The sequence below is a fragment of the Lepidothrix coronata genome, unplaced genomic scaffold, assembly GCF_001604755.1.
Source record: "Lepidothrix coronata isolate B3197 unplaced genomic scaffold, Lepidothrix_coronata-1.0 Scaffold22, whole genome shotgun sequence".
NCBI classification, from domain to species: Eukaryota; Metazoa; Chordata; class Aves; order Passeriformes; family Pipridae; genus Lepidothrix; species Lepidothrix coronata.
In genome coordinates this window covers 5539815-5611903 of record NW_016690202.1, presented here as the reverse complement: position 1 = coordinate 5611903, position 72089 = coordinate 5539815, and the positions used below count along the sequence as shown (strand labels likewise).

At 40.6% G+C, this 72089-nt stretch overlaps 1 protein-coding gene and 1 long non-coding RNA gene across 5 annotated transcripts; one reads left to right on the top strand and one right to left on the bottom strand.

The window, feature by feature from the left end:
- Positions 1-13271: 13271 nt before the first annotated feature.
- Positions 13272-28464, bottom strand: VLDLR (very low density lipoprotein receptor). Of its 4 annotated transcripts, none has more exons than XM_017808291.1 (19): positions 28254-28464; positions 24048-24167; positions 22979-23101; positions 21714-21836; positions 19988-20359; positions 19759-19881; positions 19551-19673; positions 18990-19133; positions 18784-18909; positions 18237-18408; positions 17701-17925; positions 17426-17544; positions 16907-17046; positions 16648-16789; positions 16186-16332; positions 15196-15285; positions 14734-14808; positions 14455-14624; positions 13272-13920 (listed from the first exon to the last, which is right to left on the bottom strand). In XM_017808291.1, the coding sequence occupies exons 1-19, from the start codon at positions 28390-28392 to the stop codon at positions 13885-13887; spliced, it is 2709 nt and encodes a 902-aa protein (XP_017663780.1). In that variant the 5' UTR covers positions 28393-28464; the 3' UTR covers positions 13272-13884. The 4 variants fall into 4 exon arrangements, with proteins under 4 accessions (XP_017663780.1, XP_017663781.1, XP_017663782.1 ...); XM_017808292.1 differs by having other exon boundaries at positions 18990-19130; XM_017808293.1 differs by lacking the exon at positions 15196-15285.
- Positions 28465-28641: 177 nt separating this feature from the next.
- LOC108494125 lies at positions 28642-68317 on the top strand. The gene is made up of 5 exons (XR_001873748.1): positions 28642-28675; positions 29644-30009; positions 65908-66102; positions 67384-67449; positions 68146-68317. It is a non-coding gene; the product is annotated as an uncharacterized LOC108494125 (long non-coding RNA).
- The last annotated feature ends 3772 nt before the right edge of the window (positions 68318-72089 follow it).

Below are 72089 nucleotides of genomic sequence, written 5' to 3'. Positions count from 1 at the left end.
CTGTACTGTGCTTTCTCAGGTAACCTCTGGAGACTGCTGGTTTTCCCCAAGCAGAAGTGGAAAACAGAAGCGCCTTTCCCACGTCCTGTGCTTGCAGGTGGAAACAGCATGGAGAGCCCTAAGCCCCACAGGTACTCCCGCAGCTTAGTCACCCAGATGGAGCAACTCCTGGCTCTGCCTTGTGGTATGCCAAGCTCCAAACCCTTCACTGCACTTTCTTGATATTCTAGTGCTGGTTTAGGAGAATCTAATGAAGTCACTTGAAATTACACTTGCTGTGTGGAGTCAGCTATGAGAATCTGTATTTCACACCTTCTTGGGTGCCAAGTTGCAGAGTGTGATGCTAACAGAACCAATGCTGCCATCATGTTTGTGTATTTAATGGCTGGTTGTTCAGGAATTGGAATTTTTCACCAGGTATCTTTGTCATTAAGAAATAATAATGCTGGAAGATTTATGCCTCATGAGGTCAATAATAGTTTTAATCCCCGTTGAGACATTTTGCAGGCTGCTGCTGAAGGGCTGAGGGCCACTGAAACCCCAAAACTGAGGCTGTGTGTAGTCATACTGTGATGAGCTGAAGATCTATACGTTCTCTCTAACCTTCCTCTCATGATGGTTTATTTGGTTCTTTCTGTCTGTAATTAGGTAGATAAATGGGTCTGGAAACATGTATTTCAGGTTTAAATCAGGCTTGTTTTGGCTGAAGCTACTGTCCCAGTTTGGGACAGGCTTAAACACAACCAAAGTAAATGGCAACACCAGGGAACACAAATAGTTTTGCACCAGTCTACCTGAACCAGCATGGTTTTATATGGGGAAACCCATCACACACTTCTCCACCTGTCAGGGGACATCCCCCCGACTCTGTGATGGGGAGAGTTCACCCACTGCCTGCTCGAGTGATTCAGCTTTGCAGTAGCAAAATAGCCCATAGACTTTCAGCTTCAAGGTCCTCAATTTTCCATCTTTGAATTATTTGAGTAGGAAACTGCCTGGAGAGCCTGTTTTTTATTCATCTTTGTGGTATGGTGCTTGGCCTCAGTCATGAACAGTTATAGGACCCAAAACCCTTATGTTAAAAAAGTAAAATCTCAGTTTAGTGACATGATCCCCTTTCAGCTTGTCTAAGAAAGACATATAATCACAAGAGACTTATATTAGTACAGAATAAGGTTTTGGAAAAGAACCTACAAGAGCAGGAAAAATGGTCATATTTTAATTTCATAAAATAATAATTTAATGCCTTTAAAACATTCGATATTTAAAATAGTAGAAATTGAAATATGATTGTCTGCTTATTACAGTTAACTGTTAGTGAATTCTATACCGTAGGAAAAAAATGATTTTAATTTCAGGAAAGAAACCCTACATGTTAATTTCTATATGGATAAAATATGAATATATGGACAGTATATATATAAATATATCCATATACAATATATGTAGAATATTTGAACACGTGGTCTGTGGTAGAAAAAGAGTTCAAAATGGTCTAATAAGGACCTATCCTCTGATGCAGAATTAAGCCTACAGCTTAATACCCAAGTGTAAGATAGAGTTATTCAGAGGAATGATTATAGGCTGCCCCACAGCATAAGGTACAGCCCTGAGTATTGAAAAAGCCATTAACATGAAAGACAATGGAAATGCTAAACTAGGAACTTATTATCTCCTGATTTTCTTTCCTCTCTTTCTTAAGAAGGGACGTAGGACCTAAATGTCATATAAAAGAACAAATTAAAAAGGGCCAGAGTGGGAAAAATCTATTTTCAGCTGGTCTAACAACACTAATTCACTCACTTTTATATTTGGCTCCCCTTAAATGGAAAACTCAGTATTACTTCTGAGCATGACATAACCACGCTATGTGTGTCTGCATGTGTGTGTGCATGTGCACATGGAGAGGGCACATTCTGGAAGCACCATCTAACTGCAATTTCTTAAATGTTTTGGCAGCTGGAGCCTTTCAAGTAGATTTTCTTGCATTTAAGTTGTTGGATTAACAACAGTAAAATGGTGGTCATTGGCCAGAAAAATACTGTGTCTGTCTTTTCTTCTTTATTGGCTTGCCCTCTCACAGTATTATATTTCACTGTCTGCCAGCTGCGTGACAGACTGCCTGATGAAAATTTATCATGTTGCCCTCTGTTGTGGACACAACATGTCATAAGCAAAGTATCCATGATGTCATGTTTTTAGCCTCTGGTGGATGTACAGCACAAAAAATAAAAACTATAAAACAGCTATTCTTCTGTGCAATTTTCCTTGGTTTTGTGGTAGCTTATTTATTAATTTTTTTCTATTAAATGTTTATACTCTGTTATGTACCAAAAATTAAATAATATTTTTTCCTTAAACCAATCACTTGTTCTTCATAGGTCTTGATATTCAAGTATAGGGGTTTTTTTTGGAAGCCCTGAACTAATGTGGTTGTTTCTGCTTGTTTAGCTTGCATATGCCCCAGATTAGTTCATGTCTTACAATTGTGCTGGATCGACAACAAGTGCATCTGAATACATTAGAAGGTAAAATGTTGCCTCCAATGACTTTTTTTTATTTTTTTTTTTTTTAAGAAACACAGATAATTCTACCCAAATATTTAAACTATGAAGATGTCCTCTTTCACTCAAGGCAGTCTGAATTTGGGAATGCCACTACTGAAACATGTCATATGTGCTCTCTTTACATAACTTCAAGTAAGATGATCCCTTCTGGCATTTGACACTATGGGATAAAAATAGATTTCTCAGCCCAAAAAAACAGAGAAAAACTTCCTTCCGTTCCTTAAAGGCAGAGTAAAATTTCCCTTGAAGCTGAGGGTGTGGCCTTAAAGCTTCATTGGTTTCTTAAGCTGATATATTTGTGGCAAACCCCATTGATTCAAGAAGATTAAATTGTTATGCAATAAATATACACTCCAGACCTTTACAGCATCATAGACATTTTCCCCTTATGCAAAGATTGTTGTATCCTGCACAGAGCAGTCAACAAGATACCTGGCAATTAAGTGAGATGGAAAACTTATGCTATAAAATGTAACTGATTCCTCTCAGTAATATCTTCATTACCATTACCATTTAGGTTATTCTGATCCTGGAGGCTTTTCTTCTGTGAAATGTGTCCTGCTGAACTTTCAGGCTGTGACTTTGGCTGTGAAGCTGCTATTTTGAGGAAACTAGGTTCCAGTCCCAGGGTTCCAGTTTTTGTGGATGTTTGAAGAATGACTGTGCTTCAGGCTGCAGGCAATCATATCTCACATGTAGAGTCTCAGCCATAGAAGATTATATTCTTTTGCTGTTACATCATATAATGGAAATGACATCTAACTCTGAAGTAGGATCAATTAAAAAAAATTCCTATTACATAGTATTTCTTTTTGTAATCTGTGCCATTCCTTTTCCTCTTTATCTAAAGAAAAGAATTTTGTTTTGATTTTGTTGAAAACAGGGCAAACTTTCATAAACATTCAGAAAAAAAATTGCTTCACCTAAAGTGTGCAAAATACTACACAAAATGTACTTATTGTTATGCCTTGGTACAATCATGCATATATCTCAGTATGTGCCTCTCCTTTTTCAGTTGCATGAAGTGAATTTTAATTAATTGTAGTAAGGATGGAAATGACAATATGGCAAAATCTGCAGCTTGTTTTACATCAAGGAAGCCATTATGTTTTGCCTGTTGTATAATCACTTGTCTGTACACAAAAGATAGAAAAAGTTGGTCAGGATTTAGTGCTGTTTGACTACCACTTGGCATGCCCATTAAATTACTGCACAAAGCAGACAACAATGCAGACTCAAGCCCCGAGACTTGTGTTAACTTGACTGCATAAATGGGTCTCCAAGTTTAAAAACAGTTGAACAAAAGAGCCACCATGGAGTGATTAAGATTTATTTGGGTTCTGGAGTGCACAGCTGCTGTGGGGAGGAGGGAGGGAGACAGCACGCATCCTCAGGGCTCGACTGTGCTTGGCACAGGTCCCAGCTGTGAGGCGAAGAAATGAGCAACTGTACAACCTTTGTGCTCCTCTGCTTCCTCAGGGCTGGCCTAATCCCCCAGCACGAACAGGATCACTCCCACAGAGGTACCAATCAGCAAAGGGCTTGCCAGGCTGCAGCAGTGCTCTGATTAAGTGTGATCTCACCACATCATGCTCCAAATTTGTTCAGTTCTCCTGAAGGCAGAGAACTATTTTTGCATTAGTGCAGAAGGGTGAAGGGATAGAAGTCAGGTAAGGAGTGGTCTACCAGCTTATCGATGAATTTTATTTCTTCAACACACTGACTTGAATGCTCAGCACTGTTTGCAAAGCAAAAAAAAAAAGTCTTTGACTGCTTTGATATTGTCAACAACACAGGGGTGACACAGCCTCCAGCAGAAGGCTGTCTCTTCCTACATTGCAGATTCTGATATCTTCCTTCCTATGTTACTGATTATCCCTGACTGCTAATGTTTGCTAATGACTTAAGGAATCCGTTCAGAAGGCAGAGTATCACTGCAGAAACTAAAAATGAAAGCATTATGAGGGCAATATTAACACAGAAACTAAATATTTCATTGTGACTGTTTTAAAAATGACAAGTTGTAGTGGAAATATGCCTACTCTCACTGGGACCAGGCAGTGCAGGATTGAAACTAAAACAGGCAGAGTGAAAATTACTATCTTCCAAGTCAGGGAACCATTCACATGTTCAGTAGTATATGTTTAGCAAAGAGCTAAAAAATTACTGGGTTTCTTTTTCTCTTTTCAGTGCTACCAGACAGTTTTCTAATAGCAGATTTTATTCAACTGTTGACTTTTAATGCAGCAAGAGATAGGTGGACTGGTACAATACATCCAGTTTCTATGTCGGTGTTTTTAAGACAAAAAGGTATCGTGGTGCAAATTGGGTTATGTTGATTTTTACGTTTTGTCTTTGGGATGAATAAGCTAATCAGCCCATGACGCTTTCTTTTTTTCCTCAGTCAACTCACAGTTCTGATAAAATCTCCACTCCTTTGGGACATAGATGGTTTAGCACTATAATAATGTAAAGGTCAAAATCAAAACAATGTATCATGATTTTGTTAAGAGCAACCTTGATTTTTAAAAAATTTTCTTGGTGGCATAGTCTTATAAAAACTGAATAGAAACATCTGAAGGTCAGCAACACTAACATCCTTAAAGTCTTTGCTCATCCTATTAGCTTGATGATTAGAAAATGTACTTATGCTGAGTCTGTTAATGCATGACAAATACAGTAGGCATGTACACGAGACTTCCAAACAACATTAAGTAAATCCAGATTATTGTTGAACTTCCTGTGTCACCTGAACATATGAACAAGATGAGTCTTTGAACTACTGACTGAGGCTGTGAGGTAAGCATGTCAACATAGAAGCCTCACTGACTTGAGCCAGGTCCCGAAGTACATTTACTTACATTAAAAGCATTATGCTAGTTGTGCCAAAGAGTAACACTTTCTTCTCACTTTGATGGTTGACATCTGCATTTGGGTCCATTACTCTTTTCAAAGAACAATGCCTTGTTTTGTGGCTTTGTACCAGAAAGCTTTACTGACTCATTGCTAAAAGAAACAAGCATCATAATAATACATTGATCAAAACTGAGTAATAAAGTCTGATCTAAGTTGCAAGCACAAAACTTGCCCAGACAAGGCCCTGAGCAACCTGATTTAGCTTTGAAAGGAGCCCCACTTTGAGAGGAGACTGTACTAGATGATGTTCAAGAATTTTTCTCTGGTTGTATACTTGAAATCCAGTTAATGACACAATATTTTTACTCTCCCTGTTACTTCCAAACATGCTGCTTTCTGAGTGCAGTACATCTTGTAGAATGAACATATATGAAATTCATGTGGTTGGATTAAACTTTGTATATATGTAATTTTTGTGTTCTCTCTCCTTAAGCACAATATATTTAATGCAAAATCTTGCAACTGACAGCAAAGTAAATGTCCCTGTGGTGCACACCACTTACACTGCCTACTGGATAAACCACAACAGCAGAACACTAGCAGAATTCACTTTAGGTCTTTGCTAAAATTTGGTTAAATCATGGCATTGGGCATCTTTAAGTGAAATCTGCTTATACATGTGTGCTTGCGTGTGTAAGTATATATATGTGCATGCACACAGATTCCCTTAGAGCTTTACAAGCCTTAGTTAATGTTCACAACGGCCCTGTGACTTGTTACAAGTGGAAGAACTGAGGCACAGAAGAGATTTGCCCTAAATGAAACAGGAAACAAAAAGCAGAATGAGTGGAATACACTTTCCACTTACCACATGAGCTATTTAATAGCCTTTCATACATACCTAATCTGAAGGCAGCTGTGACTCCTTACAAAGCATGGGACCATATTGTCTAGTCGCAGTTTTAAGGTCCATGAACTTTAAACAATCAAACATGACGGACTAGAGCACAGAAACTCTGGAGTGCCAGGGGATCCTGTGACAATTCCTCTTTGTAGCTAACTGTGTCAGCCTGTGTGCTGAAGATAAATTGCTGAGTGAGGGATTTTCTTCTGTGTCAGGCTGAGGATTTCTGTGACTTCTGCACATTTGTTTCCTCTCTCAAGAACATGGTACAAAGTAAATTGGGCTCTTTGTTGGTACACTGATCTGTGTACTTCTTTTAAAAGCAAACCGGAAGTTCCTAGTAAGTCAAACTATAAATTTGTCAAGCTGAAAACACATTGATTTGATTTCCTTCCTATTTGTAGCAAATAGAAAAAAACAAAATTAAATCACTGGTAATGTACATTCCCTCCTACTGCTCTTTGTGGCCCTTTTAATCCTCATCATTTTAATAGCTGACTTGTGTCTAGCTGGTCTTTTGGATTTTCATCTAGAATCAAACTAGAGAATGGTATTTAATGCAGCTCATAAAGTAACAGGTTATGCTGAGAAGGATCCCTTGCAAGAAGAGTTAATAAGGCAGCTTCACCTTTGACTTAAACTGATTTCATGCTCTAGTCTGCAATGTATTGTTCTACTTCTTAATATTTATTTCTGAAAATCTTAAATAACACAGAATGTCTTTCTGCCTGCTTACTTCTCCTTGTTCCTTTGTTTCAACAGATGGATGAGGCATTTTCTGCTGCCCTCAGAAGAGGGCTGGATCCTTTCCATAAGCCCCAGACTCTCTGGCAGGAACTTATCCTTCATAGAGCACCTCAGGATGTTGCTGCAGGCCGTATGGAGGCCTCCCAGATTTTCTGTGCTTTTCTGGTTGCCCTACATTTTGCAACATGAACAGTGGGGGGTTTGCATGTCTTGCTTGTGTTCTTAGATTTACCTATGCAATTGCTTCTGATCACTATGAATTTGGGTCAGGTTCCTTCCTGTGGTTTATAGGTAACACAAAAGAGATTGAAGGTTTACCTAAGGGTATGGAATGACAAAAACAAAACGGGGAGATAGGTCAGCCCACCGCCTCACCGTGCATTCACCACTCTACGGTCACTGCCCACAACAGGCTCTTCAGCATTGGGAAACTCAGGGTTGCTCGTCCATCTTTGGTTACCCACTTTGCACTCCTCTGTCCTACAGTTCTTATTTCACAGTATCTAGAGTCTTCTACAAAAAAAAAAAAAAAAAAATAAAGGGGGAGGTGCAGGCAAAGGGGAAGTTGCCACATGTCTAGGTGCACCAGAGGCCCTGGACTATTCTCTACTGATGATGGGGTTCCCCACAGCAGACCCCTGTCTCAGCCCCTTCTCTTCAGCTGGAGTGTGAAGCTTCAGTTCTTCCCTGCAGAGACAACAAAACAGGCTCTGAAAAGAATTAACTGACTTACACAATTATTTCAATTCTTCACTGATTCCTTAACATGATTGTTAAGCTCTTAATGACAAGACTGGCTGCTTGACTTCCTTCCATTCTGAAATAATTTAAAGGCAGATTCATTTTCTCAGTTGTCCCTACAGTACCATGTAAAAAAGTGCCATTTAGTGTTTGTCAAATTAACTAACTTCTACTGAAGTGTCAGATTAGAAGAAAAACAAAATAAATGCCAGGTTGAACTATTAAAGCTTATATACTTCACAGCCACTTGCAGAGTCCATACTTGAAGTGGATCTTTTTAAGTGCTGACCACTAAATGAAAGTGTTGGAGTAGCTCATAGTTAAAGTCATGTCTGTCATGTTTATACAGAGAACACTAAAGTCTTCTGCTAGAGATTCTTGATGATCACCAAGGGATCTTCAGGTGGTATCATGTAACTGGGAATGTCTTGCATGTTGCTTGCATGTGACATTTAAATGCATGTGAAACGTAAGTGGTGAAAAATGGCTTTTTTTGAATGGTTTTTCTCACAAGTGGATGCACTATTATCAAATACTAAAATGCAGTTCTCATGACACAATTTGAATTATGCTCTCTGTAAATAAGCAGTTTTACAATTTTCCTTTCTCTGCATTCACTTACATATATTAAACCAGCTGTGGAGGCTGCCAAAAAGACAAAGGGCTAAGAAGAGCTAGTACTTTCTATATGCTGCAATCTGTCAGATACCCACTTTCATCCAAGCAATTGCTCAAACTCTGTTTCTGAGAAAAGATATAGGTGTATTACAATTACAAAAATGCCAAGTTTTACCTGATACCAGGAACTTGATGTGTATGGATCACAACCAATAACTTAAATTCTATGGACACCATCCTACTTGCCTCCCCCTCTCTCAATTACTTTGACCTATTTATCGACCAAAAAAAGTTGGGGGAGAGGGGCCAGTGGGTTGAATGTTGTCTAATTAAAGAATAACCAATATTTATTCTTGTAAAACCAGAATGACCAAGTTGCTCCTGCATCAATATTTCACATGTAACTTGAATTTAGTACTAAGGCTTTATTAAGTGTCATTATTTGTACAAAGTTCATGGAGTGAACTTCTTTCACCACTAGAGACACAAGCTGAAAAATTAGAAACTCACAGTATTTGTCACCTAGACAGTAGGAGTCACAATACCCTATGGAATTAACAAATCACAATCTAACTTTCTTGGAAATCTAATTGAAAGGCACAGATGAGCTCATATATTTAAGGGTCAAAAAAAGGAATAAGCTGTCCAAACAAACCCACCACTTCTCAGTTGCACACATCCTCAAAAGGGATGTTAGAGTAGGCAGCACTGCTTCTAGCTTGTTATGGTGTTGACTGTAGTCAGTGATCAACCTTTCCAAGAGACCTTTCAACAATACTTTCCACTTAAAGGAATGTTAAGTTAATCTTTCCAAGTTGCTATCCAACTTTGAATCTACGCACTGACAGTACAATAAAACATCTCCATATATTTTGAAGTTTGACTCTAAGAGAGGACATCTTGGGGAGGAAGAAAAAAATTACCTTAAATCTGTCTAGTTTTTGTACAGAGGACATCTCCACAGCAAAAAAATATTTCAACTACTTAATGTGGTTTTCTGAGCCATTTGTCTTGATTTAGTGCTTAGTGTGTTTCCTATGTTCAAGCAATTCATTATAGACCAAAGAGTGTGTTGGTTAAGTTAGCCTTCAGTAGCCTATTCAGGTTGTTGTGATTTTTTTTCATGTATGATATGAAGCACTTGCCACTGCTTGACAGAGGTGTGCAAGAGTCCTGACCAGGGCTGTGCACAGAAGAATTAAGGCCATTCATCATTCTTTCCACAAGCAGTCTCTATTTTAGATGTTCAACAGCCTGGATACTCAGCAGCCTAATTTAATTGCACAGCCTCTCTGTCCCTCCCCTGCTCTGAAGACTTTTTGATTTGATATGAGAAGAGTTTGAAGCTTTTTCAGGAAACAAAAAGTGAAAACCAGAAAGTCGGGAATGTATTAAGTTGGCTTTTGCACTTCAACAGAGCAGACAGACCTCTTCAAACACCTTCTTCTGGTAGGTGACGATACCAACCATTGCTGTGAGGCAGCTCAGAGACAGAATAGGAACATGTTTCTTCACAGACATGCTGTGGCATAGCTACAGAAAGTATTGGCAGGCCTCCCTCCACTTACATCCAAGGCTATGAAGTGAAGAATGCTTCTGTAGCTGTATGCTTTTTTTCTTTATCTGAAGAGTCCCACACTATTTCTTCGAGCCTGAGTCTTTGTTCTGAACTTTTTCCATAATCTATCATGATTCAGCACTTACATAAAAATAGATAAATGGATCTTCACTGTTTCAGCAAGGATCTGATTGGAAAAAAGTTATGTTCATTAAAAATGTAGGCAAATACAAGCTGGGTGGGGAAAAGGCACACAGCAGCTATCTGTAGGGGAATGAGGTGCAGAAGGGGAAGAAGTGAATCACATGAGCAACATCAATTCCCTTTATGTTAATTTCCCTCTGTTTTTACAGCACTGTAAATATTTTACATTGTTGCTCCAAGGCAGATCAAATAGAAGGCAGAAAAGAATGTGGGAGCAGAGGGAGTGTATTAAGAGAAATTTGCATATTTGTAAGGGAAAGAAAAAGTCAGTTTCAAATCCACACTGGCTAGCAGACACTGAACAGAAATAGGCAGTATTTAGAACCAGAGGGCTTATGCATTCATCTGGGAAGCAGAAATTATACCATTAGTTTGAATACTACCTCAACAACCAAAAAAGCCATATTTTTGTATCTATTAGCAGAAAGTACTTCGGAAGGAATATAAAGTCAACTTAACAGTGAAACTCAACCAAACAGGTTATTAATGTCCCACTGCTCTGTGAGCCCACAGGATTGCAGCAAGGAGCTGACACAGGGATGATCTTTGCGAATTCATTTAGTGGACACCAGCACAGCCACAGGCTGCTGCTGCAGGAGTGCTCAGTACAGATACACCACCTGCATTAGATGCCAGAAGAGTCATATGACAAGCAATAAAACAAGTGCCCTTGCAGATGGCCGGGGAGAAAAATTGTTCAAAGAGAGTAAGGCATTTGTCAATGTAAGTTGGATCTGTTTTTACAGAAGGAATCCCTGACTACTCTCCAAGCCTACTGTGGATGTAAACAATTATTTCATACCACAAAAATGAAGACGGGCAGGGAAGACCAAACCCTAGCGAGACGAAGAACTCAACTATATCTGCAAGTAAGTACAGGCCATCTTATATCATCTGCTACTGTCTGATATTCCCCACTCCTCCCTCCTGCTATTTGAAGGCATAGAAGTTTTATCTGGTAAAGCGGTAAGTTTCCTCTAGACTACAGGAACTACTTTTGTATGTCAAGGCATGATTCTGACAACTTTATTCAGCTCATTAAAGTTAGACAACAAATTCCTAGAGCCCACAGTTTCTGTAAGAACCACCTCAGGCTCATAAAACAGATTTAACTTGCTACTTCAACTGAATGTTAACCTCAGGAAGAAGTATCTTCATCCATCTTACCAGTCTACTCCTCATGCCATTTGGTACGATACTGGTAACACCAATAAAGTTCAGCAAAAAAGTAGAGCTGTTCTTCTGTACAAGGACCAGAAAGGCAGAGGAATTTGCCTGTAATTACTTGCCATGTGAACTTATAATCAACCATCTGACTAAGAATTATGTTTTCTGGTTTGTCACATTTGAACACAAATACTTCTTAGTATCCTGAGTTAGATATCTTACTGAAACAGTTGAATTCGACCCCGTAACTAATGATCCTTACATATAAGGCTGATGTGAAAGGCACTTTATTCCAAAAAGTACTTGGCAAAATAGATACAGTATTGCTGTCCAGAAACTTTAGAGGCCCCCTTACATTCTAATCTTTGCAAGATATTTCAGTCCACATGCAGTCCAGATACTGAAAATGTCTGCAGTCAAGAGCTGCTAGGGATAGCTGGCAGAAGCTTCAATTCCCCAAGGAGTTGTGAGCTTGCTAGAAACAACTTACTTTAAATCTGCACAAGTAGGCAGCTGGCCTCATCTGTCAATAAACGAGTCCACAGTAACAGAAGACCATTAAGAGAACAGACCCCAGCTGTAGCTGCAATGAGAAAAGGCATTAGAACCAAGCCCCGGAACTGATCCATGTTCTGAGTTGATGATTTTCACTGCTACCATTGTAGAGACAGGATTGCTTGAGAGTCATTTAACAAAAGAATAGCTAAGAGATTTTTGTTTCTTCCAAACTATGTGTTAGCCTTGAACCTGTATCCCATCTTAAGTACTTTTTGTTACCTTGAAGGGGAAGGGATTAGCAACAGTCAAGTAGCACCTCATACTACAACAGTTATGGGGGGGTAATTCCTGGCCAAGATCCTGAGTGTTAGGGAAGAAACCGTGATTTTTTCCCAGGAAAGTAGTTTATCATTAAGGAAACAACTAACAACTAGGGAATCTACCTTTTACTCAGTTAGAGATTACCAAGTAGTTTTGCCATAAAGATCAAAAGCCTAATCTTTTTTATTCCAAACTTGATCACAGAGCAAAATGCCTGAAAACCACAGAACCTGCAAGTTAATTCAGTCTTAATACTCCTCTATTGCAGGAATGAGCTATACATGTATAGTGGAGAAGGAGCATACCTGGTGCTACTAGAATTAGCACTCAACTAGTATGGTACTAAATAGTTATCAGAGATGAGTATTATCTTCCCACACCCAAAACAGTTGTACAATTTATTTTTCACTCCTACAGACACCCAAGAGGCTCCAGAACTTCAAGTGATTGCTATCTTATGGCCATTGCAATGAACTGAGTTCTCACAGAGAAAGGGACATCTGGCTCATTATTGTGCATTACAGGGGACTTCAGTCATTACACATGCAGCAATGGGGGCTCTTCAGCACTGAACCTCCAGGAGCAGGCTGCCACAATAGCTGCCAAGTCACAACTCACGTTCCTGTGCACAAGTGCAGCAACTACCACGACCCAACTTCCACTGGCCATAAGGAGTAACTGTTAACAGCTTGACACCACTGTGAGGTTATGCATAACATGCTTTGCAAGGAAGGACCTTATACTTACCTTATACTTGCATGGCAGACAATGTTTTGATCTGTCTACACCCATCATGCCTATCAGTGTTGCCTCCTAAGAGCTTGCAATAGTAGTTCAGTATTTTTAGCCAGTGTCAATCCTAACTTAGGAGTCCAGTTGGACTTCTATGACAGGAGACCCCCTCTGTCCAGTACTCTGCAGAGTATTAGGCTCAAGAACAAACCTCTGGGAAGTCGGTAGTGTATTACCTGCCTGGAGTAACTGAAGAAATACTTCATTATCTGGCTAGCAATAGTAGTGTAGCCTACTAAAGGTTTCAATTTAAGAGATACTCTATTTTCACTGCTAACATAATAACAGAGAACAACACTTTAACTGCTTAATGTTTTTTATTTTTATCCCCTCCTCTGCACTTAGGTTTTACAGTGGTTTCTTAGAGATCATTCATTCTTGTAATCCTCTAAGAGGTAACAGACAAGACTGAAACAATCATACATACAAAATTACTTATGTTTACAAATTTTTGGCAATCATAGTAACCCGTTTTTTCCTATTGCCATTGCCCCAATCATTGAAAAAGACAGTGTACAATAATTTACATCTGAAGTATTTCAAAGTGCTTGATAGTGATTTTCCAATAATTATTTACAAGTGGCCTATACACATATGTACAGGTGTTACAAGTTGTGGCTGGAATATGGCTTTCTATGGAAAGTGCTTTATATTTGGTCAGTGGTGTTACTGACTAACCAACCAAGGGTTACTGATAAAAATGTAACCAGTAACAGCTGAATTGTTGTGGACATGTATTTACAGAGGTTGTTGTTAAGCTGTATAAAATAGCTATTTACATAAGTGTTCCATAAATACAGAAAGTATCTTCTTTCTTCCAAGAATGGAGGAAGTCCTTCAGCCACAAACCTGGTTACTATCCCCAAGGAGTGTAAGACACAAGTAAACTGGAAGTGATTGCTAATCAGCACTCAGGCCATATCATCATCTGTGCTTACAACCGATATCTGCAACGAAGTAAGTACAAGTTAGCTATAACTGTACTAAAGACAGAAAACTCCACATATCATAGCTAATTCTGCGGGCTATGGTACAGCAATTAACAGGAGTGAGCCTTCATGCTCCATGTATTATTTGCCCAGTAATTGTTCTAATACTTGTCTCTGCAGGTTACAGATTTATATCTGCTCTGCCTAAGAAAGAGCAATTGCAACTAGACCTTTTCTCTATCCTAGTGGGGGTAACTATGTTAGAAGCTCCATGCACAAGTAGAAGTGGGCAGCTATACAGCAAAGGCATACCATTTCCCACCACATTCAGCACAGATTACTCCATCCCAGGTGTAAGACACCAGTTAACTACTACAACTTTAACCTTGATTAAAGAGACAAGTTCTCAGCTGACTCAGCCCAGTGGTCTGACTGCAGCCAGCAGCTTTGAGACACAGACACCTCTCCTAAACTCAAGTCAAATATCATTTGGCAGCCTGTCTACTCCAAGTATTAATGTGGAGTCTCAGACACATTAATAGGTTTACTTACTGCAGGGTAGGTGTGTCCTACTGAACCACTGTGTCTTCCAATATCAATTGTGAGGTCCTCTTCTGTAGTTTTCAGGTACACTGGATTATCAAAATTCATGCTTTTCATGTTCTTGTGCTGCCAGTTGCGCCACATGAAGTAGCCAGCTGCTGCAGCCATCACCAGCAATACTTTGGGGAGACAGATTGCAAACATGGAGTAGGGTCAGGTCAAGCTCTTGACTAAGACTGGCTTGTCCCACCACATGGGGTCCAAAAGGCTAGTGAATGCTGTACTCACCAACAGGAAGAATGATCCAAGCTGCTGATGTTCTTCCAGGTGCAGTTACTTCAGATGTACTGCTAGTGTTGAACCCTGCATGAGAATTTGAAGTAGTGAATGTGCTTACTCACAGGCTGGCAGATTGTCATATGCTCTTCCCAAGCCCAGAAGCTGCTATTATATTAGCTTCTCAGTAACACACCACTAGAAGAGCCTAACAGGCTTCATCCTGTATTAGCAGGAAGCTTTTTTTATTGCTTGCCTTCTCTGAGGACTCCTGAGATTTATGGAACCTATAGGTTCCACACTGTCATAAGTGAACTAATTCTGTTTAACACATGCTCCGGCTGTTGTACTACACACATGATCTGGCCTGTGTTCTCTACTTGCATGCAAAGTAGAAAACTTCCAAGTAGGCTAATGGGTCAGTTTGCTTTAATTTCTCTAATGTTTAGCAGTGTGAGTTATTGGGACCAGTACCTCCAGGAACTAGTCCAACAGTTGGAGATTTTTCTGTTGTGCTGGTATCTTTAGCCTCAGTGTAAGCCACAGTTGTTCCAGTACCTGAAACTAATTATAGATCAAGAACCCAGTTAATCCTGAAGTTCTGCAATGGCTTTGCTATGAGAGCCATGGTAGTGGATGTTTAGCAGATGGCAGAAATGATCATGCAGCTTTTGTTAGCTTTATTGGGAACACTGACATTAGTTTATTTCACTTTTCACACCCTCAGCAGAGGGTTTTTGGTGAAAAATAGTTCCAAGAACAAGGCCAGACAGTTAATCAGGGATGAATTATGAGTATTTAGAGCCACAACAATAGTAAGCCCTCCCATCCCTCACATAAGGTTTTCTGAGTGAGATTTTAGTTCCACAAGTTCATTGATTAGGTACAGCCTTTGATACCCACAGCAACCTTTTAGATCAGCCAGCTGAGGCCAATATCCTCCCATTCAGCACTCTGACCGTGGCAGTCAGAATCAGCATGCAATACAGTAGGGTGGCACCTTGGAGTTTCTAGTTCCACTCCACTGAATAAACATCCTGCTGTATAGTCAGTGCTGACCATAAGAGCAGCAGCATGTTGATTTGCACCACAAAAGGAGGTACAAACTTCCTTGGATAGCAACAGTTGCTGATCAACTTTTCAACACTGTGTTATCTATATGCAGATCCATGTTAGTTAATACCCCATGGTTAAGGGGCTGAGTATGTTTGTGCAGGTGCTTGCTGTCTGCAGAAAGCCATGGAGGTCCAAGGTCTTGTTGCAAATGATGATGATGATGCAGAAGCCAAGCATGGACTTTGAACAGCATCTGCAGACTTCTGAGGGCAGTATTAATCATGTTAGAAACCCTTCCTCTCCAAGATTACTTAGATGAGATTCACTCCCATATTTTCCAGTTACAGGTCCAGTACTCCCCTACTCCTTCCCCATCCCCTGGTAAAGATTTCAGCTGTGTTACAATACCTGTACATCTCCGACCATCCTCTTGCAAGAAGTATCCGACAGGACATGCACAGGTGTACTTTGGAGAACGTTCATTTATCTGAGGAGCAGGCAGGCACAGGTAGCTACAGCCTCCATTCACCACGTTCTCTTCACACCAGTTCCTGCCTGTTGGTACAGCAATTAACAGGAGTGAGCCTTCATGCGCCATGTTCCATGTGTATAGCATAGTTATTTGCTCAGTAATTGTTCTAATAGAGTTACTTGTCTCTGCAGGTTAGAGATTTATATCTGCTCTGCCTAAGAAAGAGCAACTGCAACTAGACCTTTTCTCAGTCCCAGTGGGGGTGTCCATGTTAGAAGCTCCAAGCACAAGTAAAAGTGGACAGCAATACAACAAAGGGATACCATTTGCCACTACCCAAACAGAGGAAGCTTCTTACAAGTATACACTGACATAACTACAAACTGTATTGAAGTTACCTGAGGGCTGAACAAGTTCATGATATACAATGATGTCCTGTGCATCATTGAGGTTATTCACTAGGGTAACCAAGTCAGATCCAGTAAATTTGTTGGCACCATAGACTGCCTCATTTTCTCCATCAATCCAGTACACACGGTCCTAGAAGACAACGTCATTGCATCCCATTACCTCCATGGTGCTGTCAGTCCCATCATTGCCTGCCACATACTAGCAAGAAAACCATCTTTGACAATGAGCATAGGAAGTCATTCTTACCTCAAATATTGTCAGAGCAAGAGGATGAGGAAGGAACATATGTGACTTCAGCACAATTCTACGGTCCTGGCCATTCAAGTCCACACTTGACAGCATATGTAGTTTAGAATCAAGCCAGTACAGGCGGCTTTTTACAAGATCTAGGAGGGGAAAACACAAAACATATTTACTGTCTACATGGAGAAAACCTCCAAGGCCTCCTGCAAGAATTGGAACACCCAAAAGTTTAAGAATAGTTGCAGTGTTGTCCTAATTTCTTACCATTCCAGAATGCAGAGGGCTGCTGCAGTGATGCCTAAGCGGCCTGTGCCTCAACTATAATATAGAGCAGTGTAAGGAAAGTTACTGTTTCAGTATCTGAGAAGTGCTGTCTGTGCCTGTTGCAGCATCTCCAGGCAAGCAGAAACTTCCCTTTCTCAGAAGCTGAAAATAGTTCTCTGAAGGATGACCTTGGCTTTCGTAGTAAAAAAATTCCTAAAGCTCCAGAATACCTCTGGCACAGAGACAAGTTCAACATACCTAGAGCAATTCCATTAGGCCATTGGATTTCTGTTGTCACAAGCTGCTGTCTGTCAAATCCATTCATTCCTGCTTTTTCAATTTTTGCTGGCTCACCCCAGTCTGACCAGTACATAAAGCTGTGAAGCAGAATTTATGTTGTATGATGCACTATAGTACTGTGTAGTATCACTCTTTATTATGACCAATAACTAACAAAGGCTACCTAAGTCAGTTATCAGAACATGAAGTAGCTGGTAGGTCCACTCTTTCAAAAGAACAGGACAAATACTCACCCAGAGATAGGATCTACAGCAATAGAAGCTGGCTCTCTCAGCTCAGAGAGAAACAAAACCTTTCTTTTTGTGCCATCTAGGCTAGCTACTGAAATGGTCTTTGCAGTTGAGTCAGACCAGTAGATGTTCTTATAAACCCAGTCAACAGCAATTCCTGCAGGGCTGTGTATGTTGTCCAGTATTCTGACGCGCGTTCCAACCTTAACACGGGTATCAATGGAGGCACTGGAAGACAAGAAGTTACTTGCTTTCAACACTCCTTGGCACACCTCAGCAAATCCTGCACACAAATCTCAGGCAGTCAATGCAGAAAATACATGTGGGACTTCCCACAGTGGGCCTTCTGTACAATTGTAGGAGCTATTACTAGTAAGTGTGACAGGAATGCACAATGCTAGTTTTGAGAACTTGCATCAGCTGTACTTTGTCATTAGGAAATCAGGAATCTTGTTCTCATTACCAGAGACTAGAGAAATATCCTGGGTAAAAGGATGGTTTAGGGAAGCACACTAAGTTCAGAAGCTGAGTCCATTTACCTGAAGATTGCTTTTTGGCTGAAGTCAGCCCAGTAAAGCTTTTGCTCAGCAATATCAGCATCTAGAGCTACAGAGTTTCTTAGCTGCTCTACCAGCTGAATGTACTCTTTCCTCTCAAGGCCAATCTTCCTGATATCCCGGCGGTTGGTGAAAATTAGACATGGTTCTTTCCCTGTAAAAAGAGTGTAAGTGTTACCTATACTTTTAGATATGCAGTGACATACTGTTCTTTTACGAGAAGTTTTAAGACTCATCATATTTAATATTTGCCATTCTACACTTTCTAGCAGATGCCGACAGAGGTCTTGGCTGTACCATACCTCTCTCCACAAGGGTCCTCCTGCCCAGGGAGCAGACACAACCCATTTATGTCAGGCAGCTTTAAGCACTGTATCATGGCATCATTCGAAGTGTGAGTAGTGTTCAGATCAGTACAAGTTACACTGGCAATAGCATGACTAGTCTCAAAAGCACAGTAGCATAAACAGTGGATCACTTGCTAGCTCGTTTTAAAGTGGGGATATAGAAGACTTATGCCAATACTCACCCACTGCCTTGCACACCCCAGTAGCAAGATCCATCTGATAGCCGCGGCTACACTCACATTTGTAGCCCCCTTTCAGGTTGATACAGATTTGACTACAGATACCAGGGTTCTGGCATTCATCGATATCTGTAAAAACAACAACAATTTAATTTATTCTCACCTCCAATACCACTAGTAGGGTCCACATTAAACTACTAGATACTTGCCTCCACAGGTTCTTCTGTCTAGAAGCTCAAACCCAGCTGGACAGTCACATTCATAGCCAATAACGAGATCTCTGCAGATATGAGAGCATCCTCCATTGTTCACCAGACATTCATTTATGTTTGGAAGAGAGGAATCGGCCCCTTCTGAGAAAGCACGCATATTTAGTCTTATAGTCTTAGTCATGGAGAGCTTTACCAGGTACCCATCCCTCTTCTAATGATGCCCGTCACATCTGATTAACCATTCTGGTACCTGAAGTCACATGCAAGACACTCTCTTCAAATTCACGTTTGCTGTCAGCACCTTTATCTGTGTTACAAGCAGGCAGCAGCAAAGACTGAGGCTCCTAGAAGTTTCCAGGAGCATTCTAATGCATTCAAGTGCCTTCTGGCCACAGAGAAGTCATCCCAGTTTAGCTGGGATAAAACTAGCATATTAAATACATTGGTCTTGGTCGCAGTGTTTGCCAACAAGAAGTGCAGATGGGCATTCCAGACTCACATCTGACAGCTCAAAGTATATGCAGTAGTCAACATTGCATAATGAGCTTATTCACTTACTACACTCCTTTAGGGGCTCATCACTCCAGTCCTTGCAGTCTCTCTGCTGGTTACACACCTTATTGATATCTATGCATTCTCCACTTCTGCACTTGAATTTGCCAGGTCCAGAGCACTGAATAACTGAGATAATGAAAATTGTGAGGGTGACTACCAGCTTCAACAGATATTCTGCAAAGATTTTATTCTTGCTTAGTTCCACACTTACCATTGTTACAATTTGCTTCATCAGTGCCATCCAGACAGTCTCTCACACCATTGCACTGCCTACTCCCATGGATGCAGTTCCCATCTTCACATCTAAACTGGTCTGGTCTGCAGGTCCGAGAAGCTGAGGACACAGCCATTACAGACTTTTACTTCTTAGCTTTACTGAAGGAAAGAAAATAAAACAGAAGCCAAGCAGTACCTCCTGGAGAAAGACCAAGTTAACTTACGGCAGTTGACTTCATCACTTCCATCCTTGCAGTCAGGATCTCCATCACAGCGCCACTTTTTGTGGATACATTCACCTGAGCCACATTGCACCTCACTGGCAGAGCACTTCACAGGAGGTGCAGGCTGGCGGCCACATTGCTGTAGAGATTCATCTGAGTGGTCAGGGCAGTCAGCATCATCATCACACACCCAGCTGCTGGGGATGCAAGTGGAACTCTTGCACTGGAACTCGTGAACTCCACAGGTAGGAGGTGCACACTCCAGTTCATCACTGCCATCACTGCAGTCATCTTGACCATTGCAGACAAAGCTCTTGGAAATACATTGCCCACTGCTGCATGTGAACTCTGCCGGACTACAAGTCACATTGCCTGGGGTAACAGGAGTAAGAGAGATTAGCAGATTACCACAAGAAGGCTGACTTTTTTATGAAGGTGTTTTGCTTGGCAGGTTTTTCATCAGCTGCAGCTGTTAGCTGATAGAAGATCAGCATCCTGTATAAGGCTCTAGGAAAGCCTAACTGACCATCTAGAGGACATTTGGGCCCCACAGACCATCCACCTTGCTACTAGACATTATGAGTGATAGGCATCAGATTTGAACTACTGAGTGAAAATAACCTTCTGAAGTAGCTAGGCTGTCCTGTGCTTCAGATTTTCAGCCTTTCAGAAAACAGGCTCTAACCCCGTGAAACAGAGACAGGTGAGAGAATTGATAAATCTAGAGTAATAAAGACTAAGATTAAGGTAGTCAGATGGTCAGCATGTACTGCAGTTTGAAATTGAAGTGTTTTGTGCTGGTCCCTGGAACAGCAGTGGCTCATTTGCCTGGACCAGCAGAGATAACAGATCAAGATCTTGTACCAGTTGATTCTGTTGTTAAGCACACCCCCATAACTTATGCCAGTTCAAATTATGCTGTTCTAATAGCGGTGTAGCTAGCAACTCATTATGCCTAGGCTGATAGTTTTATCAAATTAATTACAAACACTGTCTGTAGATTTACTTGTCAGATTAAGGCACTTGTTTGATGAGTAAGGCAGCAACTCCACAGACACATAGCAAAAAAGTCTGGAGATCTGCGTCTCATTAAGCCATCCAGGTAAGTAAGATGGGTTCTGCTGGAAGCCAGTCCTGTCGCTTTGGTTTGGTCCTGTCTCAGGACACCTCAGACAACTCCTATGTATGCAGACTCATTGGAATAAGCCAGGAATGCTGTACTCAGTGCTGCCAGTGGCAGGTCTACTTGTGTACCAGCCTGAAGTTGGTTCCCCCCTCCCCACGGACACCTGAAATCCAGCTTCACAGAATACTTCAGGATAGGGCTATAAAGCAGATCAGTTGTGCCCTTGGCTAAAAGTCACTACTACACTTTTAGGAGACAGTTGTTAATGTAAGCAGCAACTAGAGTTACTTGTTCAGAAACTCTCCAGAGAACAAGTTCTGATGTTTGGCCTGTTATGTGACTAAGCCTATGGGTAGGGCTAAAATTAGCCAGAGAAGAAAGACAGATGCTGAATAGCTTGTATTAGTATAGCTTTTAACTTAGCAGGATAGAGGAGTGTTAGAAAAAGTTTCCTTTTTTAAGTGGCTGCAATTGAAGATGAATGTAGGAGAGATATTGATACTCTGAAAAATTTATCTTCCCAGGTATACTGCCCAGCTAGCTCCTCTGCAGACAAGTCAATTTCAAATAGAGTTACACAGCCACCATTTCTTCCCTTACCACAATTCTCTTCATCTTCTCCACTGTCACAGTCTTTTTCACCATCGCATTTCCAGGACACTGGGATACATTGGGTTGACTGAGGACCACAGCTGATTTCATTTACCCGGCACGTTCTCATATCTATCAAAAAAAGTTCAAGTTCAATTTAAGAGCTACTGATCTTGGGTTTTAGCAGTTGTCCTGAAAGATGAGACTGAAAGACTTCAGCTCTGGACAAAGTTGCAGTTACTTAGATGTCAACATCCATCAAAGCTGATGGCTTCATCGTGGAAAAGGTTACACTGTTTTGTAGAGTTCAGTAAAAGAAGATGCTTTCAACTCCTAGTAGATCTAGTGGTTAGGGTGCAGGACTCTCACCGCTGCGACCCGGGTTCGATTCCCAGCCCCCCGGGCAGATGGAGCTCGTCAGCCTTGTAAGGCAATCCATCTAAGAGAAGGTCACTGCCACTGTCCAAGCTTGCTCGGCCCCGGCAGATGAATCTCAGGATTAAAGGGTGGGCTCAGTTCAGCGCACGCTGTGTCTCACCTAAAAAAATCCACTGCGCAGGCTCGAAGGGTTAATGACCTTTCCCAAATCTTCGCTCACGAAGACTGGCCATTATAGATTAGTATTATAAGAGTATCTTTGTAGCGGTATCTTGTGCAATCTTGTGATTGCACACCAGTTAACACTGTAGAAGCCTGAACTATAACAAGTAGTAGTAGCCAGGAGTAATGCCACAGTGCAGTAGGACTTGGGGCTGAAGTATTCCTCAGTGTGGATCCTATTGATACAGAGATGATGCTTCCTGGACCTATATTCCTTGATGAGTTACCACAGTTAAGACTGGGGTTGCTAATCACAAGATCTCAGAGTCAAGCCTCTGCACTTCTACTCCCACTCCCAACATAGTGTCAGACACTCAGTCCCTACACTAGCTCTGGCAGCATAGGGACTGCACTTGCAAAGTAGTTGCCTTGGAGAACACTTGGTGGACAAGCCACAGTAGTGGTCAGGCCTGCCATGTTCTGCTTGCTGCTTCTGACTGTCAGTAAAACCTTGTACTTGCTCTCTCTTACCAGGACAGGTACAGAGTGCATCTTTTTAAGCAGTAAAAAGTCTCAACAAGACGTCGATGTGGCCAAAGCCAAACTAGCGCTTAGCAAGGTGCTCTCCAAGACAAGTATATCCTTCCTTTGGGAGCACCAGGCAGCAAGCAGGCAAGACATCAAAATGCTACTCCCCACAGGCTTGCCTACACCACCAAGCCAGGTTAACTTACGGCACAATTCAGGACTTTCATCAGACCCATCCTCACAGTCTGGATCCCCATCACACTGCCACCTATTAGGCACACACTGGCCACTGAGGCACACAAAGTCAGATTCAGCACATGTCTTCTTCACTGCAAGGGAGAAAGACAGCCACTTGTTAAGAGACCAGAGCTCAGCTTGTTTGTTGCTGACAGAGATAAGCTTCTTTGCCTAGGAAAGTTATTCAATATCCTTAGTTCTTGGATGTCTAGTGACAGCCTAATAACAGTGCTGTTTAACACTTCTTAGAGAGAGTTATTCTGTGTATAGAGAAACATTTATATTCAACTAAGCAGGCACTGAAGGACCACTATTGCTAAGGGAGGATAACCTGGTATATTAGCTGCTGCTTTGAACAGTCTTAAGTAAAGTAAGGCCTATTGATCTTAATATTCAGGTTTTGAACTCCAAGTTTATAATTGAGGCATTTGATTTGTCATTACAGAAGGACGGTACTATGTAACTCAAAGGTAATAGTTTAGGTCTGCTTGAGCAGACTGGCAGTTCAACTACACTAGTTGGATATTGAGTATGTTTTGCCTCATCTCCAAGTACATTTAGTCATCCATCTTGGCTTCTGTGTCTGCTAAAAGCAAGGGTTGGCAGCCAAAGCTTGACTTAGTGTTTATAGGAGACTCCAAAGAATCACTTTCACACATAAAACAGGGCATTTAACCATGGAATAGCCAACAGCAGAGTGCTAACAGCAAACACTTTACATTATGTATTCAAGAAACAAATGAGAACAGGCTTTTTTTCTGTTCTTGTCAGTTATCACCCTCCCAAGGAAAGGATTTTGGTCAAGCTTTGTCTCAGTCACCCATGTCAGGCAAGTTTGACAGCACTCAGGAAAATTCAACTGCTTGGATGGATACAAGGCATCAAAATAGTCATGCAGTTGTTCTAACAAATGTGTTTTCTTTGTATTCCAACTATCTGAAGTGCTCGACTGGATAAGCATCTCTCCAACCATCCACTGGTAACACCCCACTTTCAACTACCACATACTACTATAGAAGTATTATTTTGATTACTTACCACAAGCACTCTCATCACTGCCATCTGAACAGTCTTCATCACCATCACATTTCCATAGTTGAGGAATACACCGTCCATTACTACATGCAAACTGGGATTCCTCACATTTTACTCTCGCACCTTCAATGAAAAAAAGGAACCTAAGCATGGATACTTTTTAGCAATATTTCCTCGCTTTCCCCTACTGCTGATAAAAAAGCTACCCCACCCACCTTACTAACCAGCATAACATCAGCATGAAACCAGATGTGAGCTCCAAATCTTTGTAGTCCCCTTATTCAATAATGAAAGCAGAGCCAAAAGCCTTCCTTCACAGTACAAATGCAGAGCTTAAGCACTATGACAGTCCACCTGCCAAACTGGAACAAACCAGTCTCAGTGTTGTTCTTAAGTTTGTTTTTTTTCAAGGTAGGGTCAAGTCTGCAAGACAGACGGATATGTGCACACGACTTCTGCTGTCTAGCACCTAGCACTGCATTCTCAAAATTCTTCAAACTTTAAGCAAACTGGGTTTAAATTTGATTAATGTAAAGCTGAATTTCCATTTCAATATCCTGCTGCTAACACATTATAGCAGAATGCCTGAGATGTCTGTAAAGATAGCTTAGATAACTGCTCTGCAGCTGAATAAGTTTTCACGATTCATGTTACTCCTCAAACAATGGCTCCCAGAGACATTCCTTAGTACACACTAAAAAAAGTGTGATGTTAAGAGAGTAGGATAATTTATCAGTTCCTTCTGCAATCAAGTCTGTTTCACAACTGATAAGCAAGTTGAGAAAGGTACTGCTCTCTGCATGGTCCTTAAAGTGCATTTTCCAGAGTATCTTCAGCTCTACAACTGTATGACCCCATCCCTTAAGGGAACCTACTTTGCCTTGAAGCCATGCCATAACTGTCACTAAAAGCAGTAGCCTGCTTCTTCAGCAGCTAAGCCAGAGCTGTTTCACATAACGCATGCAGGCAAGTCTGTAAGATCATGCATTAGTATTGGCTCCACATGCCTACAGCACAATGCAAGACCTGTGCTCCTTTTTGGTTTACTGCATTTATTTAGTGAAGGTACTTTGTCTTGGTATTCCAAAGGGCATCAAACTTCAGAAGATTATTATCTGCTATTATACATCTTCTCTGTATAATGTGCAAAAAGCACAAATAGAAGGAAGCTATTGAGACATTTCACATTATATTGGCTACCCAAATAGGCAATCACAAATCCTGGACAGAGTACAAGCAAAAACAACATGAGCAATTCTACCTGCTGAATATCCCACATAAATTCATGGTCAAAGCAAAAATTTGAGACAGCAGTTTATTGAGTTCTGTTAATGTTTGTTCTAGTAGCCTTACCAGTGCAATAAAGCAGTAACCCACTTGTTAGACAGAGTAAAGCCGTAAGAACTTTTTGCATGGGAACTGTATTCAAAGAGTGTCAAAAATCAGAACATCAGTTCTTATGTTCTCTATTTCCATCTCTCATTTCTTTTTCCGTTTGGGAATACTCCAGAATGCGCTAATAGTGTGGTTTTGTAAAGCTATTACTATTTGGTCATGAGCTGTCAAACAAGCAGCTTGCCTTGTGCCAGGAGGCACACTCCAGCCAGCTTAGAGCAGGTGTAGAAGCCACAGCCAGCAGCTCACTCTAAGCCTGACATCACCTTGTTGTCCAGTAACCTCTAATAGAAGTAGCCTTCTGCTTGCAAGCTCTGATCACATATTATTTCAGTTTTTACTGTATTACTATGTAAAATACGCAACAACTGACTGCTGCTACTTTTGAGACTTTCTCATCCAGGCTTTCAGAGTGAGAGTAGTCAACCTTTCCCAAAATAGCATACAGTGATATTAGACTAAGCCTGCCACTAAGGGGATCCCAAAATAACTCCACAGTCCTTAGTTACTCTATTTCAAGCTAGAATCACGAGAAAAGGCTTGCTAAGACTGCCTAGTACACTGTGACTTACAAACATCACATCACTTTGACCAAATGCTGTAGGGAAGCTACAACTGAGGCTAAATGAAACCACAGCTGAGTTTGGAGTAACAGCTATAAGTTTACACTTACAACTCTTACAACAAGCCATTCCAATAAGATATCATTGCTTCTGCAGCTGATACCAAGCAAAATGTCAGAGCAACTACTTTTGTTAGCCCACAAACATGTAAAAAAATTGACAACACCTAACACCCACACAGGTGCACAAAGGTAAAGGTCAGCATCTGCTGCTGCTCCTGAGGATGTCTGTCAAACTCTAAAGGCCACTTGGAATGAGCTCCAGTTAAGATGAAGGTTGGTTCCAGACAGTAACAGGTCCCTGTCTTTCATCAAGCACAGTTCTGCAATGTCAGGTAACCATTTAGTCATGACACTGTCAGTCTAATCCACTGCTATTTGAAGCAACAGAATCATACCTCCGTTGCAGCTTCAGTCACTAGATACAATGTTTTTTAGATCAGCATCAATTACCCATTAATTCAAAGCTTCTCTTTATGTGCTACTCATACACCAGAAGCACCTTCACACATTTTCTCCTCCTTAGAATATGTCTTAGTAAAAAGAAGTGTTGTAGAGAACCAGTAACATCACTGTGAGAGAGCCTGTGATTGCTAACATGTATTATTTTACTGTTCCCCAGGTAACTACTTACTAGAAGTTGGCTCATAAGCAGAAATGAGTGCAGGGTGAAGGAGCACAGTAACACTGACTACCCAAGTTAAACTACCTTTCTCCATATCTCTGCTATCACTGTTAGTCTCAGCCCCTTAAGCAAGTTGTCAGCTTACTTGTCTGGGCAGCCTCAAACATGTGACACTTGTGTACTGTCATATGACACCAAGTCCCAGAAAAGCTTTGAACAGTGATTGGGAAACCTTGTGAGAGCATGAACTAGCTGAGACTTTTCCCAGACCCTGGCAACTGTAACTAGTAGTAGAACAGAGCTGATGGGGTCACTGACTCAAATTGAAAGAAAAGTCTGACTAACTTAGCAGAGTTGGACAGTGGAAGGTATCTCTTATGATCATTTCCGAGCACACTGCACTAGCGATTTCAGTGCCAGACAGCTTGGCCCTTCATACTCCAGCTGTTTAATCACGTCTGTTGAAGACTGGGCACGGGAGCCCATAACTGGGAACTGAGGGTCGACTAGAGCAGACATTTCTTCTCTTCCTCTTTATATGAGGACTGGATACAACAATGCCCTGCCTGGGCTCTGCCCAACAGACCTGGTGTGTGACCTACTGCGCAAGTTAAGACTATGAGGTCCGGCTACCTCTCAGCATACTTTGCCAACAGAGCGAAGATTTGTCACTTAGGCCTACTTTAGGGCTATAGTGAGGAGATTTATGAGCCATATTACAATGAAGACATCAACTGTCCACCTCCCACCTGAGAGTAGCCTGGACCTCAGCGCCCAAAGGAAGAAAGGAGTCAGCCAAATGATTATTACTTCCACTTAAGGGAAAATATTTTCAAATGACCATCAGTAGCCCCTGTGCATGACCACTACCACAGGAGAAACAGCTACTACGCCGGGAGGCAGCCCTGGGGCTGGCCACGAGCAGCGCTGCTGGCGAGCGCCCAGCATCGGGAGAAGGGACCCGGCGCTGGCAGGGCTCAGCCTTGCCACCAGGTGGAGATCCCTCATGGTGGTTTTACCCCGGGCCCTGATCTAGAGCCATGCCAACACCGCTGGATAACACAAAGCCGAAGTTGCACCGTAGTTTGACAGCACCTTTAACGCCGCAGGCTTCCCAAGCGCTCCTCTTCCTCTCTCCACAGCAGAGCTCCCATCCTGCCCAGACCTCCGCCGTAACCCCCAACCACGCACACCCTCCCCTCAGCACGGAGCAGGAAAATAGGCGCCCCCATGGCCCCCGGGTCGCTCCCGGGAGATGTGCAGCCCGGGGCGCGGGGGCTCGGCGCGACCCGGGGCCCGGCGCGGAAGGCGGCGTTTCCCCTGACACGAGGGGCGAGGGGGCAGCCGCGGCTCCCCTGCACACCCGCGGGCCCGGGCCCGCCCCGCGCCCCCCCACGGAGCCCCGCTCCCCGTGGTGCAGCGGGCACACAGCCCGAGAAACCAAGGGAAAAATAATGGAGAGAAAGAAAAAGAAAGGGTGGCGGGAGAACAAATCATCGCATGGGGCGGCGGCTGGAGCTGCCCCGGCGGTGCGCGCCCCATCCCGCTGCCTCGGCCCCGCACTCACCGTCGGCGGCGGCGGACAGGCAGCCGACGGCGAGCAGCAGGAGCAGCGCCCAGCAGCGCGGGACCGCCCGCCGCTCCGTGCCGCGCCCGGCGCCGTCGGCCGCGGCGCTCGGGTCTCCGCGCTGCCAGTCCAGCCGCATCGCCGCGCCGAGGACGGGGAGAGGGCGGGCGGGCAGGCAGGCACCGCGGTCGGAGAGGCGACGAAGAGAGGCGGCAGCACAGAGGGGGGGGGGTGTCCCCGCGGCGCTCTTATACCGCCGCCCGGCCGCCCTGCGCGGCCGCTGGTGACTCACGGCGCCGCGCCGGGCGCCGGTTGGCTCGGCAGCGCCGCCCGCCCCCGCTTCCTCCTCCGCGGCACCTGCGGCGGCCGCGGCGCGCCCGCACAGCCCGCTCGACGCGGCTCGGCGAGGCACGGCCGGCGCGGTGAGTGGCGCTGCGGCGGCGCGGTGCGGTGCCGCGGGCAGAGCCCCCCGCGCTGGCCCCGCCCGGTCCTTCTTCCGCGGTCCGGGGGCGGTGCGACCCTGCCCCGCCGCCAGCCCCGCATCGGAGCGGCGGAGCGGGGCAGTCCCGGCGGGAGGGGGGCGCGGGGTGCCGCGGCTTTGTTTGTCCTGCTTGTCCCCAGCGCCGCCGCCGCCGGCCGCGCCCGGCGTGGGGAGTGGGCGATGCGGCTGCCCCGGGCCGGGCCGGGCGTGCCGAGACCCGCGCTGCGCTGGGGCTGCCCCACGACAAGCGGTTGTTCCCCGCGGTGCCCGCCGCCCCATGAGCATATGTTCGTATGTCGGTGGGGTTTTCTCTCCCACTGTAGCGGAACTTCATTTAAAACGAAGCAAGAGCAGCTCTCGAGAAAGAAAATCACTACTTCTGCGTTATTCTATCGCGGGGTCCTAGTTAATTAGTAATTGCACAAAATGATATGTCAAAGCCGTGTAATTACAAGAGTAACCTTTTATTTTAAGGAAGAGAATTTGTAGTTTTGTTCCACGTTTGTAGCGTTTTGTATATCCAATTATGTCGTGGCGAAATGTAAAAAGAAAAGGAGGGCTGGTAAAATGCAAAGCTGGGTTTGTACACGCGCTCTTTGAATTTGAAATTGTGCATTCTGAAATCCTATGGGGTTTTTTCGTTTATTTTCATGGACTTGCTATTTTATGGTAATACTGTTTGCTGTGCTTTTCGTGTTGTAGTGGAGACGTAAACGTCAGCAAGCAGCTCTGCTCAAAAATTATGAAAAAAATGGTTGCTGTTTCTTTCCTTGGAAATGAAATCATAATTTATTAGCCTAGTATTTTAAGTCTTTTCCAGTAACGTGAATGATTCCTCCAGTATAGCAAGTATATTTGAGGTTCTGCTTCCTGAATGCTATAACACATTTCTTTATGTATTATTTGCAGAGTGAAGCCCTTTTTGATTCGCATCCGGTTGTATCATGACTGCAGTAAAGACAAATCGTATTACCTCATGAATAACTTTGGAGTGTATTATCCCTTGGAGTTCATGTAATGAATGAGTATCCACATCATCCAAGTGGGCAAATAGTCGATGTATTAGACTTGCTTAAAAAGTCAAGATTGGATTTCATGTAACTGAAATACGTCTGGGAATTATATTTCTGATATACGTTTAAATGCGAAGAGAGCAGTTCCTAGTGTTTGCCTCCCTAAAGCCCCCCTACCTCGTGGTCTCATATGCTTCTTCAAGCAAGAAAAATCTATTGTGTACAAGGGGGTTGACTGGGGTCCTCGGGAAGATGGCTTAGTGTAAGTGGCACGCTGAAAGCTTTGTTCTCCTTGCAGATCTTCAGCATGACATACTGCCTTCAGTCAGGTGCTCACTGTTGCGTCGTCTACTGTGCTTTGAGCTGAAAAGCATTTTCACAAATGTCCTGCTATCATTACAGGAATATTTTGTAAGCCACACACTTGAGTGCATCAATACACAAGAAGACTCCAGTCATGCAGAAATACAGAGCTGGACATAACTTAGTGTATGCTGGTAGTTGATGGCATTCCTTGTTTGTCTGTGGAAGATACAGATTTACTGGAAGGAGGAAAAGAAGGCTTTGTCCACTGCATTATCACTGCTCCATGAACACCTGCAACTAGGTTTTTAATGGGAATCCAGCTTTCTGTCTTGGATGTACTTAGCTCTTTGTATGCCTAATGATTTAGACTCCAAAGCAGAACTTGCTGTAAAGTAATTTTTGGTGTTTCAATTAAGTTGAAATGCATGAGTAAGTAAGTGCATGAGACTGATAATCCGCAGGTTTTGATGGAAACTCCACAAAAGAATCTCAGAACTCCTTCCTTAGCACCATCCCTACAGGAAGAAAAGGGCAGGTAGCCTGTTGGATACTACGAGACCATCTGCAAGATCCTTGGGAACCATCTGCACTGAGGTTTTGTGCCTTTGCAGCAGCCACAGTCTTGCAAAGGCTTGCTTCATGTGGGAATGGGAAGGTATCTGGGAGGATCTGTAGTTTGTATAATGAATTTTAGAGTAACTTTTTTCATACACACAAGGATACAAACCAGAATATATCTGTACAGGAGAATAGAATAAAATTGTCGGTCTCTGTTGGAGATATGCACACTTGGGAGAATAGCAGCCCTACTGTGCTAATGGTAATGTAGGAGCAAAGCACCCAGGATGGTCTAAGGCTTAGGAAGGATGTTGAATTTTGTAGGGAATGTGAGCTGACTCTTGTAACCGTAACTCCTTTTGTCATCAAATGCATTAACATTTGCTTTGTTTCAGTGTGTGACCTGCAGTCTTTGGTTTTTCAATATGTTTGAATTTAACTTCTTCAGCTTTGGGGAAGTCAGGAAGCTGCAGGCAGTAAGTAGTTAAGAAAGTGGATGACCTCAAGGAGTGCAGAGAGGGAATGTGAGGAAAAGCTGACACTGTCATCTTCGTTAGGCAAGTTCCAATAGTCAAGAATGATTTCCAAGGGTGCTCCACTCCTGTACTGCTCTCAGAACCAGTCTGTCTCAGAACTAGAGACATCTTCTGTTATTATTTGCAATAATATATATATATTCAGTATGTGCTATAAATACATATGGTATGCAGAGTACAGGGCTATTGTTTCCAAAACTACATAGGCAATCGTGCGGGACTAACCAGGTTGGCTTCTTCTATTGTACTGAGCAACACATATGCATATTGTGCAATACTATAAAGTGTCTGTATGTATTTGGATTCAGTGACATTTCACATGATGTGAAGGCTTGTTGCAGATTTCTCATTTGCGATAATAAGACTTGCCATCTTCATGTGTGGATATTCTGTGGAAGAGTCTGTGCAAAAACTGAAGTGTCAAGTGGTATATAGTATTAGGTGTTATGGATAATTGTTTGACTACTGCTAATTGTTTTTAGAGAAGTCTTCAGGTTCTATCCTGTTTTTGGACCTGCAATTGGTGAATATTCTTGAATATGTGATGTTCCCTTGAAAAAAACTGGAAAGAATTGCCAAGAAGCTAAGTGAACCAGTCAGGCATTGCCTTTGCCTTAAAATATGACACCAGTAACAAAAAATGGCATCGTGTTACCTTTCCTTTTGGGAATTTTCATGGATATTGGGCTCCCAAGACTTTCCAACATCAATTCACCTGTTAATGCATTTGGACTTACCAAAAATGGATAAATGGTTCCATCCTTTGGGAAAATTAATTTGCTCTGTTGGTTGTAGAGTGTAAAGGCAACTTAAAAGAGAAAATAAAGAACAAAAAGGACCTTCTGGAGCACATGTAATACAAATTCAGTGTGTTTTGTGTTCCTTTCTCTTTTTACCTTAAAGACCATATAGCCTTCATTTCTAAATGAATTCCTAAAGCACTGGGATTATTGATTCAGCCTCAGGTCTTAAATCAATGGAACTTTTGCCTCCAGCACCTCTGGTGAAGGACATGAAGTGAGGATATGTCTACAGTATTCCAGCTAGTCTAATAAAGGAAAGCCTCATGAGTAGAAAAAGCAGCAACTACATATCATGGGATAGCACCTTACCTTACAAAAATATTTTCTTCACTGTGTGTTGCTATCAAAGACATTAACTGCTTGTAAGATCATTGAATGCCTGAACTGGCAGTAAACCAAGGAGGTGTGTTCATAGCTATATTTTTGGAAATGCAGAGCCAGGATCTATATTACTGGCTTCAGAGGAGTTGTACAGAGGATGAGAGAGAGAATGCATCCTTTGGGAATAATTTAAAATAGGTATGTGCATGAATCCTGATGCATGTGATTGTGTGGCTGTATCTAAGGGATAATTTGGCCTATTTTTTCTTTTTTTCCTTTTTCTTTTTTTTTGCAAAGCCTCGCTGCAAACTATGTGAGGGTTTCTACTGTTGTTCAGAGTGCTGTTCATGTCCATGTTCTTTGTTTTGTCTGCAGCTGTGGGCAAAAAAAGGAGAACAAACACATACGCAACTTTGCAGTAAAAAACCACCTTTCCTGTGGTGTTCTCAGGATATCTAACAAACAGTGAATTAAGACTCATATAGAAAAGTCCTGCTTCCCCTTCCTGCCGTCATCGTCTGAGCTATAAAAATGAGGCAGAATTTAAGTCTCATTGGTGATTTTAATTCACTTTTTTACAATTTTTTTAATCATTAGTGGTACAAGAAACCTGTATAGTTCATCTCTAAAGAAGGCTAGAAAATACTTATCTCTTTTGGGTGTATTCTTCATGATGGCTAAAACAATGGATACAATTCTTGATCTGCCACCATCAATTGGAATTTGCTGCTGGTTTCTGTGAGGACAGGATTTCCTCTTCTGTGCTACCAATTAGTTTGTTTTCTTTGTATGGTCACTTACTAATGGGATTCCCCTGTTTGTGAGTATGTGTGATAAGTGCACTTTATTTAGTGTTATGATATTGGAAGACATCACAATAGCTACATCGTGTTAGGAACAGAACCTGGAAGTATTTGATTTGTTTTCAAAACCCAAGTTTGTGTTTCACTGGTGGTACTGTGCAGTGCGTAAACTTGCAAATGAGAGTTGTATGTCATGCTTTGGAACCAAAACTTCCACTACCCTTTTTTTTTTTTTTTTCCCAGTAATATATGGTAAAACTTCAGGTGTGAAAAAAGAGCCTCCATTTCTGTCAGATGTGGCACAGAATGTGGCCCGAAAATACAGCCTTACGAATTTTGCAGGTGTGTGGTTACTTTGCCTTTTTATGTTTATCTTTAGAAATGAGATACTCTTTAGCCTGTAACATCAATTCTATATGCTTAGTAATAAAACAAAATTGTTGATACTGCAAGATTTATTATAAGTATATAGAAGCTGGAGTATATTCTGATCAGATTTTCTTGTGAGAGAGTCTGTTAATATGAACATCTATTAAAATTCCATCAGAAGTGCATGTTTGTAAAGTTTTACAGTGGAAAAAGAGGAATTCAAAGTTTGTTTGCTTTTCTTTAATGTACACTGATTAACAGTGTACATTGTATATGTTCACCTGTGTGGAAGTACACACGCATACACATGGGAAATATGACATTTGTGTTCCAGAAAACTCTGTATAGAAATAGAGAAGGATATTAATATTTGTGTTCTTCTTTACAAAGCATGAAAAATGGTGGGGTGTGTGTTAAAAATAGTTAATTTAAAAAAGTAATTATATAAATGGGTTAAAATTTCAGATTTTGATGTTGTACCTGTACAGCATAGGAACTAATGGGAAGCAAAAAAGACATGTTACTGGCAAGCTTGGAGTGGGCTATGATGCTCTTGAATGGTAGCAGAGAAGTTTTTAACCAGGCGCTGGTGAGGGTGTCACTAGAGAGGTATGACAAGAAATACTAGTTTCCCTTTGCGTGGACATGTGAGCAGATGATCTGGAATATTTTGGGAATGTCCAGATTTGGAGGATAATGTGGAAACAGAATACAGTATATTAGCCTGAATATAGGAACTTCTGAATATGTTCCCGATTCACATGAAAGGTAACAAATGTCACAGAAAACCAGTGTGCATCTGTAGAAGAGTAAGTTGCAGAGAGCCATGTGAGGGAAGTTCTCCCTGTTCAGTGCAGAGACGCTATGGCACTTGATGATCAAAAGAAGGATGAACTAAAGACATGGTAAAAGAGCTGTCCTAGGCTCATCAGTTATTTGAACACTGGGTTGTGTTTTCCATGTCCCATAGTTATTGCAAAAATGATCTCTTGTCACACTGCATTACCCACTCATGTTTTAAATGTAAATATCATTTTTCATCTCTAAGGGTGTTGTAAACTCTTGCCATTTTCATTCATTAGCCCTTCCTCTTCCCCATATGTTTAAGTTTCATGGTCTTTTTTTGGATTCTGTCGTTAGGGAGAAGGTGGAGTATTCGACAGGCAAATGGTCAAGCTCTTCTCTGGTGCAGGTGGTGTTTGGTAAGAAGTGGTAGACAGATTTACAAACTGAGGAAATGCAGTATAACAGCACTTAAGTTTTAAATTACATTGAAATTGATCAGTACTGATATCTCTGCATTTATATGCAAAGTAATACTGTTCTGCATGCTGAAATATTGTTAGATGTTGCTTAAAAGGAAATTGCTTCTGTGAAATGAAATGACATCATGAAATACAGTTTCTGTATTTATTTGAATAATATAATATAATGTGTTTAATGTATCTGTTTGTAGCAATACATGGACTCTAACTTTAGTTCTGCAGATTGAAAATCAGCTTCCTTGGGCCTTGGGCTGTCTGAGGACATACCTGGATAGGATAGACATAAATACGTTCTATTCTTGTGAAGTAGATATTTCCTTGTTACAATTGCTTTCAAAAGGAAAAGGAGGGTTTCTTGGTGTTTTTTTTTTCCACAGTGACATCTACTGTAAATCTTATCAAGAGTATCCTGATGTCTTGTTTCTGCAATACCTAGTTACCTTCTAATTTCCACACAGAATTTATTATTCTGTTAATTTTGTTCCCATTTTTTCTGAGACCAACTGACTTTCGTGTTTAGTGACTGTGCCAGTTTAGTCCCTGTCCTCCCTTAGCCCCCTTTTTTCCAAGTTAAACCAGTCAAACTCTTTTGGGCACTTCACTGGTGATAGACCATTCCTCTAACCATTGTACTTGGGATCATCAGGCCCTCTCCCAGCTTGAATCCACTTTTCCTGGGCTTGACTGAACAGAAAGGTAGGTGGTATTCCAGGGTGTGAAGAGCTCCACAGGAGGTCTCATCTGAGCCTTCTGTGCTGACATTAAGCTGACATTGATACTTGTCCTTGCTAGAAGTACCTTGGTTGACATCCTGTGTGCCCTCTCTCTGGCTGCATCAGATGGTGTCATGGTCTCTGCTGTATGTATCCACCTACCCTAAGTATTTAACTTGACATGCAATTTAACTGTGTAATGAAAGGGGAGAGATGGACATTTCTGTATGGCTGTTCACAGACATTTAGGCAATTTCTATTATTTAGTTTAATATTGTCTATCAAGTGTGCTGTCCAACTTCTTGTCCTTAATTTTGTTAACCCCTTTCTAATTTTTGTGGCTAGATTGTTGGTGGTGATATATAAGATTTGATTAGATTATTTGGTAGGTGCCATGGCTGATCACCTCTTCGAAACCTCCTTTATCCTACAGTTCCCTTTTCACCATTACTCCTCATGTTCCCTTTAATGTGTATGTTACCCACCTGGCAACTCTTGTACAGATTGCTCGCATTTGCTGCTTAACTAATCGTTTCCCATGTTGGTCTCAGTCAGATGCTTTACTGACTGTCATGTGGACTTGATCTAGTTAGTTAGTTGAAAAATTGAGATAGCTTATTCAAAGACTGAAGTTAGCTGGGCACACTCTAATTCTGGTAAATACAGATTGTGCTTTCTCCCATTTTTCAAGCACACACGAAAGTTTATGAAGTCTTCTGTTATTTGCACTAAAACTTTGTATATTATTGAAATCAAGACTAGAGATGACTGGCTGATCATTATGAGGAACTTCTCCCATTGTCTCCCTTAAATATAAACTATGTTCATTTTGTTCTTCTATAGCACATCTTAGGATAGAGACTGCAAACTCTTATTCTGTTTCCTTTTTTCCTTTAACATCCTATGTATAGTCATTGTTCTGTTCAAAAGTGAATTAAGTATTAATTTAGTTATAGACCAGTACTTATAGAATCTTTAGTCTTAGTATCATATTCAATACATGTATAATGGTCTTTCTTTTTCTTATTATACATTTGATGAGCATTTGAAGGAATTGCAAACTCCTAAACTCACTCGTTCTCTGAATTTTTAACAATTTGATCTTTTACGATAGAGAACTTAAGTCTGTAACATTTCATTTGCATTAAAGTGAGTTGGTCATGATCATTCAAATCAGATCTTACCAGATCTGATGTTGAAAACTTAATAGTAAACCAAACTCAACCACGGTAGTGTTGTTTCATTGGCTTCTTGGTGAAGATACACCCATCACTCATGTGATGAAGTAGCCAGAACTGACAGTGATCAGTAGTATTTTTTTATGGGTATGGGAGGTTCAAGTAATAATACACTGTCCTGACACATCTTTCTCCCATATAACACTGTTGAGCTATGCCTGTCATCCTGTCTGGTAGCCCATATCAGACTCCAACTCTATCCCATAAGGGCCCTTCTTTTCCAGACTGATTTTGATACCTTTTTTTTCTGAAGTCTATCACATCATTAATATGCATAAATACTGCACTGTCATACCATTTTTTCATTTTACCTGAATGCTTTAAAATGTAGGCAAGTATCCTTTCGAAGTTATGTTTTTGTCATGATCACTATTTTTTGTCTCTTATTCCTTGGAGATCCATTTTATCATGATCTCTGCAGTTAGTTTCAGTGCCAACACAACATAGCATAGATACAAGAAGATAAATCTTATTTGCATATAACAAGTGATTCCTTAGGCTTTTCAACTGCAGTTATCTTGTCTGTTTTTTTCTAAGAATATTGATATGAAGATACTGAATGGCAGCTCAGGAGATCTAAGTTCAATTTATGGCTTGACTTTGTAGAAATTTTTTCAAATACTCATTTGCAGTTCAGTTCTTCTATGCCTCTTTGCCCAGTAAAATAGAGGTAATAATATTTCCTTGTGTCAGAAGGCATTTCCAGGGGGTATACTTACCAATGTTTGGCAAGGGCTCAAGTAATTAGTGGTAAATATTGTAGAAATAGAGTCTATTGCCTGGAATGCATCCTGAAGTGACTGGATGGTTGACTGTTCAGAACAGCTGTTAATATATTTTCATATTTTTTTTAAAAAATGGAAGTTTAGGAAAATCTTAGAGTGTACCAACCATTTTGTTCAGTCAACTCTGTCCATGCTTTTCCGAGTAGTTGTTATTATTATTGGAGCTTTTGGCTTATTTTCAGGAAACAGGTGCCATTATTTAAATTTTAAATTTAGATTAATATATGTAAAAGGAAATCACTGTCACCTAGAGAAAAGGTTTTGTTAATAGTTTCTGTTACGGGATCCTGCTTTCAGACTGATGTTCTCATTGCTGTTTACTCATTTAACAGTGATTGCTTGCTCTTGTGTTTCTTAGCGTATTGTTGAAGAAAACTACAATATTTTGGACATTCATTATGAGAATTTTCAGAGCTTTGCTTCTACACTTCCAAGTTTAGGATGTGTGATTTGCCATTTGAAAATGAGGTTGCCTGTGTCTTTTGAGTCTTTCACTGTCACATAAAACACACCTACCTTTTCCCAAGTGATACTATTAAAATAATGAGACCCTGGTTCATGTAGCTGTGATTTTGCTACAGTTAGAATGGTCAATGCAATCAAGTCCCCATATCATAAAAATTATTTAAAAATAGAGGCGATACAATGCCAGTAATGGATGATGATAGAAAAGTAAGACATACTGCAGAAAAAGACACTGAGAGAACTGTATTAAATGGAGGACTCGGGAGATTTACAGTTACAGACTATAAATAATTGCAGAGATAATAGTATAAATGAAAGAAGGGAATTACCCACATTCTCAGAAGAAAGAAGGACAAGGTACAATGGCCTGAAGCTGAAACAGGAAAATCTTGAATCAGTAAGAGAGTGTTTCTTACAACGAGAGTAATTGTGTGGTGAACTAGAGGGCAGTGCAGTGGTACTGCAGATGGGCTACCGAGGCCGTCAGCATTCCTGCAGAATGGAACTGGACAGATCAGGTGGCGTAGATGAGCTTCTCTGGCTGCTAGTTATTTCAAGAGCTTACAAAAGTCAATCTCTTTCTCTACATCATCTTCATAAATCCTTCTACAGCTGCCAGTCACGTTGTGCCAGGGGGCCGTCATACTGAAACGCATCTTTGCAGTCATGAGTCCCAGTGGCTTTAGTGAGATGAGGATCTATCTCACCTCATTTTCCATTGAAATTAGGTGTACAATTGGCTCAGGTTTTCCCAGAATGCCCTGTCTCTCTCTGACTGTTGTTTACTCAGTGAGTAGGTTCTCATCTTTATTGTCACGTTCAAGTGCGCTGCACTCCTTATTTTATGTGTAAGCATCAGCAAAAGCGTGCAAAAAAGGTGCAGTATGACCCTAACCTGTTTCTTCTTTCTGCCTGTGTCACTCAATGTGTTGCTATGCTAGTGACACTATCTCTTTCTGATTCCAGCAGGTGAATACAGCTATGTGAATACAGCTAGGCGAATACAGTCTCCAAAAATGGAGACTCCAGGCCTTTTTCTGCAACAGCAGGACATTGCTGGCTCTTCAGTTTGTTACCTACAGTTTTCTTCCTGATATTTAAGATGCATTATCTAGGTTTTACTTGAGTTATTTGAAAGGGAAAAAAAAGAGTGTGAAGGTCTACTTGCATTTGGCGTGGATATGGCAGAAGCCCTTGTGGTGTTAACACATTCCAGGGAAAAACAAAAAAACAAAAAACCAAAAAACCCCCAAACAAACAAACAAACAAAACAAAAACCCCCGAACAGACAAACAAACAAACAAACAAAAACAAAAACAAAAACAAAAACAAAAAAAAAAAAAAAGGAAAATTCCTGTATCCTTTGCCCTCTTATGTTAGGAATTAGAAATTCTAGGTCCTCATTACTGCAGATAGTCAAGAACAACCATTACTGTTTTATCTTTGATGCTTTTGCTAGGTAGTCATCCCTGTGATGGGAAAAAGCAGGAAATGTACATTTCAAAGTGTGTGAGTTCCCAAGGTCTTGCATGTCATGCATTGGTCTCCAAGCTGTTCACAAGTGTTACCAAGACACTCGTGCTTGATAGTTTGCCCTTGTTCTTCACGGTTGTCACACTGCTCTGAGCGAGTAATGAGCAGTGAGACTTCTTGCTTTTAACCTGAAAGTTAGCTCAGACATACTGTTAGGCTCCAGATAAGCAGCCCTGGTTAAAAGCTACAGCCTGGGAACATAACTGTTTAACTGCAGAATGGGAATGTGACTTGGTGCTGCGTGCTGTTCTTCAGCTGGAGCAGGAAGGCCCATCTGCAGGGTTAAGATTAGAGCAAGATTCAGCCCTTTTCAGCAGGCTCCAAATGGACGTGGGATCTGCTCTTTTTTTAATTTATTTTGCAGGGAGAGTGTTCTTTGGTACCTACCAATGTGCTGTGCTCCATGGATATCAATAATTCAAGCTTTGTGACAGTTCTGTGAAAGAACTCATGCAGATGAGCCTGAGGGACAGCCACAGGACTGGTTCAGCAGGAAGGCAATTGCCATGTTAAGCTGCCCTGGTTGTTTACCTACTTCTTGCTGCCTCACTGTGCCATGGAGTCCCTGGCCCTGTTTTATTTGTTTTCACTTCTCAGTGCAGTTACTGTCTTGGTGGTTCTGGACTAGTGATCCCCAGGACCAGTTCATCTGAGGGAGAAAGCCTTGGGGCTGAAAAAGTGTAAGCACCCACATCTTCTCAGACACCCTTAGGCTTATGAAGCTGGAATATCTCAGTGTTTTAGGGACCAACCCCCTCTCCCCCTCTGGGTAGTGAAGTGGTGAATTTCTCCTGTGCTAGATGGACAGACACCACTTTCTAACTCCTATCTATGCTTTGCCTGGATGTGAGTTTCAACCCTTTCAAGAAAATGTTGATAGGAGTATTTTCTGTACAGTTTTTAGTGTGCTTTTCCCCATTAGTTCAATTTGAATCCAAATTCTTCAATAAAGTCAATACTTATGTGCTTCATATTGGGGTATAGATTCTGTATTTGGACCTTAAGTAGAAGCATCTTGCTAATCACTCTGAATGTTAAGGAGTTTTTATGTATCAAACTGCAGGCCTCTGGTTCGTTCAATGTGTCTGATTTTCTGCTTTCCACCCCTATGTAATCGTGAGCAGTAACATTTCTCGGAGCAGCATCTTGCCAAAGGCACACCTGGTAGCTGCCTGGGTGTAGGTATCTGCTGTGTTGTGGTTTTAGTACAGCTATAAATGAGGCAACAGACTTTCTTCTCAGGCTTCAATTTTGGCTAAGGGAATTCTGTTTTTTAGCTTTGCTGGGGAAGTGCTTATATGGCCACTTAGCTAATTAGTTTCACTCTTATATTTGAAGACTTTACTAATAGTTCAGTCCATTAGTTTAACAGAAAGCATTTATAACATCCATGAATTGTAACCGTCTGTCAGTGTTGCAAGCATAGGCTGGTAAGCAACTGTATATCTGCATAGAGGAAATGCGTAACACTGTATATCACCTGGAGATAGATCATCCTAAGCAAAAAGAAAGCTTTGAAAAAGAAATATTTTTAAAGGTAGAGTGTAACTGCTCCTTAGAAACCTAAAGTGATATAAATCATCAGAGAATTGTCTTACCACTATGACAGAGTTAGCTCTTATTTGTTATTATTTTATAGCTGTTTCCATCCTTATTAATTATCATTAATAATTAATTCTTATGAAAGTAGTAAATAAAATCATAAAGTCTTACTGAATTTTTTATGGCTTCTAATGAGACTCTTATCAGACTTGGGGGTGAGCAAAGACTGATGTTAGCATTTGCCTTTGTAATTTGGCATCTGGCTAAGTGCAGCTTGGGGTGAGTAGTGCAAGGCAGACCTACAGAAAAACTGGGTTAGAAGGGCCCTCTAGAATCATCTGACCCAGCTCCTGCCTCTAGGGAAGGAGATATTCCTATGTTGCTCTTGACATTGGAAAAAACATGTCTAACATTTTTTAAACCTCTCCAACAATGGAGACTCCAGGCCTTTTTCTGCAACAGCAGGACATTGTTGGCTCTTCAGTTTGTTACTTACAGTTTTCTTCTTGATATTTAAGATGTGTTAAACCTTATAAGGAGGAAGTTAACAGTGTGCTAAGGATGCCACATTTGTCTTATGTTTTGGACAAGACTGTGGGGTATCTTTGCAAATTTAAATTACGTAGTTTTATTCTTGGTTATACAAGCCAGATGCTTAAGTGTGCCTGTCTAATGTGTGAAGAAATTTTCAAGGACACTTTAGCAGAGGCGAAAACTTCAGTTACAGCTGTTGTGTGAAACAGAAGCACTCCTAGGATTATGCACAAATTCACCTTATGAATTGATCCTAATGTGTCTTGGCAAAAGCTCACAGCAGAAGTCAAAAGGGTCTGAATACTGTGAATAAAACCCTTGGTGCACACACTGCCAGCTGGGCTCCTTGCTCGTAATAGTCATGACGCAGGTGGGTGATGAAATCTACTCTCTGCTAGCCAGAGGGCAGAAAGCAGAGGGCAAGGTGGCAGCCAGCAGCTTGCTCCCTTTCCTGTGTGCACTGGCGGCAAGGCTTGTCTCCACGATTGTCCCACTCCAGCCTTTGACTCTGCTGCAGGGAAATGAGCCAGATTCCTCCTGGGCTCCTGCACCAGGACTCTACTGTTTCCAAGGTAAGGTTTTCCGTGACATGGAACTTTTGCACTTGCGGATTGCAGAGCAGTAACAAAGTCAAGTGACAGCACTCCTGTATGAGAAGCCTCTGCAAGCTCTAGACTATTATTTTCAAATGATTGATCCGTGTGGTAGCAGATACTGTCCTGTACTGCAGTTCCTCACTTCACTGGCCCACAGGGCAGAAAGCTGGCATGGTGTGCAAACATCTCACTTCCTTCTCAGTCCCACTTTTCCATTCAGTAGCTCCAACACGTTCATGCAGAAAGGCAACTTTTCTGTTACTGAAATGCAAGCATCTCAAACTGTTTGTGCAGAGGCAATGTGGTAAAACTGCATTCACGGCCAATTTCACTTCTGCGTAAACGTCTTCCCTGTTCTCTTTTCTGGTGGTGAGCGTCACACTTCTGATTTGAAAGGTCAGATTGGTTAAGTTTTTATAGAGTTTGCCTCACCAGAAAGATGCCTGGGGTTTTGTCTTCAGTGTTAATGTCAGAAGTAAATATTTATTTGAGCACTTGCTGATTTAAAATGCATTGTTTCTTTGGACTCACATTTGTTAGATGACTTGACATAAAGGGTATAACATTCTCCTTCCACCTAAATTCCTTGATTTGAATAGTTATCAGCAGCAGAATTGTACAGGAAGGCACACGGTATGGGAACAATACCTCCATTATGACCTACTAACATTGTAATCTGAGTTTAAAGAAAGACCTACATATCCAGCACAGTAGGATGGCTGAATGCATTTTTATGCCACAGAAACAGTGATCTCTGACAGAAGGTCAGCATTTGTGTTTCAGGTAGTGTTTCAGTGTTATTTACATTGCCATTTCTAACTGGTACAATGTTTCAATTAAATTAATATTTGTCACCTTGTACAAGCTTTATTTTATTTACTTTTTGTTTGGTTGGTTTGTCTGGGTTTTTGTTTTGTTATTTAAATGTTAAAAGGCTTGAAAAACATACAGTGTTGAAAACACCTTGTTAATTAAGGAATAGTTCCTTCTTTGGAACTGGAATTGTGTCTTGAAACACTGAAGACACAGAGGAACCTTAATTTACACCTAGTGCCCTAGATTATGGACAACATTGTAACTGCAGTTTTTAGTCATGGCCTATACTAGAAGCTGAGCAACTTGCAGTCTCTGATGTATTTCCCATAAGGGCAGCAATGGGAGTTGGGATGCTCAAGACACAAGGCATAAAACAACCTTCCCAGTGTCATGGCGGGACCTCTGTGACAGAGCAAAGAGTTTGGGTAGCAGCAGTTAAGATCCTTTCCCTCTGAGTGATACGGCTAGAGCCCTGTGAAGAGCTGGTGCACGTTCCCATATGGACTAGATTAGCCATACTGCATATTAAGAACGTGGCCACAAGCTATTTTTTTCTAATGCAGTATGCTGTACTGGTATAACATGTAACAAACTTACATCAGCATGAATGTCTTACCATCAAATGCAGCAAAATTATGCAAATCTTGCAAGAATGTTTATGCGTTGGCATATGTTGGCATATGTTGGCCCAGTTCTTGCCCTCCTTGGAGGTGGTGGGAATCCCTCTGTTTATATATTAGGCTATTCATTGTGCTCAGATTTCACTCTATTCCTGTCAAAGACATCCCCTGCAGGCATATTTAGGTGAGTTAGGGTAAAGGTACCTAAGGGGAATTTAAAGGATCAAGTTTGGGTTGCTTGTTCTAACTCTCACTACAAGCACTTATGTTCCTGGGTCAGTGTAGGCAGTTTAAAAACACTCCCTGCTCATTCTAATGTAAATCTGAATACTATTCCTTGAGACAGATCTCAGTTATGTATCCAGTGTGGCAGCTGGTACTTGCTTCCATTCCCAGAGGGGGAAAATATTGATTGTTTATTTTTTGCTATTGGATTTCGGGTAACTGAGCTGTTTCCTTCACTGCAGGCAAACTGTAGTCAGCCATTAACTTCAGTAGCTTAATTAAATAATTTGAAAGTTTCTGATTTCATTGTGCCAATTGATATGCTTAAATACATTTTTTTGCCAATAGAGTTTTTCCAGCTATTTAATAGTACATCAATAATGGTACATTTTTAATAGAGTTGGCTTTCACAGTGTCCAGCTTGTGCATCACACCTCCTAATTCCGTTTTAAATAAGGTATGATGAATACCAAGAAGGCTGCAAGATACATAATGGCAAATAATACAGACAATTTTTTAAAAAATGAATCAACTGCTTGTGACCAAGTATGTATGAAATTAAATAGGTCCCAGCTGGCCTCTCTTTACATTAGGTAGATGTTACACAGTAAAGGCGCAAAATTATTTAGTAATTTAGTCAGAAAAATATTAGAATTTCTTTTTGAGATATTTCATGTGTTAATTGAATAGACTTACTTCTCAATGGAAATTTCAACATTCATCTAGTGTGCAGATATTTTCCAGACACACCTAAGTTGTCAGAATAGCTGCCTGACATACATAGTATGCCTTTTGCCCACATGAAATACTGCGTTTTGATTTCTACCAGACTTACACAATAGTAGGCCTAATTCTTCCTCCCTTTCCTGTGCTGATTTTTAGATTTCTTGTTCCTGATGGAAGTACTCTCTGACATCTACTTACAGCTGCCATTTTCTGCTCTATGCTTTATATAGTCTATTATGCATAGGCAGAGCATGGTATTGCTTTTCAGTTTCTTTTTCTACACTTATTTTGCATTCTGTTTGCATAACCTTACATGTTTTCAGATATATAGAGCTTTAGGGCACCCAGCTTTGTCAACAGTCTTAGAGAGGAGAGAAAAAGAATGTGGTGGGGGGGGAGTAAAATAATGGAGTTAAGTTCCAATTGTATTAATAAAATATTTCAAGTAATAAAAATACTTGCTTTGTGCCAATGGTGGTGTGGTAAATAATTGCAACAAGTTAGAATGGCCAAGTTAGAAAATATATTAGCCTTTATTTGTGTTGAACTGAGATTGAAGTAATGTGAAACAAAACACTTGTTAACTGTGTTACACAATCATAATTTGTATTGGTTTATTGATGTCTTAAAAAACAAGCTTAACTGAACAGGGCTTTCCTAATGCATAGGTTTCTTGAATGAAAAACATGGCCAGACTTTAGCTTTGTGAGACAGTTCCTGCAAAAAGGGACAGCCAAGTTGATCCTACAATTTATTAGGTATAAACAATGCCAGAGGATGACTGGATAGCTTGTATAATGCAGGAAGTTTTCACTGTCTCAGGAAGATTAGGTGAAATACAGTGCATATATGTTGAAAACCAGAGTAGAGGCTTTGCAGATACTCAGATCTTCTGGAGAGAAGTTGTAGCCTGCAGTCTGATGACACCGAATATGTCTCCATGGTTGGTTGCACTCAACCAACAAATGCCCTCTGCATAAGTGTTCAGTGGCCTGGACACCAGCCAGCTCCAGTTCAAAAGCGTGTTTGTAAAGCCCAGCCCAAATCACTCTGCCTCTGCGTGCAGCTTATTAGCTCCAGCACAGTGTCACCCTAACAAGGTCACAAGGGTTTTCAGGTTCAGTGCTGGCTGGAGGCCCACTAGATTGGTGTGCAGGCAAAGGAGCTCCTATGTGCTTGTTGTGGCTCGTTTATCCACATCCCGTAACAGTTTACGAGGATCCCAGAACTAGATAAGCAATAACACAGAGTTAAAGAAAAATTAATAGAATGCTCTGGACCACTTTTGAACAAAACTTCTTTGATTACACAAGCTTGTCTGTTACTTGTGGTCTGAGTCATTCATATGCTTTTGAAAGCCATGAAAAGAGGCTTTTACTTCCACACAGGTTAACACATTCTTAAGGTACTGCTATGCCAGTCTTGTCCAGTGTAGGGCTTGCAGGCACACCTGACCTGCAGGACAGTTTTACCCACTTGCAGCTCTCTAGCTGCTTAATCGGCTGCAGTCCAGGCTGCTCCAAAAGAGATGGCACTGTGCCCGTCACTGTGCTTGACCACTCGTCCCCATAGCTTCCCATTGCAAGTGCAGCCACATGGAGAACTGGCAGACCAGCTGGCTAAACCCCAAACATTTCACTGTTGCTGGATTCCAGCTGAGCAGCTTCCTGGTTCCAGCCTGTCTGCATGGCCACGTGAGTGATGGCACTGGCGTGAGAGGGCAAAGTGGCTGTGGGCAGGGAGAAGGTGGTGAAACCATTCCTTCCAGTACAGCACCAGTTTTCACTGTGCTGCCCCTACAACCGTCCCTGCATACTGCCTACCTCCCTGTGAGTATGCCTGTATGGCTCAACATCAAATTACCCAGCCTCTCCTGAGGCACCTCATAGCTCAGGTGTTGTAGGCACTACTTCTGAGTTCCGGTCTGGCTAGCAGTGGATCCAGGCGCTGATTTACAAAAAATGGGAATAACTGAAATCTAAGCTTAAGTACCACCACAATTTATCTTGCTGATATCTGTGCGGTACTTTTTTTAAGTGTATTAAGTGTATATATACTTAATTTTATGAAACAGATAGGTTGGTGGTTTTTTGCAGGATGTTACTTTTCCTGTGCTGAAGTCCTGAAAACTGTATTAGACCCATGAGAGAAACTGAACCTTGAGTAATGCTCAGGTAATGCCCAGAGAGAGAAATCTTTTGTATGGGTATTTCCCAAATGCATGTGGAAAGTTGGGTTTTTTCAGCTCATCTTAAAAAAAAAAATTAAAAATGGAGTTATCAGAGAATTGACTTTTAAGATATGATGTTGCAGAAGAGGGTAGAAGACTGACTAATCGGAAGCAGCTCCCCATTTTCCAGCTTTCATACCTCTTCAGTGCCTTTTCTGATAGCATTGTGCTTTGACAAATACCAGTTGTTGGAGGTTGAAGATGAGGAACTATAAAATAATTTGATTTTGTTTTGAAAACAGTCTGTCAAAAGCAGGCAAAGTCTTAATGAGGAACTATGATTGTGGTATTTAGTAGCTAGGAAAAAAATTCTATTCTCCAATGGAGGGTAATCTGCTAAACATGCTATGATAGGCATTTTAGGCAGACTGTATGGTTACTTTCACAGTTATGCTGTGGAATAGTATTTAGTTCTTCAGTAAGAAGTATCCCTTGAGGAGCAGAGGTGAAGCAAGTCTAGAATTCGCATAGTTTTAAGTTACACATTTTTCTATAAATAGAGTACCTATTAAAATGAAAAAATAGAGCACCTATTAAATCTGCCATGGATTTCAGTGGGAACAGAAGTGGGTCATAGGTCTGCATAGAAACTCAAAAAAATAATGAAATTTTATGCATGGAAGTGCCTGCACCATGCCCCAGATTCTCCATCAGGTTTTGTACTGTTCTTTTTCCACATAGGTTTGGATTCCTACAGTCACCCTTGATCTACTTGTGTCCATATTTGTAATGTGTTTCAACAAAAAGATATGATTCTCCTTGTATTCTGGATATTGACTTGTCTCTGGGGGCAACTTTTTTCAGCTCTTATTATTGATAAGAGCACAAGCATAGAAGTTGCACAGTAAACAGCCTCACTGACAAGAAGGTTACCTTATATCACTGTGGCATAGTGAAGGTGGCAAGAGATGCATTTACGTCCTGTCAAATTACATTTACAACTTTTACATTATCAAAGTCCTTTATGCTGCCGGTGCGGTGTTAGGAGTGCCATGGAGAGATGGTGGACAGATGCCTACACCTGAATCAGTGGAGGAGGAGCGAGATTAGCAGCTGACCATAGTACAAGATACTGAATAAATGGAGAGCCAGATGTTAAGCTAACACATATTAAAGCCAGGCAATGTCTATCTGACAGTGAACTAGGCTTCCATCATTTTCCATGTAGTACACTCTGGCAGAGGCATCTTTTACCAAGCAAAATTTGATGCCCAGTTTTGCAGCGAGTCCAGTTTTGCTGTTCACTTAGATGACTTTTTATCATTATGTGTGGATCAATAAATATTTTGTGTTGCAACCAGAAGCACAGGTTCTGTTTCTTGTACATACAGCCTACAAATAAACTAAAATGGATTATGGGCTGAAACAAGGACATGTTCTTCACTAACTAAAAATGTTCAGTTTTGGTTAAGACTGTTGGAAGTCATGAAAGCCTATTATAAAATCTGGAAATATTCTAGTTTCTATAGAATTCTTAAAATGTACATAGTTCTGGTGCTCACATACAGGTGTGACTGCTCTGGTGGCTTCATAGAAACAAGAGTATATATAATTAAAGTAATATATGCCTAAAGTTCAGGTTGTCAAAAGGCCTCAAAGAAAAATCAGTATTTCTGAAATATTACCTAGGATATAATACTCTAAACATAAAGACAAGAGCAGCATGAAATACTGCCTTGGAAATGTAAGATCATATAGCTTGGCGTTCCAGATCAGATTGTTGTTTCCACACATTATTAGCAGTTATAGTACTTATAGTAGTTTTAAAAGACAGCTCCTGTTGTCTGCATCTAATCAATTGTGCCATAGAAGTACATCACAAAGCAAATTCCTTCTGTGAGTGATCATTCCATTTATGCCAATGAATTAGATTTTATTGTCCTTGCTTCTTGTGTGAACAATTTGAAATTTTCAATTTTCTTTTATCTCTGCTGAATAGCAGAGACATGCTGACTAAAACACATTGGTAGGAGAAAAATAAATGTAAAGCAGCCTATCTTGAGTGCAGTTGTTTAATGTCTAGATATGGACACATGACAAATATGTGGGGCCTCTTTCAGTCATATCTGATGCCACTGGCAGATTTTTTAGCAATATGTGAAATCTGACATCCAGATCCTGAGCATTAGGCTGTATTCAACAGAGGAGCCACGAGTTTAACAGAATGCTGACACTCTCCCCAACTCTTGTAAGGCCTCATGATATGAGAATATGAAATATTCTCTCATTCAGATTTTTCAGTTCACAATGTGCTTCCTTTGCTGCAGTTTCCTAGCAATTTTTAGTAGCTCACAAGCTGAGGATATTTTAGAAAAGTTCATTTGTAGGCCAGTTGCACTAGACATTCCAGTTGATTTCTCTAACAACGAGAATGTAGTAGGCTAGGGGAAAAATGTGGAAAAGTAGTGATGGAAACAAGGCAATGGAAGTCCTTTATGTATGAAGATGCAGTGTGCTAACTGCTTGGCACTGTGGAGCCTGTTATTTGATGGCTTAGCTTAATTCAACTCTGAAATCTCTTGTATCTCATTTTTCAATTCCCTGTGATGTTTAGTTTTGATAAGTTTTGAAAGGCAAAACTTTGCAGAGTTCACTGCAATGTAGGTTTTCCCTTTGCCCAGAGCAGCCTTTGCAGCAGAGTTTGCTGTGGTCTTGCTGTGCACTGTGTCAGTGAAGAACTTTCTACTGGCTCTCGCCAAGTCTGGGGCTGGTGTGACTCCTCCAGTAGATCCAAAATAATGGCAATCTTCAGGAAGCCCATGTATTTCAGAGAAAAGTGTTTACCTTTCTGGTTCAGATTTCCATCAAAAGTCACTAAGAAGCTTCCCAGTATCCCATTTGTCATCACATGATGGATTTCTATGGTGTGCTGTAGGATCTAGGAAATGTTCTCATGGCAGTTACATAATTTCTGTTGATTTGGGAACATTATCTGTGCATATTGTCACTGCAGTAGCTGGATATCTTGCTGTACCGTTGTAGTGGCTTTGGCTGACATAGAGTCTGCTTTCCTCCTGGCAGCCCATATAGTGCTGTGCTTTGCGTCTGTGGTACAGCAGGGTTGATAACTCTCCAGTGATACTACTCCAGTGTTTTGGCTATTTCTGAGCAGCACTCACACAGTGTCAAAGCTTTCTCTGCAAACTACCCCTGAACCCCTGAGGACAGCAGGCTGGGAATAGGCAAGAGGTTGTGAGGGAACCCAAATGGGACAGCAGACATAAACTGACCATAGGGACATTCCATATGACATCATGCGTAGCAATAAAAGCTGAGGGGAAAGAGGAGGATGCAGAGACATTCCCCATTATAGCATTTCTCTTCCCAAGCAATCATTACAAGTTCTGAGACCTTGCTTTCCAGGAAGTGGCTGGACATCTGCTTGCTGAAGGGAAATAGTGAGCACATTCCTCTTCTTGCTTTGCTCCAGGTGCAGCTTTTGCTTTTGTTACTGAACTGCCTTTATCTTTGCTTCCTAAACTGCTTTTTCATCTCACTTTTGTCCTCTCCTGCTGAGGAGGGTAAGGGAGTAAGAGAGCAATTGGGTGGGTGACTGGCAGCCAACTGTTGTCAGTGCACCATCATTGTCTTACCTAAAACTGTATTAAAATGGGACCAACCTGACCTATCTCAGTAAGCATCTTTGGCACACATAGTTACACAAAGTTCAGATCATCTTCCTTATGTAGGTACTCAGGCATTAGGATTGCTTCTGTTCACTTGACAGAAAGTGAGTACAGGACTTGGTTTATTTCAATGGGAAAGCCGTCTGTGTAGCCTGCATTCACAAATAAATGCTACTTTTTCTATAGAAGGTGATCTGTGGTTTGCAAAATAAGAGATGAAGGATTTGACATACATTTAAGACAGTATCATTATTCAGGCTTTCCATAGGTCATGTCTTCACAGTGATTCTAAAGCCCAGGAGCTGTTAACATAGTTGATAATCAGGAGGTTTCTCACTCTGCTACCAGCAGAAGAGGTTATGTCAGTATGAAATGCAGCTTCAGATGGTATTTCCTGCTAAGGGAACTGTGAAATGATGGTATTTCCTGTAGGGAACTGTGAAAGTCTATAAGAAGGGTATGGGGAATCATACAGAAGAAAAAATTAGTTTGAGGTGAATAAGAATGGTTTCTGTCATTTGTTGCAGGAAGGACAATGCATGAGAAAGTCAGGTAAAATATTGGTGGATGTTATGAATAAATGCAGCTCTCCAGACAGCCTGTTCTTGAACAGTACAGTCCTGATTCACTCAACCATATAAAATTATAATTAGTCATGTTCCGAAATCAGCTCAGCTTGCTGAATAGGCTGTTTATATAAGATCCCAGTAGCAGACTTAGGAGTCATGGCATAGGAAATGAATGCTAGTATAAAAAATCAAACAGTTTTTCCCATAAGAATCTGTAGCACAGCTACAGTCCTGAGGTCAAACACAGCTCTGTAAAGATGAAAGTGTCATAGTGCTGTTTCAAGCTACAACTCAGATAATTTCTGCAGGTGAATATGGCATCGGTGCACCCTGTACAAAAACTACTGCATCCACCAAATGATGCAGCAGAAAATCCTAACCTCCCATGAATTAGTGGAAACGTTGCCATGCATTTGACAGGATCATAACTTTATTAATCATTATGTCTGGCAGAAACTGGTGGAACAGGGGAGTGTGATCACTTTGAGATCAGCCTACAAGGTATGAGTACAGACCCAGCCAAATTTTGCAGGGTGCCACGGACAGTGATATACAGCTGCTTCTTTTAAAAATGACAGCAAGAAACCTCCTGCTTTACGATAAGCAGGTGGTAAGATTTTGTAGCTCACTGTTTGTGAGCCTCCAAATTGGAGTATGAAACCTTTGCGGGTAAAAAGCACATTTGGGAACATTTTCCCAGAGCTTGTTAAGTATCAGAGCTGGATATTTAGTTAGAAAAAGACTTCTTGCTTAGAAGTGTTCTTTGACATTTCTTGAGGATATTTGTGATGAGGACATTTAAAAACCAAAGTATTCAAGTGAGTGGCTTAACTTTTTTCCTGGCTGAAAGGGTAATTCAAGCATGCAAAGCCATATTCATGTCTACAGTCATGAATCTTCCTGTTATGCTTTTATAGAACACCTTACACTGGGAACCATGTGCAGAAGTAGAGCTGATGTGTATTATGATAATACAAATAGTAAATACAGGAATAATCAGCAGCAGATGGGATCTTCACACAGCTTTTGCTGAGGAGTCTACAGGAACACCACCCCAGTACAGCAGGCCACATAACAAGGGATGAGGGAACAGTCAGGATTCTATAATTGACATTAACTGTATGTTGTTTCAATTAATTGTTCCAATTAGTCTCTTTTCAGTTATGCTTTTTTGTAAAGGTGTCATCTGGGATGCTGTGAGAAATTGAAAATGCCCTAATGGTCAGATGCTCATCAATTAAAGAACTTTCTAATTAGCTCCCTGAGAAGAATTTATAGTAGGAATGAAAAATGTTAAAGGTGGAATGAGTGAGAAGTTGTTTTTATTACAAGACTAATTTTCCTCTCAGCAATAGCATTATTTCTGTTGCCAAAAATAATTTTTTAAAAACCCCTTAATAGAAAAGAAAAGAAGGAAACAGCTGGTTTCTTTCTGTCTAGCAAAGACTTGTTCTTGTGAGCTCCCCTTCGCATTGATTCAGTAGCTAGGGTGTGAACAACATAACAACTCTAAATCACTGTTTTAGAACAAAAAGCCAAAATAATCATGCACATTCGAACTACCAAAGCTACTTTTTATGAAGTCAGATCAAGAGGTACACTTTAAGTATTTTAGTCAATGAGACATTTCCTGATAAATACTCATTAAAAATTGATGGGTTCTAGATCTGGTTAAAATATTTCTGAGTTTATATATATATTTTTAAGTGGAAAATTGAAGTCTAAGGTGCAGTTTCAAAAGTTTCTTTTCTTTTCCCCAGTTTTTGTTTGCACTGGAAGTTCACACAGTTGCTAGCAGTTGTTTCCCCTGAGGCTGTAAATGCAAAAGGACAGAAAGCTCTGCCTAAAAGCATGGCCTAACAGATGCTTTCTGCCACAGCGTGTAACAATCTCCAAGTCCAGGTGTATCATACTGCCTTGATATGCTGAGATTCAAGTTTTTCAAATACAATTCTAAGTGTGGCACACAGCCCATACCTTAATCCAGACCACTAAAGCCTGCACACTAAGCAAAGGCCTTCAGTTTAAGAGCTTATCCACAAATGGAACTATTAATGAACATGTCTAGGGTTAGTCTGTGCATAAGTATAGCTTGTGAATGGTTGCACCTTCCTACATGACTCTCAGAAAGCAGAGCTGCTCAAGAAGCTGTTTTTTTTTGTCTGCTTATGTTCCATTAGGAATGCTGAGACAGATCACTAAAGTTATTCAGTTGTGCTGTTGCTTCAGCTATGATGATCTGAGGAATTTTGTCACACAGAGATGACAAAAATTAGGGAAATGTGCCATCTTATCTGTCAATTTTATTATGTGATATGAACAGATGGCATGTGACACCTTCATCAACTCCTTTCATGTTCATTGAAGGTATTTTAGCAACAGGACTTAACTCAGGTTCTTAGTCTTTCTGTCTCATTTCTTGTCTTTGCCCAAGGGAATAACTTTATCATAGATTAGAGCACTGAATTAATTTCTCTGTCTCTATATGTAGGCATATATGTATGTATATGTATTGATGCACACATAAATATATATATGTAAAACTATATATTTAAGTTGTAAACCAACTTCTTTTGCAGCCTTTGCTTATGATTTCCATGTCAAAAATCTGCAGTTAACCAGAACACTGAATGAAGTGAGGCTCATAACTTCTCCATCCTAAACCTTGTTTGTCAAAGTTTTCTGATACTTTTGGAATCTCTTAGTGAAAACAAGTTAAAGCAGCATGTGAAATCATCCATTTTTGCATCTACCAAATTAGCGATCTTTGCCACAGCATTTAAATGGTCATAAAGTTGGGTTTTTGCACGTGTCTGCTGACAATATGATTCATTTAATAACTAACCTCTAACACTGACACAGCAGGAGCTTCAAAATCAGTTTTTTCTAGATTATCTGTTAAATAAAATAGTTTTATAGGTAGCTTTTGTACTTCTGACATGTGTTGATCAAAAACTTTTACCTTCTTATTCATTCAGGTGAAAAGAACTGAGCAGAGCACCCTCCCCATAAAATGCTCAGAAGCTGTAATTTCCTCCGAGTCCTGTCATACTGGTGAAGAGATTTATGTAACCAACAGTGATTTATGCAGAAATGTACCTCATCTGCATTTCTTATGATTTATGACGCTTTGATGAATTCTTGGAAGAGTAAGGAGGAACATTACATCAGAACAAAGCAGTGTTTGGCATATGATAAATCATGGCTTCTCAAAAGCCAGTCATGCATTTCTCTGTTTACACAGTATTCCTGGAGTGATAATACAATGGCCCTGTCCATAAGCAATGTGCAAGTTCACAATTGTCTTAATGCCCAGACCATACTTTCCTGCTGCCTCTTTTGTGCTGGCATTAGCAGCTATGTGGCTGTGTTGTGAAAATGAAGCTTTTCTTTTTTTTTTTGTTGGATAAATGTTACACAAGATTAGTGAGCATTCCACATGGCTTTGGCTTACACTGATTGTGAAACCCACCACTAGCTGGGATGTGAGGAAAAAAGAAGTGTTTGTCAGTACTGTAAGCCCATATTTAAAATCTGTTGCATCCTCTGTTCTGCATGGGAAAAGAGGACCATCCAAAAGTAAATGTCAGAAAGGTACATAAATTGCCTTAGGTTATTAGGGCGTGCTATTGCTCTCTGTCTCTTCTCCATTTCCTATACCTTCTCACTTGATTGAGTTGCCAGTGACATGTGTGTTTCCACTTCTCAAGTATCCTTCTTCTCCCTGTTCATTCTCTGTATACTGGCTCTTTCTTCTTTTTCTTAATATTGAGCTCCTTGAATCCTACTCTGTCTGTAGCTTCTATTTCTGGCTGATTCTACTGCATAAATCAGCCCTTTAAGGCTGAAGGAACTCCACCATTTGCTTTCATGAGTCAGCATGCCTTGGTAAAGGGTTTTGGGTACCATGTAACACCGAACTTCAAAATCTTTGGCATAATGGGTTTTGCAGATGGCTGACTAGACTGCATGGTGATACACTTTGCTTTAATTAATTGTAGCAGTAAGCTTCAGAGATTCTAGGTACATTGGTATATTTATTTATGTTGGGATCATTTTACTTTTATTATTTATTATTTTATATAATAAAATCCTTTCTTTCCTATATGGAAGAGGATTAAGAGCTAGAAAACAAGATGTCTCTCAAAATAAGCTTCATTGTTTGTTTTTACATAAGCTCAGGGACATGCCCGTTGTCGTGTTTTGTGCCTGCAGGGTTGTTTTTTTTTTACAGAAAGAACTGACCAGGGCATGCCAAGCAGGCTCTGTTCTGCACCAAACATCTATGAACTGAGATATTAAAGACCCATTATAGACAACTCTTAGAGAACATAACAGATTAGGCTAATTTTATAACTATATGTGTTCTTCTTGAAGGCATTTACCACAAGTTTCTTGTGGAAGATGTCTTGTTCAAAACAAGAGGACACCAGTGAACACACTCTTCATTCATCCATTGCTGTGGGTATTCTTTCATGCAATTCCAGAAACCTGTGTGTAACAGATTATAAAATTTGCCAAGTGATGGTAATGTACTTTAATAGCCTCTAATGTCTCTATGGGAAGCATAAGCCAAAGTTTAAAACATGTTATTTAACCCATAGTCTCAAGACATTCATAATTACAATAAGTGTCTAACATTGTGTCTAATATTGCCAGCCTCAGCTAGAAAAGGAGATGAATTGACTTTATCACCTCTTTTTCCAAGGCAGAACTTACAAGTCTCTTTCTCTTGGCTCAAATCTTGCCTATCTCACATCAACTATTGTTGTTATTATTATTGCTGCCACCACCATCATCATCATTACTAGCAAACAAAACTTCATTATGTAGATGTGCTATTTATGGCTATTTTCATGAGGATTTTGAGAGAGATGTTATGTGCACTGTGCACATAACTTTGTTTATCTCAAGTTGCTATTTCAAATGTTCTTTCTTTGAGGACTACATAAAGGATGCCAATGGTAGTGGAACAAAAATCAAAGACTCCCTCTGTGTTTTATAGGAGGGGTTACTGAGCAGGCACTGGAGACTCTGAAAAGCAGTGGTTAAATGTAAGCCTTGCAGGGCAACTGTGCTAATGACACACATCACTTTCAGAAGTGTAGTAAAGTGTGACATACACATTACTTATTTAAGATAGCCACCAACGCGCTTATAACAAACGTGGGTAGAGCCCTTCCCAAATCTTCATTCGCGAAGCCCAGCCATGATGATAGCCTGTATGTTTCTGAGTGGTGTAAGCTATAAAATAATAGTGTCCTCAAGCAACTCCAACCTGTTTACTGCTAGGTTCTCAAAGCAAATCCTGAACTTCCTTGACCTAAGATGAGAGGAAACTCCACAATCAGGAGAGCAACCATTGCTCTCATATTTAACAGCTGATGATGAGTTGTGAGGGCCCTCTATACAAACAGCTCTCAAGGAACAGCAGAAACATAACAACAGTCTAAACCAAGTGTAAAACAAATAGCTTAGGCTTTTTTATAACCTTCGCCAAATCTTTGAAATATAGATTATGGATTCTGTCTGTTGCACTATACTGCATTGACTAAAGCCATCACACATTCCTTAGTTCTAGTCGTGATTGTAGGGAGTGGGCCAAGGACTGATTATAAAAACACCTTTATCATCCTCTTTTGGCTATAAAATTTTCATCTTTTAAGATGACACCCTGCAAGCTTTCAGTGTTAGGAACTAGAAATTATTAACTTCTGGGAAAATTATTAAAATGTGTGGTGGGAAAGGACAATGCCAACATAGAGCTTGAACAGGCCTCTTGCCGAAGGCCTTGAGAGCTGTGCAAAACTTTGTTTCTTGGGTGTCTTTTATGTCACTGTTTATTGAAGAGGCTTTCTGAGACCTTATTTCTTTTTCTGTGTCTGTTTTTGTTCTTGGGTTTTTTACTTTTTTTTTTTTTTTTTCTGTTTAATTAGCTATTTTGAAAGAAATAGCATTATCAGTTGAAAAAGAATGGATCTAGATGATAAAAAACTGGCAGATGATGCTACTAAAAGTTAAAAAGCATTAGGGCTTCTCTAACCTTTGCTAAGAGCTAAGGATAACTTTACCAGCATACTGGATGGAGAAGGAGTAAACACTGTCCTCCTGGGTATGCCAAGGAAACCACAGCTGCATCTGGGTCTTTTCTGAGTGTACCAACAGCTGAGCTACAGATTAACAGATTAGTGCACTTGAGAGGAGAATAAAACAGCAATTAAGTTTATTCAAGTACTTTGAAAAGATACCTTGTATCTTCAAGTCTTCATCTAGGGCTTTTTTTTTGCTGTGATATAAGATCTATTCATGATGGACAGTCTGTTAAAGCAGTCACAGACAATGATTAGTGCTAGTGTGAGCCAAAATGTAGTTACTCAGTTTCCATTTTGAAAGGTTTACATTGCATAGGTAGCTTGTAATGTAATTCTAACTGACAGGAAAAATTAATTCAGTAATTAATTAAGTACCTCTCTGGAACAAATGAACCTATAGGTATTCCCAAAACATATGGTTCAAATCAGTGCTGATCAAGTCATAGTGTCTGCATTTGCCTCATGTACTGGCACTTCTAATCAACCGCAGTGAGGCTCAGTGCCCACTCTGTACAACTTTTCCTGATAGGTATCTTCAATAGATACCCAAAAAGCAGCTGAGAGCTGTCAAGAATGACTGATGAACATTTCTGGCTCCTTGCATTTTTAGGGACTTTGTGTTCAATTTTCTAGCTGCAGACCTTAGGCATTAAGGAAATTTGGAGACAACGGTTTCTCTAGATTTGAGTCAGACAGGCTTCAATGCCCATATTGATAGGTGCTACTCAGTCAATTTCGGTCTTTGGATTTAATTTTCCTTTCTGCAATGCTACAAAGGCAAGTGGTATTTCCAGCATTTTAAGCAGCCAGGATTCTCAGTCCACTAGTTTATACTACTGCTGAGATCTCTCTAGCCACTGAAGACCTATCTGGGATTTTAAGTGAGGCTGACTTGTGAGGCTTCTTTCTGTAGGAGTAGTGACAATGGTAGTCACAACTATTTTGTTAAGAAAAATTGTAGTCTGTGTAAAGGGGTTTGATTCTACTTAGGAAAGATCCTTTCTGATTTCAGTAACATAAATGAATATAGACAGAGAGAGTGTAAAAATAAGCAGAAATATAGGAATGGCTTCTGCTATTACTTTGCTTTTTACCTCTGGAAAGGAAGAGAGACGGTACTTACCAATCAGTTAAGGGTATTTCCTCACAGCTGAATGAAGGTGCTGTTACAGTATTGTGCTGTAATCTATCTGTGCCAGATAGTTTAAATTAAAAACAAAGCATTGCATACCCAGTGGCACACATTCTCCTGTGTGCCAGCAACTTGAACTTAAGCTGTTCAGGGAACTGGGTTGCGCATTCTCTTCAAGCTATAGCCCGTTAAGTTGCTTGCTAACTGTGTAAAAGTAATAGCACTAGTTAGCTGCAAATGTTCTTAATTTCCTTTGGGAATGGGATAACAACATATCTGAGATTTGAATGTCCTTGTGGAGGGACTGCAACTCAGCTACATCTAGCAGGCTCTGTTTTGCTTCTTGTTTAGCTAAATTAATTTGTTAGGCAGACAATTTGTCAAAATTAGCTATTGTTTCTTGGGTATTTGTGACTGTGCAGGAGGAGATGTACTTGAAAGTACATTTCCTCTTTAATTAAACTGAAGGATTAAAATTATTTACTCTGATCTATCTCTTTCCCCCAGATCAGCACAACTACAGTCCTCAAATCATAGGGCATCATGTCCCTTACTTCAAGACCGTCCACTGAAATCCTCCACATGGACCAAGTAGAAGCCTGGGTACAGGAAAAAGCTTTGCTGCTTGCTTGCGGCATGTCACTATGGTGAGGAACAAGAATCGCCATTTAGTAATACCTGCTTTTGACTTGCTGCAGAGTCTTTATCTTGCTTCAGAAATGTGCGAAGAACATTCACAGGATAGATGTCTAAAACAATTGAAATGGGGGGAGAGAAAGAAGAGGAAAACTGGAAAAGGCCATAGGTTATGTACATAAATGGGAATTTTAAAGGCAACAGGAGAAACTACTGAGTTAAATTAAAAAAAAAAAGAAAAATTATGTAAGGTAACATATTTGAGTAGCAAACATTATGCTGTTGGAAGTGTTACTCTAAGTTTTTGCTGTGTAAGTGATACCCTCTGCAAGAACAAGATTGGAAGAGATGGTTTTACAACTTCTTAATTTTATCTGAAGCAAAAGATGTGTTTTGAAACCAAATTGGCTTTCTGGACTTGGAGAGATATTGGTTGTCTGCTTGGAAACCATCCACAACACCTATAAAGATGACATTTTCAGCTTGTGGTCCCAAATATGGGTTCTTTCACCCAGTGTGCAAGAAGCCAATTCATACGCAGAGCTGGAATATTTGTTTGTTTCATCTCTGCGCAGAGATGGGTGCTAGATCCACAAAAGTAGCACACATTCAGTATGACAGGTGCCTATTTTTATACAATAAAAAATTTATTTTTTATTTTAACAATTTAAATTTTTATTTTAACAATAAAAAATTGACATTTCCCATATATGTAACAACCTAAGGCTGTAGTACTTGGCTTTGCACTCTCTCATTTCATCTCTGTTTGATACACTTATTTTATGGCACATGCTCCATAAGGAAGAGGCTTATGTGAGTAAGGAGTGAGTCTGTGGGTGGTATTTTACTATGTTAATGACTAACACTAGCACAAAGTTCAATCAAAGTTATTCTTTAGTTTTATCAACAGTTTGGTTGTTTCTCTTTTTTCATAGAATGAGGGGATAACCTCTTTTATTTATCCCATACTGTACTTTCGTAAATTTTTAACCCTCTTATGATACTTTATTTCAACAAGTATTACTCTGCCTCATGCCCTCATAATGCAGCATTTCCTCCTTGCAAACATGAAGATGTCCTCCAGGCACAGTAGCCAAGGAAGATTATTTTTATGCATAAATTTCTGACTCCATTATAAACTGTGCAGCTACTAGAGATCCTGGAGTTTGTTCCAAAAAACCCAGCACATCTGTTGCATAGAGCCTACAGGTGAGGACTAGTCATGGGCAGGTCCTCTCAGATGCTGAGTGCCCTTGCCTTGCAGATCACAGCACCCATCAATTGGCGCTGGGTTATGTAGGAGAAGAGCTCTGGCCCCACTTCAGGCTGCTACTTTCCTGCCTGTGAAAATCTCCACTAGAATTCCCTTGTGTCACTAGTGCAAAATAATTCCCTTTTCAAGTTCAGAGGTATCTGACACTGTGTGGGCAAATCCATGCAAACTTTGGAAAAGGCTAAGAAATCTCTGAGTATGAGTTGCTGTCCATTTATGTAAAATATCCCCAGCACCATCACAGCAGAGAAGGTTTTTTTCTGAATTTCTAAAAAATTTCCTAAAAACTGTGAGACTCTGCATTTAACTGTATTTTTTGTAGTGCCTTGTTCTACACCTGGGTCCTCTTATTTGAGCATCTCTCAATTATGGCTGTCATGTGCCTGCATAGAGCTGCATTGCTCAGGAAAGTCTCTAGGGAAATGGTGGGCTGAAAACTGGCTTCTTAGGCATATTGGCTGTTTACAAATTGTTTGGTCCACGTATTAGTTGTGTGGAATACAAGGAGCAAAGCTTTAATCTATCTTCTGAAAATCACTGGGGCTCAGTGGATGAAACTGAGCAGGGCCTTCACTTACTAGTCACAGTCTGAGAAACAGAAGTTTGGTGTAGCCTAGATCCAGCCTTTGATAGAGTGAATTAGAGTAATTCACCTCAAAAGTGATCATGCCCGGGTCATTGTGACCATCGCTTATCTAGGGAGAGGGGGTGACTCTTGCTCAGCTGGAGGTGATAAAAGGCCTTCTTCCAGGCTTACTACAAATATCCTTAGGGCTTAACTTGATGTACTTTGCTAGATGCTGTATGGAGGATAAGGCCTGTTGTTCAGCTAGTTCTTCAAAGGATTTCTACTCCTTAATCAGCACTAACTCAGTCATACTGGCTCCTCTTGTGATTTGCCTTGGAGGCATGCTGATGCCCTGAGGGACATCACTGGTCATGAGCAGAATTTTAGTGTTTGCTGGCAGTAGCCATAGGTCCTGTTGAATTCCATTATTGAAAAGCCTGAAGCAATCCTGGTTGCGCTCCCCCTGGGAACGGTCTTTTGTGCACAATGACAGTATCTGCCTACATGACAGTTACACTTTCGAAATCTGGGTTATGTTCCCAGGCAAGCTGTTGGTCATCTGCAGGAGCTGAGAAGATAGTCACAGCCAGCTGCAAATTGGTGTTCCCCTGAGGAAAGGAGGGGAACTAAGGCTATTAAGGCCTGACTCACTACTGTTGCGGCTTTTCCGGGGGATGAGCGTCTCTCTTCCTACTGACACAGACTGTGACAAACCACTAGTAAATCCAGTAATGCAGGCTGTAAGATAAATTTGCATGCTGTCAGGGGTGAGTGGACTTTCTCACGACTCCTGTAAAGCATATTCTTCCATAAGTGCTTGTCACTCCCCATTCATCTGTCAGTCCCCTGATAGCTGTTCTCCTTGGTCAGCTTGTGGAGAGCCAGAGGGAGTCCCGTGTCTATCCAAACTGTTGTTATACTGCTACTGTTGCAATGTGTATTGTGTTCATTGCTATCAGTCTCTATCACAGCATGTTGTTTTTCAGCATGTGTTTGCTGGACAGCCATTTCCTCTGCTCAGAGAGGAACCATTTTCTGTCCTTAATCAAAGCCCTAGGAATGAAAACAGCCAGCTCTCTCATGTACCGCTTTTCCTTTCCCCATAGAGGGCTTGGGAGTGCAGAGCCAGAGGTGGCTTACCTCATTTCTAAGCAGTAACAGCTTTATTAGCCAGTCTTAGCAGTTGGACAAAGAAGAGAGTGTAGACACAGGCTTAATCATAGAAGTTGAGCTATTTTTGTAACAAAATTGGGTTGCTAAAAGTTTGCACAAAAAAGAATTCATAACCTCATGCAGCAAACCAACATAATAAGGGGAATGCCTTTTGATTAAATAAATCAAATATAAATACATTTAACAAATCAATCTGTGTATTTTGAAGAAATGCTGTCTATTCTTTTTGAGAGCACAGGATTCATTCATCTTCCTCTAGGTACTAACAATGAACTGAAGATAAAAACCAAATCTGATCATTTTAACACAGTGTATTGATTTGTGCAGTTCCAGTATGCTTGGAAAAGGAGCATTGTTTTATTCTGCATGCACATGCTTCCTACAGCAGGCAGCAGAAACGTCCTAAGTGTGTAGTGTGATTTTCCAACAGGAAAATCTCCTGGGGTTCTAAAAACAGGCTTTTGCATTTTGCAGATGTGGAAAAAATAAAAAGGGCCAATTTTCACCTTAAAAGTGATGGGAGGAGAAGAGGAGGAAATCAGACAGAATGTTTTCCATTTGATGCTATAGTCAGGTGCAAATATATACTTTAAGTAGTATTTTTCCAGTTAAGTTCCACTAAAACTATATGGAATCTCTCTGTATGGAAGCTAATGCATGTTCTTTTAAGAATCATTGTGGAAAACAATTGGAATGGCAGATGAGTACATATGACAAACAAACTGTTATGTTTTTTACATTCTTCCTGTAGTTCCACTTACTTTATTTTGTAGAGAAGACGAGTTGGTTTTAACTCTCCATAATAGCTAACAGCATTGCTCCTCCTGGTCAACAGAAGCTAATGGATACAAAAGAACCTGTTGTAAGGATGATTAAGAAATAGAAAAGTTAACGCAGATACTCTAATGTCTATTAAAAGCATATATTTTAAGCATCTTGAACGGCTCCAAGTGTGTTCAGTAGGACATATGTGTCAACCTACAAAATGGTCTGGCTGGACTCCTACGGAAATCATTTAAAGGACAGTTTGTTTTTTTCAACTGATTCCTTTGTAAAATACTCTCTGGTTAGAAATCTTTGATAAATATTAGTTAAGCATAAACCCTAAGTTGTGACAGTCTTTTGTATTTGCTCAGTTCTTGAGACAGAGGCATAAATGGGCATTTTCACCATTATAGCTCAAGAAATGGGTTGTCTTTCTCTAGTATGGTTGAATGAATGCATCTTTTGCATGTGTTAGTGGATTATATTAGCTTAAAAAGAAAGAAGTGTACAAGTGCATTGGTTATTTTTATCCCACTCAGAGTCTGATTGTTCTTAATAACACTGAAATTGTAGAGATGTTTTGGAGTGATGATCAAAGTACTTTGGCATTGTGGTTGTTTTCTAAACCAGAAAAAGGAAAGTGGAAAAAAACCAATGTGGGACTGAGAAAGATTTGTAAAATGTAGAAAAGGATGACTCCTTCTAGAAAGAAAGAAACTCTGCCAGTTGTTGTTGACGAGGTTGTTCTCTGCTCAGAGATTTTATGTAAGTGTGCATTTATGCTTGGCCAGGTAGGACATGGCAAACCACCGAAAAACAAAGAAAGGTTCTCTGGGAGCAAAACCCTTCAAACTTTATGAAGCTGACGGTATTGTACTGAATGCCATTCCTCGGTCTGAGTAAACTTTCTGCACGGAATAAGAATTTTTCTTATTTCAATTCTTTTGTGTACTAACTTTTTTCTTTTTTGGTTGACAATACAGTTTTGAAGTGGGCTCTTCAGTGATTTTTGAAGTACTTCTCAAAAGACTGATAAGGTAGAATAATTAATTAGTCACAGTGGCTCTTGACATTTCAAGATAAGTCTGGCCTGCTTAACAAGGATGACATGATGGAGGGACTATAGGCTTGATTAAAGAAAGACTTAGGTCTATCAGGGATGAATTGGTCATTTTGGTGACTATGTAAATGTTGCTTTACAGAAGTTCTGTGTGAGTAGGATGGTATATCAGAGTGATACCTTCTCCCAGAAATCTGGGGTGGGGGTAGAGGGAAAGCAAAGAAAGATGTCAGCTGCATAAAATGAATGACTTCTCCTGAAGAACTGTTGTATACTTGAACCAAGTATATTAGCTGAATGATATAAGTTTAATTGCAGCTACTTAAATAGATGCTCAGTATAAGGTAGACTTCCCTCTGCAAGGGAAAGGAAAATACAGATGAAGTCCTAGTTAACTGAGCTTTTAGGGTAATTTCCTCCCTCCCTACTTTCCTGTAAAGTCATGGAACTGGTCTTTGAAAAGCACCTGCAAAATGCCGCAGTTCTGCTCAGTCTTTGCAAATACTCCCGTTTCCCTTATGCAGTTCACCCTGACCTAATGAGCCAAACAGAACCCCCTATCACTGCACCAGCAGTGCTGCTCCCTCAGCCTGCCTGGGGACGGACAGTGTGTTCTGCCATGAGATAGCAGAGACTGAGGCATTCATATCTTTTCATGAGGCCTCTCCATGAGGCTGGAGGAAAGCTATACACCTGCTTCGACACTCTGTGATCCACTTCTTTTCCTAGCCACCATCTTTCTTCCCTCCACAGAGGCAGGCATTATTTTATCTGGTAAAGCAGACTACTGCACTGACCAATTTCCTTCCTAAAGTAATTTCTTTTCAAGAAAACTAAGGCAAATCAGCAGAGTCTGTGAAGAAGTGTTGAATTAAACCATGTTATACTGCCATGGAAGCTCCCATACAGGTGTGACATAACTAGATTGCAGCAGCTTTCTCCTACTCTACGGAAGGATAATTTACTGTGATTGAAGAACAACAACGCAGTTGTGAATGGGAGTCCTTATACAGCGTGAAGGGTTAATGAATTTAATTTATACTCTGCACTGATGTATTCCTGCAGTCCTAGTGTGGCAAATCCTCACTAAATGCCACCAAGAAGTCAGGTTGAGTTTTTTGATTATTGTTTTTGGTAGTGAGGCATTTTTAAAAGATAAACAAGAATCCCCATGTCACCTGTTCAATCTGGATGCCTTTGTCGGGCACTCAAAACTGAACTGCATCTCAGTTTTCACTTTTAGTCCCTTTTCCCACTTCAAATCATTTGACAGGAGTCTGGGAGTAACTCAGTTCTGAGCTGGCACAGAGACTTTTTTGACATGAAAGCACACATTTCAAATGCAAGAGCTTTTTGTGACCTTCTCATCTGAGTCATTTTACTGTTTTGCCTGGCTGCTGTTACCTATCATGTCATAGATTGCCTCTTCACTTGAGTCCAGTCCCCAGCAGACTAATGGAGCTATGGCGGTGTGCAGATCACAGGCATGCAGTGCACCCTTTTTGTGTGACTAATTATTCCCTATTTTGGTGACTTGAGCCACCAAACAAGAGGTTTCTCATCTTTTTTGTTTGTTTGTTTGTTTTTATTTTTTGTGTGTGTGTGTGTTTGTTTTTTTGTTTGGTTGGTTGCTCTTTGGGTTTTTGTGGTTTTTGTTTGTTTTCTTTGTGTTTGTCTGGTTTGGTTTGGGGTTTTATGTTTTTTGTTTTGTTTGTTTGTTTGTTTGTTTGTTGGTGTTGGGTTTGGTTTGGTTTGGGTTTTTTGTTTGTTTTCGTTTTCTTTTTTTGGGGGGAGCTTTCTTTTTCTTCCTGTGTCCCAGACCTGTAGGACTAGAAATTAAACAAACATAATCCACGTAAGGTAGCTAAGTAAAGACAGTCTGCTGGCAGAAGGATCAGTGTTGCTGTGCAAGGTATCCAGCTTTCCTGGGAAGCATTTAGGCATTCACAGATTCAAAACCCCTGCAGAAAACCCAGTGGCACAGTAAGTGCCTCAGGATCCCCTTTAGTGCCTGCTTTATTTGATAAAAGGCTTGTTTACATGGTTTAATATCTGTAATTAATCTACATTGTTGCTTAACTGCTACTTTAATTTGCATTACAATTGTTCTTTGAGATTGGTAACTGAATACATTTTCTTCAAGTATTACTACTCTTCATGCTTTGTTTTATGTCCACATTTCATGGGTCCCTGTGCAAAAATACTTTTTTTATTGGGTTCAGCAGGTATTCCTGTGACTAGTCTGACCAGCTGTCTTCCTTCTCTTTCTTTTGTGTTCACAGATCAAATTTATCTCACAGAAACAAATGCTGCCAAGTGATTAGTATTAATAATGCATTGAAAGCTGCAGCCACATCTGATGTTTTCTTCTGCTCTTGAGGAAAAGAATTATTGTAAACCTTTGAATGTTCCTTTCGTTCCTCCAGTCAGAGTAATCTTGAGGGCTTTTGAGGTACTCAGGGAAGGCTTACAGGAATGTAAGTGGGCTTTTCTGAAAGAAAAAAACATCCTACCTTTTAATTTTGTTCTAAAGGAGTGTCTCCTGCTGCAGAGGAATGAAAGGTCTGGAATTACATCCTACCTAGTGAATTAAAACTGGATACCACTTTCAGTTAAATTACCCATCATTATGCAGGATTGTTTCCTCTTATGTCTTTTATTGTTCTTTTTTCCCTGGCTCATGCTTAAAGCAGTCAAAATATGGAGGTTTTTCATCTCCTCCTTAGAGTGGAGGTCAGCAAGGCTCTGAACATACTTGGCTGCTCTCTAAATTTCATTCCCCCTTTGAACACCTCTATCATTGAGGCAACCAAATCTAAGCTCATCTGTTGTGGTCCCAGACTCTTTGGCACTGAGGTCCTGCAGTCTGGGACCAGGAGTGGGGTGTCTGTGCTCCCTGTTGCTGCAAGGGATGTTGATGAGTAGTGGTGCTCACTCAGCTTGGAGCTGCACAAAGACAGCAAGTAGGACATAGCATGCACGGGAATTTAAAATCCTATCCATCTCTGTTGGATCCAGCTTTACTTGATATGAGAAATAAATAATCTGGCTTTATTATGAGCAAATGAATTTAGTGGAAAACAGAAGGGGATGGGGTTTTCTTTTTTCATTTAAGTCCAAGGGTTTTTTTAGGCGTATCATGAAAGCTGTAAGGTGGAGGGTCCTGTCCCGGCCTGACGCCAGGGAACCTTCACGGCCATGAATACGGAAAAGTATAAAAATAAAAATGTACCCTCTGCCACATGGTTACTCATTGTGTGCAGAGAGACCGCACCTGTACAACTTACGGGAGTATGTCACAAATCGATCAAGAGGGAGGGTAACACCCCCTCCTGAGTCCGAGAAATTACCTTTTAAGGTAAAAAACCTGGCAATCACTGAATATGTAACAGCTTATGTAACCAGGAGAATACGAAAGGCGTGTTTTTCAAACAGTTGGTGTGCCTCTAGGTCCATGTGACTTGGGATTGCACCCAGCGCTGCAATAAAAAACTTCTTGCTGCATTTTTCCTGGTCCTGCAGGTGTTTTTTGCTGTTTGCTTAAATTTAAAGCAAGGATTTTTCCTACACTCAATGACCTAACAGCTTGCACAGCAAATGAAGGGCCAATGCATTTGTCCTAGAATCTTTTTGAAGTGTCAAAATTTTTTTTTTTTTGGTAACACACGAGTGGCACAGTTAGTTTAAACAGGAGATGCTCAGGATACCTTCACCCTCAATCATACTAGACCAAACCTGCTGATGCTTGCTCCTGGCAGCTGGAAGATGCAGCCGTCAACTGGTGTCAAGAAGAATTGTGCTCTTTGCCCCGTGGAAATGTTGTGGTAAGAGGCAATACTTCCCCAAATTGCATAATATCTTTTTTCCATTCTCTCTGGCAGCACACCCATTCTTAAGCCACCATGGTCACTCTCAAGGAGTTACTCTGAAAGATTTTGAGTTACTTCCATTTCAACATGTGTTTCTCAATATGTATTTTTTTTCAAACAAGATCTTACTGTGTTTTCTGGTTTAGTTTCTGTCTTTTCTTTAATAATTTTCTATTCATTCCCTGTCACTGAATTGGTAGTTGTGATGAATACTTGTATAACAGAACCACAGATTCAACTAGGTTGGAAAAGACCTCTGAGATCATCAAGTCCAACTTTTGACCTAGCACCAGCTGTGCATGTTTCTTGTTCAGCCTATGAGGCAAATGTTAGACCAGGTTCTGGGTCTCACATGCCTCTGCTACATCTTTATCTGTAGGTTCCCATGGGACAAATGCACCTACATAGGTAATTATCTTGGGTTTGCATTTCTTTTTTCAATTTGCAATCCATTGCACAGTACTCACTTCCGAATCTGTGTTTGTGTAGAACATTTTGTAATTTCTGACACAAGAAGAATCAAAATCTAAATGAGATCTGTTATGGCCAATGGAAGTCTGTTCTAGAAGACTGTGTGCAGGGTAGCAGTTAGTTGGCTTTAAGGGCACTAGGTGCTTCAGTAGACTAACACTTTCACACCTGACCTTGCAGGTTCACCCTGTGGAAACTGATAAGGCATTGGAATCCACATCAGGGGATTGAATGGACCATTTGCTGACTTTATAAATCAGACATCAGAAACTCAGAAATGTCTACATCTGCATTCTGAAGAGACTTACAGAAGTACATGCTTCACACAGAAGAGAAAATTCTAACCAGTGACTGAGAGTCAGCAAACTCCTTTGAAGTTCAAATAAATCTTAGTGTTCAATTCATTACACTTTGTGTATATATGGGCTAGTGTTCAACTAGTACACTGGTCTTGAGTGTTATTTATTGTTTTTTTAAGTAATGGAACACCAACCAAAACAAATTTGATACTACAGGTTTAGTGGGATTATTACTTTCCTGTTTTTATGGTGGCTAGCACACCTACAACTATTGCAAACAGTTTCTCCTATATCCATTGACTGAAACCTGCTGTTGCGTTTCTCTACAGGTTTAACTAGACATCCCTCATGGGTTCTTATAGGAAAGTTTCAGAAACAGTCTGAATGTTCCCCATACCTTGTTCTATACTTTCTAGTACATTCCCCCTAGAAATGATGCCATTTGTGTTTGTGGGTGTGATGGTTTTGTTCTTGTTGTTTTGGTTTTGCTTTATGCTGCATGCACACCCTCAGAGTATGTTACAGAAGGGCAAAGGAAAGGTGAGAGTGATAGGTGTAAATGGTGGGTGGCATCCTTGGTCTGGGCACCAAACGCTGTCATGATAGATTAGCAGAAAGATGAAGTGAAACAAGCTGATGCGCTGATGGAAGAAGAGATTGGTGTTGAGACTGGAGCTTGTGGAGAGAATAATGTGTAAGTTAGAGAGATAAGAAAAGGAAAGGAGATAGTGCACAGATGAATAGTCTGTAATGGTTAGTTTGGGTGTAGAAGACTGAACAGGAAGGAGGAGCAAGACAGCTCAGAGAAAATGAAATTCTAATATTTGGAGGAGATGGTTTGGGAAGAGTGAATTAATTTTGGCATGGTGGAGAATAGACGAATATATGTGATGATATATTTGCACTGTCAAATGACAAGAGTTCTTCAAGTCTAGGGGCACCAGCCAAAATCTATTACTGGGGCGTTATGTGAAAGTACTGTTCTGCCAAGAAGTATTCTGTTAGTTCCTCACTATGTCCTGCTGCTATGATAAAGAAATGTGATTTTTGCACATAATTGTTCAATAGAGTGTGCATCCTATTGTAACAACACAATTTTTGGTGATCCCAAAATAGTTTGCTGGAGGGAGATAGACTTCATAGGAAAATGTTGTGAATTCCATAGGTAGAGGGAAGAGAAAAGGGAAATCATCAAAGTAACTTTCAGACCATGATTTGGTAAGCACTGTTCAGTGCTTACCACAGTCCCCTCTTCAGAGAAAGACTCCATAAGGCCAGTGCTCTTCTCAAGTCACTTTGAAGATGTAAGTGGCTTGTGAACCTTGTGCTGGGTCTTTGCACACAGGTATAATTGAGCCTTAAGGCATAGCTTTTGTCGGAGTGAAGCGTGAATGTTAAAGCTGGGTTTTGACACAAGGGTGTGGTCTGTCTTCCCATCTAAGCCACCAGGGTAGCCATGAAGCTAGAGTTTCCAGTGAATATTTGTGTGGAGTTTATCCCTTTAGCCAGGCCTTTGCTTACTTAATGAGATCATTTCTGTAGCAAGACAAGGATGCTTCACTTCTCGGTCTCCAAATTTAGACTGATGTGAGTTAAGTATCAATCCAATGGATGTCATTTATTCTCCTGTGAATTAATAGAAAGGGTAGGCTTATTAAATCATCTTCAGGAAGGCAAAATATAACGAGAATGCTCAGGTTTTTTTTTACACTAACATTGCCATAAGGTGGATTATACAAATCATTGCAAAAAATATTGGATGATAAGATGACAGATTTTTCTATCTGATGCCCATTACTATCTCTGCTCAAAGATACTCTGAGCCATTCCAGAGGAGATTGCCTGAAAACAGAAGACTGGATCTGATAAGCAAGATCTTGACTATAAAATATATTAGGACTCATCGCTTTCAATAATACTCCTTTAGAAAATGTTGGCCACATTAACAGCAACAAAAGCAGGACCCTGAAAATGGCCCAGGCTGAAAACTTAAGCTAAAGAAGGAACATGTGTGTTGTGCTTACACTGTGTGGTGTTGCTTTTCTCTTTACACCTGAGGCAAGGTATGAGTACAGTCGCTCATCAAAACAGTGAAACTATCATATTCAAACGCATAGGTAGGGGAAGTTGAGACGGCCTAGCACTGGATGGCATAGGATGTGATTTTTATAGTTTGAAAACACTTTGGGAGATATTGTGCTAATCGAGTTATGTTACCTGTGAGCAGCTTGGCTCTTTTCAGTAGGCTTATTCAATTGTGTGGCAAATACATGGAAGGACCTGCTCTGTTTCAGCTGCATTGGTTGATCTCTTCACCATAGAAACCCCCAAATACGCCAAAGTGGCAACACATGATTCTGTACTGGTATAGCTGGAAAAACATATCTGGACCTAATTCCCACTGTCTTTGCAGGATTCTTGAATCGTTCCAGTCAGTGTAGGGACACCTTAGCATTCATGGGGAATTGATCCCATTGAACAAAGTGTTTTTTCTTGAAAAAAATTATATTAAGTATTGTTTTTGTACCTCTTAAATAAACAGACCAATGACAGCTCTATACAACAGTTAAGGCTGATAAAATAAATAGTTCTTGCAAGTTAAAAAAAGGAAATCTGAACTGGCCTGGATGGATTTTCTGTAAGATAATGCGGATTATATAATGAAATATAGACAAAATGAAACAAATTTCTATGGCAAAGCAGCATAGGAAACTGCTCATAATATAGGATGGCATGACTGAGTTTTCATCCTAAACTGTTATTTTCCACATTCTTTTGCACATACCTTTCGACAACTTTGCAAACAAATTTAATTCTCATGTTAAGAAGAATGCATGCACCTTTATAAGTCCTTAAACAAAATTCTACAGTTTAGAATAACTGTAAACAAGCTACAGAATTTCCACACCTTATACTGACATTTTGAATATGCTATGTGTGCATAAGGGCACTCTGACAGCTTTCCTTCAGATCTTCCAACAGTTAATTGTCATAGCCTCAAATTTGATATGCTTCCAGATATTGAAAGGAGGATGAGCAACCCATGTCAATGCTTTTCTGCAATATTCATGTCTTCCTTCACATTTTGTTTTTTCATCTACTTGCTCATGCAGATACAAGCTGGACTTCCTTCCTAGAAGGTTTAATAAGTGCATGCCAAGCTGTAGAACTTCAACAGTTACAGAAAGTCTTCTACGTACATATGGTAATAGAAGTCTGAATTTTTGTGAACAGATCTAAGTAGAACAAAACAAAGATTCTCAGCATTTACTTCTGGCTACCTAAAAGCAGTACTCTTGTGTCGTGCATTGCAGTAAATACCTAATATAGAGCTATAAATATAAATCAAATTAAGGTAGAGACATTCAATAGCATGATGGGTGTAAGGTGATAGATAAGGCTGCACAAAAGGAAGAAAAAGGCTCCTGATTGTTTTCTGGAAAAACCCAGCACCTGGGGAGACATTCCTAGAAACTGATAAAAGGATCAAAACAAGAAAGGAGTGATATGGAAATAAAACGGCCTTTTCCCACCCCCTACTCCCCCCAACATCCTGGCAACTTGGGAAGTAGATCCTTGGGCCTATTTCATCTATCACCCCAAAAATTAGTTTCTTGGCTATAGCCACTCATTGTCATCATGGCTAGGCTTTGCGAATGAAGATTTGGGAAGGACTCTACCCACACTGGCTACAAGCGTGGTGGTGGCTAAAGAGGCCAATGCGAGACAGACAAATCCGGTTGCAAAAGGCACACCATCCTTGGATGGTATCGGCCAGACACGATTCTTTCTGCTTTGTCTTTTCTCCTCAAGAGTGATCCTGCG

Bases quoted from the DNA above. Each gene is read 5' to 3' on its own strand.
- VLDLR (XM_017808291.1), bottom strand. From the start codon at position 28,392: ATGCGGCTGGACTGGCAGCGCGGAGACCCGAGCGCCGCGGCCGACGGC. The intron at 21,837-22,978 runs GTAAGTTAACCT...TTTTTTTGATAG, and splicing joins TGAAAGTCCTGAATTGTGCC to ATATGAGAACGTGCCGGGTA. The intron at 17,545-17,700 runs GTGAGTATTTGT...TCTGCTTCACAG, and splicing joins GCTGTAGATCCTATCTCTGG to CTTTATGTACTGGTCAGACT.